At 43.1% G+C, this 72,089-nt stretch overlaps 4 protein-coding genes across 4 annotated transcripts in view; 1 reads left to right on the top strand and 3 right to left on the bottom strand.

The window, feature by feature from the left end:
* The window catches only part of LOC311149181 (tripartite motif-containing protein 16-like), a 17,510-nt gene extending 9,162 nt beyond the window's left edge, over positions 1 to 8,348 (bottom strand). Inside the window, exons 1-2 of the mRNA XM_084186265.1 lie at positions 7,701 to 8,348; positions 7,135 to 7,230 (exon numbers count right to left, since the gene is read on the bottom strand). Coding sequence (XP_084042391.1) covers positions 7,135 to 7,230; positions 7,701 to 8,297 — 693 coding nt within the window. The 5' untranslated portion in view covers positions 8,298 to 8,348. The remainder of the gene's footprint in view (positions 1 to 7,134; positions 7,231 to 7,700) is intronic.
* A 5,495-nt stretch (positions 8,349 to 13,843) lies between these two features.
* LOC311148720 (uncharacterized protein) lies at positions 13,844 to 30,529 on the bottom strand (the record flags this gene model as incomplete). Its single annotated transcript, XM_084185697.1, has 8 exons — positions 30,329 to 30,529; positions 28,815 to 28,955; positions 28,544 to 28,677; positions 27,989 to 28,125; positions 27,799 to 27,892; positions 27,583 to 27,682; positions 26,611 to 26,823; positions 13,844 to 13,932 (listed from the first exon to the last, which is right to left on the bottom strand). Exons 1-8 carry the CDS (start codon positions 30,342 to 30,344, stop codon positions 13,844 to 13,846), a joined length of 924 nt encoding a protein of 307 aa, XP_084041823.1. The 5' UTR covers positions 30,345 to 30,529.
* Positions 30,530 to 39,278: 8,749 nt separating this feature from the next.
* On the bottom strand, positions 39,279 to 67,604 carry LOC311148719 (tripartite motif-containing protein 16-like; the record flags this gene model as incomplete). Its single annotated transcript, XM_084185696.1, has 9 exons — positions 39,279 to 39,802; positions 40,039 to 40,098; positions 40,224 to 40,383; positions 40,464 to 40,697; positions 44,433 to 44,528; positions 44,952 to 45,553; positions 45,655 to 45,667; positions 46,859 to 46,966; positions 67,029 to 67,604. The coding sequence occupies 9 exons, from the start codon at positions 67,602 to 67,604 to the stop codon at positions 39,279 to 39,281; spliced, it is 2,373 nt and encodes a 790-aa protein (XP_084041822.1).
* A 723-nt stretch (positions 67,605 to 68,327) lies between these two features.
* On the top strand, positions 68,328 to 69,042 carry LOC311148718 (solute carrier family 15 member 5-like; the record flags this gene model as incomplete). The annotated part of the gene is made up of 2 exons (XM_084185695.1): positions 68,328 to 68,647; positions 68,846 to 69,042. The coding sequence occupies exons 1-2, from the start codon at positions 68,488 to 68,490 to the stop codon at positions 69,040 to 69,042; spliced, it is 357 nt and encodes a 118-aa protein (XP_084041821.1). The 5' UTR covers positions 68,328 to 68,487.
* Positions 69,043 to 72,089: the final 3,047 nt, after the last annotated feature.

Here is a 72,089-nt window from a genome sequence, read left to right as displayed (position 1 = left end):
TTTGTGGTTTTATGCAGCCATTTATTGTAAACATTTAGCAATTAAAAGTTATTAATTCACGTAAAGACATTGGTGAGGCAGCTGAGAAATAAAGTGTATTGTTCTTATAAATTCTGTAGATCAGTCTCAAACCTGCCCCACCTATGACATGCCAATTGCTAGACTTTCACATAGAGGTTACTAGGTCACACCCAGTTCAAACCACATTTAAAAAATAAAACAAATGTGTTGTTTATCAAGTGTTTTGCCTTGCAATAATACATACAGTGAGGGAAAAAAGTATTTGATCCCCTGCTGATTTTGTACGTTTGCCCACTGACGAAGAAATGATCAGTCTATAATTTTAATTGTAGGTTTATTTGAACAGTGAGAGACAGAATAACAACAAAAAAATCCAGAAAAATGCATGTAAAAAATGTTATAAATTGATTTGCATTTTAATGAGGGAAATAAGTATTTGACCCCCTCTCAATCAGAAAGATTTCTGGCTCCCAGGTGTCTTTTATACAGGTAACGAGCTGAGATTAGGAGCACACTCTTAAAGGGAGTGCTCCTAATCTCAGTTTGTTACCTGTATAAATGGCACCTGTCCACAGAAGCAATCAATCAATCAGATTCCAAACTCTCCACCATGGCCAAGACCAAAGAGCTCTCCAAGGATGTCAGGGACAAGATTGTAGACCTACACAAGGCTGGAATGGGCTACAAGACCATCGCCAAGCAGCTTGGTGAGAAGGTGACAACAGTTGGTGTGATTATTCGCAAATGGAAGAAACACAAAACAACTGTCAATCTCCCTCTGCCTGGGGCTCCATGCAAGATCTCACCTCGTGGAGTTGCAATGATCATGAGAATGGTGAGGAATCAGCCCAGAACTACACGGGAGGATCTTGTCAATGATCTCAAGGCAGCTGGGACCATTGTCACCAAGAAAACAATTGGTAACACACTACGCGATGAAGGACTGAAATCCTGCAGCACCCGCAAGGTCCCCCTGCTCCAGAAAGCACATATACAGGCCCGTCTGAAGTTTGCCAATGAACATCTGAATGATTCAGAGGAGAACTGGGTGAAAGTGTTGTGGTCAGATGAGAACAAAATCGAGCTCTGTGGCATCAACTCAACTCTCCGTGTTTGGATGAGGAGGAATGCTGCCTATGACCCCAAGAACACCAACCCCACTGTCAAACATGGAGGTGGAAACATTATGCTTTGAGGGTGTTTTTCTGCTAAGGGGACAGGACAACTTCACTGCATCAAAGGGACGATGGACGGGACCATGTACCGTCAAATCTTGGGTGAGAACCTCCTTCCCACAGCCAGGGCATTGAAAATGGGTCGTGGATGGGTATTCCAGCATGACAATGACCCAAAACACATGGCCAAGGCAACAAAGGAGTGGCTCTGGAAGAAGCCCATTAAGGTCCTGGAGTGGCCTAGCCAGTCTCCAGACCTTAATCCCATAGAAAATCTGTGGAGGGAGCTGAAGGTTTGAGTTGCCAAACGTCAGCCTCAAAACCTTAATGACTTGGAGAAGATCTGCAAAGAGGAGTGGGACAAAATCCCTCCTGAGATGTGTGCAAACCTGGTGGCCAACTACAAGAAACGTCTGACCTCTGTGATTGCCAACAAGGGTTTTGCCATCAAGTACTACGTCATGTTTTGTAGAGTGGTCAAATACTTAATTCCCTCATTAAAATGCAAATCAATTTCTAACAATTTTGACATGCATTTTTCTGGATTTTTTTGTTGTCATTCTGTCTCTCACTGTTCAAATAAACCTACCATTAAAATTATAGACTGATCATGTCTTTGTCAGTGGGCAAATGTACAAAATCAGTAGGGGATCAAATACTTTTTTCCCTCACTGTATAATAAAATGACTAATAAAGGTTACATAGGTTTTATTAAAAAAAATAACAATAAATGCTATTTAGTACTATAATGGTATTTACTAACATAAAATTATTACTAAAATAGTTTCTAAACGTGTTCTAGGCTACCCTACCCTAGAATTAGGGTTAGGGGTTAGAGTTAAGGCTAAAATAGGTTATAAGTAGGGTTAGAGTTTCTGTATAGCACTTTGTGACATCTGCTGATGTAAAAAGGACTTTATAAACACATTTGATTGATTGATTGTTAGGTTTAGGGTATTTAAAGCAAAAAAAATGAATAGGTTTATAGCTCTCTTGCTCCTCCCTGTGGCCTTCTGTGGGTACTACATACCTCATTCACGACACTTGCTAGGCTCATTATCTGAGGTAGCAACTGTGTCAGATCTATAAATCAATGAGCTACACCTATCCATTTAGTTTACAACTCAGTGAACCTGCGCAGCATTAGCTCAATTCAATGCCAACGATCTTACAGATTTCGACGCATATCAAATTACCCAGCAGTAATATAGAAACAATAAATAAATAAAACAATTAAAAGGTTATTTCTAAATTGATATAAAATGTATTCTGGCTGTTTAAATCGACCACATCTTGAAAAAGAGGACGGATATGCGTTTTGTTTAGGTTATACACCTTTTTCTGAAAGAAAATATGATTAACTGTGACCAGAAAATGTTAAATATTTGATTGCCTCTGCGCCAACCATACGTAGCACTGTGGGTCACCACAACATGTACCCAGGTGAACAGTGAGTTTGCTCACCAAGTAGTCATAACCTTGTTAATAATAAGTTACCTGAGGTGAAGCTACAATGTTAATACAGGCTGGTCTCATTATCAACAATAGTGAAGCTGGCATTGTGACGCAGAACAATGGGCTGGGAATATAACTTTCATTAGGCGAGTTGGTGCCACAGAGCTCAAAACAACTAATAGGAGCTGGCAGGGTGAAACATGCCCTATTATTTCTAAACTACGGCAAGCATCTGGGACATATGGTAATATTATGAAACTGGACTCCATGGCGGATGTAAATAAGTAGTTTTATCAGAAAAAAAGGCGTTAAACATGTATTGTGTCCAGCCTAGCCCTAGCCCCCGCTGCTGGCTGGTCGCGCTTGTCTGCACTAGCATTATGTCCTACATCCCCACACTAGAACCACCCAAAACTATCTGTGCTAGCAAACCCTGCGTTCCACCCCTTCCCTGCGTAACCTTGAAGATTGTTAAGAAACAAATATTGGTCTACGAAAAGAGACAACATGTTTAACGGACTACACTTGCCACCCAGCCGAGAGCACACGAAAACCACTTGCAAAATTACCAAAACGAACCAACTACTTGCGGTCTGTTCGTAAGTAATAAACGGAGGCAGATTAGCCACCACAACTCTTATAGAAAGAGGCGACATCTGCACCAACACACCCCTCACAAAAATCCCACTCGCAACAAGACAAACCTTTTTCATTAACACAACCACCGCCTTGTTCATTCTGGATGCAGATGTTCCGCTCCAACCTGTTCGCCGACCATGAGCAAAACTTCCTCCACACCTTTCTCCGGAACGCACCCGAAGCGACAGCGTTTCTTCTCCTCTCGGTTGAGGCCATCACGCCGCCCTAACAAACTACCCCTACTCCCCCCTCAACTCTAAACGATAAACAGTGGAAACCAATAAACAAACCCTCCACCATGAGAAAATAAATCCAGAAAATACGCAAGAACCAAAAGAAAAAATAATAGTAGCCCTCCTCACGAACCACAAAACACTCACACAACCAACTTCTTCTTCTATGATATAATGGCGGTCCACAAACCAACGTTAAAGGTGCATGCCGCCACCTACTGTGCTGGAGTGTGTGGTCAATCACGGTTTCCAACATTTCTAAATCCTCCTACCTTACTCAGTACTTCTGAGAAAATAAAGAAGAGCCCTACTAACTTCTAATAGACCCTCCCCCATCCCCAAAATCCATTCCAAACCCCACCAACCCCTCCAACCTCAATGACCCTACACTTCAATCTTTCCCTCTCTTCAACATACTTACAACAATATAACAACACATGCTCCACCGTTTCATCGACCATACCCTCCACACTCAAACTATTCACATGCTTGCCAACCAGATGTAATGACGAGTTCAATGTACAATTTTCTAAGCGCAATTGAGTAAACACCACCTCTTCCTTCCTAATCTGACCTTTGAATCTTGGTCCATCGACCTTTCTGTAAAACTGTAAACTATTCATATAAATGCCGGCCCTTGTGCTCAGAGTACCATCTCTTCTGCCACACATCTATCAAAATGGCTCTGATCTTACATTTGGCCTCACCTCTACCCAGTGGAACATTAATATAAATGATATCTCGTTTCAAAGCTCTTTTAGCTAACTGGTCTACAATTTCATTCCCTTCCACACCAGAATGTGCTGGGACCCAGCAGAATGTCACTACTACCCCCATTCTCTCAATTCTCCATAATAACATTAATAACTCCAATAGTAGGTCACTCCTATTAGATTTACCAGATGATAAACTATTCAATACAGACAAAGAATCTGAGTATACTATAATTCTAACAGGTTGTACGTCCTCCACCCACTGGAGGGCAACTATTATCACCAACAGTTCAACTGAGTATACTGACAGTTCATCTGTTAGTCTTTTACATATCTGCACATCAAATTCAGGAACGTAAACGCCTGCTCCTGTGAGCCCACTATCTGGGTCCTTGGATCAGTCTGTGAAAAGCATTAAAAAAGCATAAAAACTTTTACCAATGTAATTGTCAACCAGTTTCACTATATCACTGACTTCAAACCAATCTTTCCTTTTCTCTACCAAGGTTAGATCAACAACAGGGTCTGGGAGTAACCATGGAGGAACATCCCCTATCACCACAGAAGGGTCAACCTCCAACTCCCTCAAACCACTCTCATCAGCAAGCTTTCCAACTGTCCAACCAAAACCACTGCCTTGTCTACTAGTATATTCCCAACAGTCATCTAGAACAGTAGCAGTGGGATGCTCAACCTCACAGCCTTTCAACCCAATAAGATAATGACCATTTTTTACGCTGTATATCCAAAGGCATCTCACCTGCCTCCACCAGTAAGACACATACAGATGTTGATTTAAATGCACCAGTACATATCCTTAAAGCTATATACTGGATTCTGTCCAGCTTCTGAAGCCAAGTCTTTACCTCTGTTCCATAAACTGTACACCAGTAATCAATTGTCGTCCTGATCAGAGCTCTATAAATATTCATCAACGATTGTCTGTCCGCACCCTATTCATAACCAGAGACCCACACAACCAACTACCGCGAAAGTTAATGAATGAGAGAGACAGAGACATCGTTACAACACTGTACATAGCCATAATATAACGGTTCTTCTTCTTTGGAGTTTAACGGCGGTTGGCATCCAATATGTTGCATTACCACCCCAACTGGACTATAATATAAATCTATTTTACTTTGTGATACACAATGGGAAAAGGGGAAAGGAACATTTAATTAAAAACCTTCCAACTAACCCTACACTCATTAAATACCCACTACCCCATTCCACTACTTTGACCCTATCTGCTCCTGCACCATGCCAACGGCCTGGGAGGACGGGACACCACCACTCAACACACCCTGTAACTCTTCTGAAGTCTAATCTTGTATGCCCAAATACTTCTTTACAGCTGCCATCACAATATCCATTTTCTGTGATTGACAATCCATTTATGCGGTATAGTTGATAACCATTGCTATGAACTCTAAGAAGCTAACTTTACTAAAGTATATATCACTCGTTGGCCTATCCCTCTGTGCTGGCACAGATCTACTACTCACAGGGATCCTCTCAGGATCTCTCACCCTTGACCCATCCTCCTCTACTTCCTTCACTGTCTCAGCATACGACACCTTCTGCGCTACTCTGACTCTAGCCACCTCAACCTGCCTCTCTCGCACCGGACACTTCCGATCCCCAGCAACATGGGCATCCCAACAGTTGACACACACAACTTTATCCACCGAAACTACACAATCCTCTATCCCATGCCCTCCTGCACACTTCCCACATCTTGGATCTCCCTCCTACAAACTGCTGCAACATGACCATAAACGTTGCACCTGAATCAGCGCAGTGGATTCGGCACAAAGTTCTAACATGATAACTGATATATCCTAACATGACTTTGTTGGGTAAAGACTCAAAACTCAAAAGGACTGACAGTGACTACTCTGTTTCACCACGCTCACCACCGGGTCTGTGTTGCACCAAACGGCGGGCATCACAAACACCAGGAAGCTTAAACTTGAATTGCTCCACCTCCACACTTAACGCTACCCCAGAAATCACTCATTTCAATGGTGCCCTTTTCCTAAGAGCAAAGCAAGAAACAGATCTTGACCCAAGTTGCGTGACACGGAGCGCCCACTCCCTCTGGTCAGAAGAAACACAAACAAATATCACAAGTCCACTACAGGTTACCTTCACTGATTCAACTGCACCCAAATCCTTTCCCACCCACCCTGAAACCACAAATGGATCTACCAAAAGGTATGGATCCACTTTCTACAACAATGTAACTGCTACTGCACCAGATTCTTCTTTATCATGTCCATTGATGCCAGGCTCTGGTTCTGAGCTCTTCACCACACCTTCTACCTCACTTAACTCTCCCTCATTCATTTCCATTTCACCTCCAGAACTCAGTCTGGCGAATGGCTCACTCTGTTTGCACTTGAATTATAACATTTGATTTAGATTTAGATTTATTTTTATGTCTCTATTCCTTTGAAACTTTTGTGAGTGTAACGTTTACTGTTAATTTCTGATTTGTTTATTATTTATTTCACTTGCTTTGGTAATGTAACATATGTTTCCAATGCCAATAAAGCCCATTTAATTGAATCGAGAGAGAGAGCTCCCTGTTAATGTATAGCAGACATGAGTCGCTCATGGTTACTCATGGTTATGTGAAGAGGTAGAGCCGCTTGCGACTTAAAATCAGTCAGAACAATAGGGAATGTCCTTTTGGTCAAGATGATGGTTTCTCCGGCAGTAGACCCGGGTTCATAACCAGTCAGTTACATTAAGCAGTCTATTCTCTGAAAGGGGTCCAGACAGCCTGTTCCCAACAGTGGAGCCAGTGGGATTGGATAGGGGCCCCTCTCTCTCTCTCTGACTGGAGGAGAGAAGTGAAATGGTGTGTCTCCTCTGGTCAACAATACTCACCTTGAGAGACTCCACAGCCTGTTGGAGCTCCTTCAGGTCCTTCTCTCTCTCCTGGAATCTCTGCTGGACTTTCTGCTGACTCATCCCCAGCTGCCTCTGTGGAGAATCACTCTTCAATAAGCTATCAAGCTTTATTTGTCCAGTAGATCAATAGTATAGTAATGGGACATAGGGCCCATAGAAGATAGGGATTAAAATGTTGAGGAAGTGTGTGTGAAATTATATTATTATGTTGTTATGTGAATGATTATAGTTTTAACAGTGCACAAAACAGGGGAGCTGATTGGGTGTTTGATAACGAATGATAATGGTGTTTGATAATGAATGATAATGATGTTTGATAACAAATTACAATGGTGTTTGATAATGGTGTTTGACTTTAGAAAATGGTGATACATTTGGAGAATCTGGGTTAACATATCTATATACTCAAGGTTTGTGTTCATATTTGTTCTGCTGTGGATCGATATCACTTGAATGATCTCATATTCAAACAGCCTTAGTTCCTACTGTATCTTTAATTCTTTGTTTATCAGACAGTCACCAACAAGTAGTTCTGGTCTTACCTGTTTCTCAGTCCTCTCTGCTGCAGCTGACACTGTATCATGGCCTTTATGTTCATCCATCACACACTGATAACAGATACACTGCTGATCGGTACGACAGTAAACCTCCAGCAGTTTGTCATGATGAGAGCAGATCTTCTCCTGTAGTTGTGCGGTGGCTTTGACCAGCTTGTGCTTCTTCAAAGCAGGAGATTCATAGTGAGGTTGGAGGTGAGTCTCACAGTAAGAGGCCAGACACGCCAGACAGGACATGAGGGCTTTCTGCTTTCTGGTCCCAGTGCAGACATCACACGCCACATCTCCAGGTCCAGCATAGCACAGAGCAGGAGGGGGAGCAGCCTGGAGTCCAGTCTTCTTCAGTTTCTCCACCACTTCAGCCAACATGTTACTTTTCCTCATAGTAGGCCTTGGAGTGAAGGTATGTCTGCACTGAGGACAGCTATAGACCCCTTTCAGAACATCCTGATCCCAGCAGCCCTCAATACAGCTCCTACAGTAACTGTGTCCACAGGGGATGGTGACCGGCTCCTTCAGTAGATCCAGACAGACAGAACAACAGAACTGGTCCTGGTCCAGCAGAACTCCCTGCTGAGCCATTTGGACGGTTGTTCACTCTCACACAGACAGACGACACAGAGACTCAGATCAGTTTCGTTTCCTCAGAAGAGAGTTTGTGGCAGGGGGATGGACTTCCTGGTTCAGCCAGAGGTCTGGGGTTAGAAGTAGGGAGGGAGGGGTTAGAGGAATGGAGGAAGAGAGAGAGGAACTGCATGCAACAGCAAGAGGGAGACAAATAGTTTTGTTCCTAGGTTAGAGGCCTTAACATGGAACAAATGAAATAATGAATCTTAAAATGTGAGTTGTTAGAATATATAAAGGATAACAGTTTCTATGAAGAACATATGTATAATTATTTGAATGACCTTTATAATGCCTTATAATACACTAATGTGTTCTATTTAAGCAATAAGGCCTGAGGAGGTGTGGTATATGGCCAACATACAGTACCACAGCTAAGGGCTGTTCTTAGCCACAACGCAACGTGGATTGAGAATGATGTAACACTTTCAAAAATCAAATCAAATTATTGGTCGCATACACATATTTAGCAGATGTTATTGCAGGTGTAGCGAAATGCTTGTGTTCCTGGCTCCAATAGTTCAATAATAACTAACAATACACACATCTAAAAAGTAAAGGAATGGAATTAAGAAATATATAAATATTAGGACGAGCAATGTAGGAGTCTGGAGTGTAAATATATTTATAAACTGGGTAGTTCAAGCCCTGAATGCTGATTGGCCGACAGCCGTGGTATATCAGACCGTATACAAAACATTTATTTTACTGCTCTAATTACGTTGGTACGTTAATAGCAATAAGGCAGTTTTAGAACACCTACTCATTCAAGGGTTTTTTCTTTATTTGTACTATTTTCTACATTGTAGAATAACAGTGAAGACATCAAAACTATGAAATAACACATATGGAATCATGTAGTATCCCAAATAAGTGTTAAACAAATCAAAATATATTTTATATTTGAGATTCTTCAAATAGCCACCCTTTGCCTTGATGATAGATTTGCACACTCTTGGCATTCTCTCAACCAGCTTCATGAGGTAGTCACCTGGAATGCATTTCAAATAACAGGTGTTCCTTCTTAAAAGTTAATTTGTGGAATTTCTTTCCTTCTTAATGCGTTTGAGCCAATCAGTTGTGTCGTGACAAGGGAGGGGTGGTATACAGAAGATAGCCCTATTTGGTAAAAGACCAAGTCCATATTATGGCAAGAAGAGCTCAAATAAGCAAAGAGCAACGACAGTCCATCATTACTTTAAGACATGGTCAGTCAATACGGAACATTTCAAGAACTTTGAAAGTTTCTTCAAGTGCAGTCACAAAAACCATCAAGCGTTATGATGAAACTGGCTCTCATGAGGACCGCCATAGGAAAGGAAGACCCAGAGTTACCTCTGCTGCAGAGGATAAGTTCATTAGAGTTAACTGCACCTCAGATTGCAGCCCAAATAAATGCTTTACAGAGTTCAAGTAACAGACACATCCCAACATCAACTGTTCAGAGGAGAATCAGGCCTTCATGGTCAAATTGCTGCAAAGAAACCACTACTAAAGGACACCAATAATAAGAAGAGACTTGCTTGGGCCAAGAAACACAAGCAATGGACATTAGACCGGTGGAAATCTGTCCTTTGGTCTGATGAGTCCAAATCTGATATTTTGGGTTCCAACCGCAGTGTCTTTGTGAGACACAGAGTAGGTGAACGGATGATATCCACATGTGTGGTTCCCACCGTGAAGCATGGAGTAGATGGTGTGATGGTGTGGGGGTACTTTACTTATGACACTGTCTGGGATTTCTTTAGAATTCAAGGCACACTTAACCAGCATGGCTACCACAGCATTCTGCAGCGATACGCCATCCCATCTGGTTTGGTCTTAGTGGGACTATCATTTGTTTTTCAACAGGACAATGACCCAACACACCTCCAGGCTGTGTAAGGGCTATTTGACCAAGAAGGAGAGTGATGGAGTGCTGCATCAGATGACCTGGCCTCCACAATCACCCGACCTCAACCCAATTGAGATGGTTTGTGATGAGTTGGACCGCAGAGTGAAGGAAAAGCAGCCAACAAGTGCTCAGCATATGTGGGAACTCCTTCAAGACTGTTGGAAAAACATTCCTCATGAAGCGGTTTGAGAGAATGCCAAGAGTGTGCAAATCTGTCAAGGCAAAGGGTGGCTACTTTGAAGAATCTAAAATCTAAAATATATTTTGATTTGATTGAACACTTTTACTACATGATTCCATGTGTTATTTCATAGTTTAGATGTCTTTACTATTATTCTACAATGTAGAAAATAGTCAAATAAAGGAAAACCCTTGAATGAGTAGGTGTTCTAAAACTTTTGACCAGTAGTGAAGGTATCCAAACTTTTGACTGGTACTGTATACAGGCTCTGACTGTCTGCTCTATATCAGCATTAATCTTGGGCCAGAATAACACTGCTTTAGCACCTCGTTTTGACTTTTCCATCCCTAGATGGTCCTTGTGTATTTTGATCAGAATGTTTTTCTGTAACACACTTGATTTCACAATTCTTGAACCCTTAAACAGAATTCCATCAAGTCCAGATAGCTCATCCCTGTATTGACCATAAGGGTATGGTATAGCTTGTACAGACTACCTGCATGTTATGGCTTGAATCACCTTTTGCAAACAATCATCTTCTGCAGTAGCACGTGAAATAACTGTCCACATTTCATCTGAGACTGGGCAACTCTCTCTGATAAGGTTTACATGTATGGTCTCGTCCGGCTCATATATATCTGGTTTGGTTCTGAGCTGTCAAAAGCTCTGGACAATGTGTCTGCCACTAACAATTCTTTCCCTGGCCTGTACTCGAGTTGCAAGTCATATTTCTGAAGTTTTAGAAACAGTCTCTGTTCCCTTGGTGGTGTGTATGTTAGACCCTTCTTTACAATAGTAACTTAAGGTTGATGATCTGTTTCAGCCCACACTGTTTTACCACAGATAAACACACTGAATTTCTCACATGCATATGACAGTGCCAATGCCTCTTTCTCAATCTGAGCATAGTTACACTCAGAAGTTGGCAGAGCCCTGGAGGCATATGCAACTGGGCACCATCTAGTGCCATACTGCTGTAACAACACTGCACCTTAACCTGCTTTAGAGGCATCTGCTGAGATTTTGGTTTTGAGCTTTTTATCATAGAACCAAAGTACTGGAGCATGCATGATCAATGCCTTGAGCTCCTCAAAACTCTTTCTGATGATTACTGTTCCAACACCACTCTGTAGTTTTACACAGTAGACTTCTCATCTGACTAGTGTGAGTTGCCAGATTAGGTACACATTTGCCCACATAGTTAACCATCCCTAAGAACCTTTGTACGTCCTCTTGATCGGTAGGCAGTGGCATGTTCTTGATGGCAGTCACTTTGCTCTGGTCTATCTGAACACCTTCACATGTTAGTTTTTCACCCAGGAAGGTTATTTCTGTCTTTCTGAATTCCCATTTGTCTGCATTTAGCTTTAGCACATTATCTCTGGCTAGATCAAGTGCTGCTTTCAACCTGGTGTTGTGCTCTTCAAGAGTCTGAGCCCATATTAGCACATCATCAATGGACACTGTGGTGCCTGACACACTCTCAGATATCTGTTGGACTGTCCTGTGAAAGACTTCTGTTGCTGAAGTGAGACCAAACGGGAGCCTTTTAAATGACTAGCTACCAAAAGGAGTATTGAAAGTACAAAGCCTTGTACTCTCCTTGTCTAGACTGATCTGCCAAAACCCTGATGAGGCGTCTAGCTTTGAGAAGTATTTAGCCCCTGCTATGTCCCTGAATATCTCCCCTCTGGTAGGCAGTTCAAAGTGTTCAAATTTTTTACATGCTTGTTTAGCTCTTTTGGATCCATACACAGTCTGAGCGAGCCGTCTTCCTTCTCAACTATTACTAGTGAGTGGACCCATTCAGTAGGCTCTTCTACTTTGTCTAGGATATCTAAGGACTCTAGCCTCAGCAGCTCTGCTTTTAGCTAGTCTCTTGGTGATAATGGTACCTTTCTAGGTGCATGGATCACTGGTCTATTTGGCTGATCTAACTCCATTTTGTACTGCACCTTGAGTTTTCCTATTCCCTGAAAAACATCAGCATATGCATCCTCAACATTAGTCATTTCACAACATGAACCCATTTCACTAGACCCAGTAAGTTACATGACTTTAACCCAATGATGGGTGTTGTTTCTCCCTTTACTATGACAAACGGAACCTTGTGAGATTCATCATCTACCTCCAGCACCAACCTGCATGTCCCTGAAGACCACTGGTTTTACCTGTAACCGTAACAATTCAGTCTCTGGAATGATGTTGACCTGTGCTCCAGTGTCAAGTTTGAACACAATATCAGTTCCATTAGTCTTGTAGGTAGCAGTCCTCGTCTAGTCCTGCAAGTGCGACTGTTCCCACAAAGAGGTCACCAAAAGACCCCTCACTGTACTCGTTGTCACCACTGTTGTCCTGGTCCTCGTTGACACAGTGTACTGTATTTTGTTGTCTCCGCTGCCTGCATTTGAGTGAGAAGGGGTTCTTCATGCCACAGTTGTAACACTCTTTTCTATATGCTGGGCACTGGCAAGGTCTGTGCTCTCCTCCACAGCTGCTGCAGGAGCGCTGGTTCCCTGAAGTGTGCTGCTGTCCTTTGAAGTTAGCCGTAGCTCTTCCTTTGCTAAAATACTCCACTTTGCATTATGTTTCACTAAGACCACCACTGTCCATTGACCGTATGCTACTCTGAGTAACCCCTCTTGCTTGTCTCTCACCACCATGACAATTCGCTCTCGTATCAGCGAGTCTGCAATTTGACCGAAATTACACAACTGACATTTCAGTTTGATGTCCATAATAAATTCCTCAAGTCTCTGTTTCATTCTGACATCTACTGTTGAAAACATACCTCATTTCTTCTGGGAGTACAAAAAGACAGAAATTTGGCTAACACCAGTTCATAATCTGCTTGCTCTTCATCCATTAGCTGAAAGCTGTTGTAGACATCAATGGTGTCCTAGACTGTGAGAAACAGTGCGACCTTCTGTGTGTCGTCTTTTCCAGCCGCTCCTATCGCCGTCAGATAGAGGGTGAAACGCTGCTTGAATCGCTTCCATTGCTCTTCAACGTTGCCGTTCAGTTTCAGTTCTGTTGGAGGCTTTAGCTGCTCCATGTCGTTAGCCAGCTAGCACTGCAAAACGACTAGCTACATGCACTGCATGCTCCGTTAGCTCCGGCGTGGTTATTTTTTACCTCAGTCTCATTAGCCCAGTGGCTAGTTAGCTAACGTTAGTCAAGTTTGCTAGTTGATATATGTGTATGCGCCATTCAGCATTTTCGACCAAAACTCGATGATGGATGAATCAAAGGCGAGTTATTTCACTCCTGGTACCATGTTGTATCTTCTTGTCTAAGAAATACTAAAGAAAAGAACTGTTCTTTAAAACATAAGTACTTCTTTATTGAAGTTAACCGGCGCCATACAAGTATCGTGCATTGAGATGAGATCTCCCGCTCTCCCACTCCTCTGCGCGGGCTGCTCCTCCCCTAAGTGGTGACGTGGCCTCCGATACAAAATGCCACAGAGGTGTTGTTGCCGACCTTCACCACCTTGGGGCCCGTCAGGAAGACCAGGACTATGAAGGTAAATTAATGTCATAAGTGTACAAGCATGTAAAGTATGATTTGAAATGTAAAATATGAGTTGTGCCTGTATAATCAGGCAATTTTGTAGTTCAATTATAGCCTTGGTTTCTCAAATGACTGCCTCGCCTGGTTCACCAACTACTTCTCAGATAGAGTTCAATGTGTCAAATCGGAGGGCCTGTTGTCTGGACCTCTGGCAGTCTCTGTGGGGGTGCCACAGGGTTCAATTCTCGGGCCGACTCTATTCTCTGTGTATATCAATGATGTCGCTCTTGCTGCTGGTGACTCTCCGATCCACCTCTACGCAGACAACACCATTTTGTATACATCTGGCCCTTCATTGGACACTGTGTTAACAAACCTCCAAACGACCTTCAATGCCATACAACCCTCCTTCCGTAGCCTCCAACTGCTCCGGGTGACTATGTGATCACGCTCTCCGTAGCCGATGTGAGTAAGACTTTTAAGCAGGTCAACATTCACAAGGCCGCAGGGCCAGACGGATTACCAGGACGAGTACTCCGAGCATGTGCTGACCAACTGGCAAGTGTCTTCACTGACATTTTCAACATGTCCCTGACTGAGTCTATAATACCAACATGTTTCAAGCAGACCACTATAGTCCCTGTGCCCAAGAACACTAAGATGACCTGCCTAAATGACTATCGACCCGTAGCACTCACATCTGTAGCCATGAAGTGCTTTGAAAGGCTGGTCATGGCTCACATCAACACCATTATTCCAGAAACCCTAGACCCACTCCAATTTGCATACCGCCCCAACAGATCCACAGATGATTCAATCTCTATTGCACTCCACACTGCCCTTTCCCACCTGGACAAGAGGAACACCTACGTGAGAATGCTATTCATTGACTACAGCTCAGCGTTCAACACCATAGTGCCCTCAAAGCTTATCACTAAGCTAAGGTTCCTGGGACTAAACACCTCCCTCTGCAACTGGATCCTGGACTTCCTGACGGGCCGCCCCCAGCTGGTAAGGGTAGGTAACAACACGTCTGCCATGCTGATCCTCAACACAGGGGCCCCTCAGGGGTACGTGCTCAGTCCCCTCCTGTACTCCCTGTTCACCCATGACTGCATGGCCAGGCACGACTCCAACACCATCATTAAGTTTGCCGACGACACAACAGTGGTAGGCCTGATCACCGACAACGATGAGACAGCCTATAGGGAGGAGGTCAGAGACCTGGTCGTGTGGTGCCAGGATAACAACCTCTCCCTCAACATGATCAAGACAAAGGAGATGATTGTGGACTACAGGAAAAAAAAAGAGGACTGAGCACGCCCCCATTCTCATCGACGGGGCTGTAGTGGAACAGGTTGAGAGCTTCAAGTTCCTTGGTGTCCACATCACCAACGAACTATCATGGTCCAAACACACAAAGACAGTCGTGAAGAGGGCACGACAAAACCTATTCCCCGTCAGGAGACTGAAAAGATTTGGCATGGGTCCTCAGATCCTCAAAATGTTCTACAGCTGCACCATCGAGAGCATCCTGACTGGTTGCTTCACCGCCTGGTATGGCAACTACTCGGCCTCCGACCGCAAGGCACTACAGAGGGTAGTGTGTACGGCCCAGTACATCACTGGGGCCAAGCTTCCTGCCATCTAGGACTTCTATACCAGGGAGTGTCTGAGGAAGGCCCTAGAAATTGTCAAAGACTCAAGCCACCCTAGTCATAGACTGTTCTCTCTGCTATCGCACGGCAAGCGGTACCGGAGCGCCAAGTCTAGGTCCAAAAGGCTTCTCAACAGCTTCTACCCCCAAGCCATAAGACTCCTGAACAGCTAATCATGGCTACCCGGACTATTTGCACTGCCCCCCCACCCCACCCCATCCCCCTCTTTTACGTTGCTGCTACTCTGTTTACTATTTATGCATAGTCACTTTAACTCTACTCACATGTACATATGACCTCAATTACCTCGACTAGCCGGTGCCCCCGCACATTGACTCTGTACCGGTACCACCTTGTATATAGCCTGCTTACTGTTATTTTATTTTACTGCTGCTCTTTAGCTATTTGCTTTTATATTTTACTAATTAACTCTTTTTTCTTTTACATTTTTCTTTAAAAAACTGCATTGTAAGTAAGCATTTCACTGTAATGTCTACACCTGTTGTATTTGGCGCATGTGGCAAATACAATTTGATTTGATTTGATTTGATTTAAACACTAGTAAAACTAAATGCATGCTCTTCAATCGAACGCTGCTTGCAACCGCCCGCCCGACTAGAATCATTACTCTCGGCGGGTCTGACTTAGAATATGTGGACAACTACAAATACCTAGGTGTCTGGTTAGACCGTAAACTCTCCTTCCAGACTCACATTAAGCATCTCCAATCCAAAGTTAAATCTAGAATCGGCTTCCTATTTCGCAACAAAGCCTCCTTCACTCATACTGCCAAACGCCCTTGTAAAACTGACTATCCTACCGATCCTTGACTTCGGCGATGTCATTTACAAAATAGCCTCCAACACTCTACTCAGCAAATTGGATGTAGTCTATCACAGTGCCATCCATTTTGTCACCAAAGCCCCATATACTACCCACCATTGTGACCTGTACGCTCTCGTTGGCTGGCCCTCACTACATATTCGTCGCCAAACCCACTGGCTCCAGGTCATCTATAAATCACTGCTAGGCAAATCCCCGCCTTATCTTAGCTCATTGGTCACCATAGCAACACCCACCCGTAGTTTGCGCTCCAGCAGGTATATCTCACTGGTCATCCCCAAAGCCAACACCTCCTTTGGCCGCCATTCCTTCCAGTTCTCTGCTGCCAATGACTGGAACGAACTGCAAAAATCTCTGAAGCTGGAGACTCTTATCTCCCTCACTAACTTTAAGCATCAGTTGTCAGAGCAGCTTACCGATCACTGCACCTGTACACAGCCCACCCAACTACCTCATCCCCATATTGTTATTTATTTTGCTCATTTGCACCCCAGTATCTCTATTTGCACATCATCTTTTGCACATCTATCTCTCTAGTGTTAATACTAAATTGTAATTATGTTGCACTATGGCCTATTTATTGCCTTAACTCCATAACTTACTACATTTGCCCACACTGTTTATAGATTTTCTATTGTGTTTTTGACTGTAGTTTTGTTTATCCCATATGTAACTCTGTGTTGTTGTTATTTTTATCGCACTGCATTGCTTTATCTTGGCCAGGTCGCAGATGTTGCATTCATTCTCATTCTGGTCCCAGTTCCAGGGACATCACCAGATAGAAAATCCAATATGGCTGCCAACGCAATGCCATATATGGACATCTGTGTGTTACATCTGAACTCAGTAGCTCTACTCTCATTGGTCCTAAGGATTTGTTTAAATATTTTTGCATTTAGCTTGCGACACAGCCCTCAAGACATCATGGATGAGATCAATGGATCATCAGAAATGGGTATAGATAGATAGCTGAATAGATATCTACTTAGTCAGTTTGCAACAAATAATACATTTTATAAATAAAATAAAAAAGCAATTCTGAAAGCGATGCTCACGAGTTCTGTTCAAAAAAACGATCAGCTAGCTAGCTTGGTTAGCTAACGTTAGCTAGCTACGTTTAGCTAGTTACAGATAGCCCGATAAACGGGTAATGGCCCATATTTAAGGTGTTAAACAGGGGAAATACGCATTTGATATTGCACAAGTTCAGATAGTATTCTACCTCCTGTTTCACTGGGTTTTCTTCTGTGTTGTGCCTTCTAAACATTACCCTGTCCTTTATTGACTCCTTCTCTGTCCGTCTCTGTAGTGGCCTGTTGTTGTTATTGTTGTATTGACCATGTTGTCTTCTGTTCTTATTTCCCCAGTGTCCTGGCTGTGAGGTGGTGCTGGTCTCTGGGTGCTGGTCTAGGCAGGAGGAAGCTGCAGTGGAGGAGTGGCTGTGGGTGTTGAGGTGGTGCCCGTGCCAGGCCATGCCTGGGTGTCACGCCCTGACTCATGGGACTCTTGTATGTTGAGTCAGGGTGTGGATATTCTATGTTCGTTTTTCGATATGTATATTCTAGGGTGTGAATATTCTATGTTGTGTTTTCTATGTTTCAGTCTAGGTGTTGTATTTCTATGTTTGGCCGGGTGTGATTCCCAGTCAGAGACAGCTGTCGCTCGTTGTCTCTGTTTGGGGATCATACTTAGGCAGCCTGTTGGCGTGCGTTAGTGGTGGGATCTTGTTCCGTGTGAAGGCTTGTTTAGTGTTCAGCCTTAGGACTTCACGTTTCGTTGGTTTGTTGTTTTGTCGTGTGTTTATCATTTTAATAAACATGTACCTGTAGTCCCCCCTGTCTAGGAGCAGTAACACACGCTAACCCACTACCTGTAGTCCCCTCTGTCTAGGAGCAGTAACACACGCTAACCCACTACCTGTGGTCCCCTCTGTCTAGGAGCAGTAACACACGCTAACCCACTACCTGTAGTCCCGTCTGTCTAGGAGCAGTAACACACGCTAACCCACTACCTGTAGTCCCCTCTGTCTAGGATCAGTAACACACGCTAACCCACTACCTGTAGTCCCCTCTGTCTAGGAGCAGTAACACACGCTAACCCACTACCTGTAGTCCCCTCTGTCTAGGAGCAGTAACACACGCTAACCCACTACCTGTAGTCCCCTCTGTCTAGGAGCAGTAACACACACTAACCCACTACCTGTAGTCCCCTCTGTCTAGGAGCAGTAACACACGCTAACCCACTACCTGTAGTCCCCTCTGTCTAGGAGCAGTAACACACGCTAACCCACTACCTGTAGTCCCCTCTGTCTAGGAGCAGTAACACACGCTAACCCACTACCTGTAGTCCCGTCTGTCTAGGAGCAGTAACACACGCTAACCCACTACCTGTAGTCCCCCCTGTCTAGGAGCAGTAACACACGCTAACCCACTACCTGTAGTCCCCTCTGTCTAGGAGCAGTAACACATGCTAACCCACTACCTGTAGTCCCCTCTGTCTAGGAGCAGTAACACACGCTAACCCACTTCCTGTAGTCCCCTCTGTCTAGGAGCAGTAACACACACTAACCAACTACCTGTAGTCCCCGCTGTCTAGGAGCAGTAACACACGCTAACCCACTACCTGTAGTCCCCTCTGTCTAGGAGCAGTAACACACGCTAACCCACTACCTGTAGTCCCGTCTGTCTAGGAGCAGTAACACACGCTAACCCACTACCTGTAGTCCCCTCTGTCTAGGAGCAGTAACACACGCTAACCCACTACCTATAGTCCCCTCTGTCTAGGAGAAGTAACACACGCTAACCCACTACCTGTAGTCCCGTCTGTCTAGGAGCAGTAACACACGCTAACCCACTACCTGTAGTCCCCTCTGTCTAGGAGCAGTAACACACGCCGACCCACTACCTGTAGTCCCCTCTGTCTAGGAGCAGTAACACACGCTAACCCACTACCTGTAGTCCCGTCTGTCTAGGAGCAGTAACACACGCTAACCCACTACCTGTAGTCCCCTCTGTCTAGGAGCAGTAACACACGCCGACCCACTACCTGTAGTCCCCTCTGTCTAGGAGCAGTAACACACGCTAACCCACTACCTGTAGTCCCCTCTGTCTAGGAGTAGTAACACACGCTAACCCACTACCTGTAGTCCCCTCTGTCTAGGAGCAGTAACACACGCTAACCCACTACCTGTAGTCCCCTCTGTCTAGAAGCAGTAACACACGCTAACCCACTACCTGTAGTCCCGTCTGTCTAGGAGCAGTAACACACGCTAACCCACTACCTGTAGTCCCGTCTGTCTAGGAGCAGTAACACACGCTAACCCACTACCTGTAGTCCCCCCTGTCTAGGAGCAGTAACACACGCTAACCCACTACCTGTAGTCCCCTCTGTCTAGGAGCAGTAACACACGCTAACCCACTACCTGTAGTCCCCTCTGTCTAGGAGCAGTAACACACGCTAACCCACTACCTGTAGTCCCCTCTGTCTAGGAGCAGTAACACACGCTAACCCACTACCTGTAGTCCCCTCTGTCTAGGAGCAGTAACACACGCTAACCCACTACCTGTAGTCCCCTCTGTCTAGGAGCAGTAACACACGCTAACCCACTACCTGTAGTCCCGTCTGTCTAGGAGCAGTAACACACGCTAACCCACTACCTGTAGTCCCGTCTGTCTAGGAGCAGTAACACACACTAACCCACTACCTGTAGTCCCCCCTGTCTAGGAGCAGTAACACACGCTAACCCACTACCTGTAGTCCCCTCTGTCTAGGAGCAGTAACACACGCTAACCCACTACCTGTAGTCCCGTCTGTCTAGGAGCAGTAACACACACTAACCCACTACCTGTAGTCCCCTCTGTCTAGGAGCAGTAACACACGCTAACCCACTACCTGTAGTCCCCTCTGTCTAGGAGCAGAAACACACACTAACCCACTACCTGTAGTCCCCTCTGTCTAGGAGCAGTAACACACACTAACCCACTACCTGTAGTCCCCTTTGTCTAGGAGCAGTAACTGTGTGTCTCTCTCAGCCCTCATCACAGCGGAACCTGTACATCAACATCTAAAAGGACCCTATAGTCATCCTGCTGTCTCTACCTCTCTGGTGGGTTGTAGTACAGACACACAGTACATTAATATATACAGGAGTGTGTGGTGGTAACCCTATAGTCATCCTGCTGTCTCTACCTCTCTGCTGAGCACACACACACTCATTCCTTCAGTGTGTTTATGTTGTCTCATGTCTCTGCAGAACTTCCGTCTGATGGACTATCACCTCACTGTGATGCTGGCCAGGAGACTGGTGTGGACTATAGAGTCATGGGTACTACCCCTTCTATCTGTCTCCATCACGCTATCACTCTTTCTCTCTCTCTCTCTCTTTCTTTCTTTCTCTGTCTATCGCTAGGGGCCCCGAGACTGGTTATTACATTAGAAATGGAAAAGCTATTACATTATTGTCAGTTATTACATTATGGACTAGTCGTAAATGGGCCTAAGATTGTCCACTCCTGGTTAGGGCTGGGAATTGCCAGGGACTTCATGATGCGATATTATCACGATACTTAGGTACCGATATGATATGTTTTGCGATTCTCATTCTCTCATTTATATTGTGATTTGATGTTCCAAACATATTGCTCACCACATGTCTGCTGCAGAGGGACAAGAGAGAGCCATGAGAAAACAAGTTTTGATCAGTCATGGAAATAAAAGTGCTGAAAACGAATTGGCTCCCTGTTTAAAAAGATGATGGAGAACAAGCTATGAAGGAAAAATACTGGAGTTTTGGTTCAGGTACAGCCAACTAGCACAAATATAATATTGCGATATTGTCAAAATGACACGATGTGATATATATAATTTGTATGAAAAAGAATATCACGATATGTAACTACAAATGTGACCAGGCTCTTCAGCAGTCCTGGTACAGTGCATGCACACGCATACACACACACACCTTCTGGTACATATTGTTGTGCCCCCAACAGAGCCTGGCCCTCATGTCTCTCCCTCCCTCAGGATTGATGGAGACACAGCCCTGGATGAGAACATCCATGAGTCTGTCAGCGCCCAGATCAAGAAGAACTTTGCCAAGAGCAAATGGAGGGTGGGTTAATCTTACTGTCCTATGCTGCTATCAGCTGTTATACCTTCATGGAACATTTTGGGAGCTTTATGGTGCAAAATGGCCTTTTACAATAAGGGTCTCTTTACAAGAAGTTTATAAAGGGTTTATAATTAGTTTATTAATGGTTAATGAATCATTTATAAATGCGTAAGTCTCTGATGGAAATGTGTTTGGTCCTGCAGCAAGCGCTTAATGCCACAGTGGTGGTCCGTCACGAAGTGTCTCCAGTTGGGGACCAGTCAGGAGGCTCCCAGCCAGACCACCCTACCCAGCCCTGTAGAAGAGGCTCCCAGCCAGATCACCCTACCCAGCCCTGTAGAAGAGGCTCCCAGCCAGACCACCCTACCCAGCCCTGTAGAAGAGGCTCCCAGCCAGACCACCCTACCCAGCCCTGTAGAAGAGGCTCCCAGCCAGACCACCCTACCCAGCCCTGTAGAAGAGGCTCCCAGCCAGATCACCCTACCCAGCCCCTGTAGAAGAGGCTCCCAGCCAGATAACCCTACCCAGCCCTGTAGAAGAGGCTCCCAGCCAGATCACCCTACCCAGCCCTGTAGAAGAGGCTCCCAGCCAGACCACCCTACCCAGCCCTGTAGAAGAGGCTCCCAGCCAGATCACCCTACCCAGCCCTGTAGAAGAGGCTCCCAGCCAGATCACCCTACCCAGCCCCTGTACACAGTAAATTTTGAAGTGTTAAAGTAACACTTAAAGAGTTAAATTTAACACTATTTCTGAGTGTATATGGTCCCACCCTGAAATAGTGTTAATTTGACTCTTTTCATAGTGTTAACATTTTAGAGTTAAATTAACTCTAAATAGAGTAAAAATTTAACACTCGTTTACACTGAATAGTGTTATTTTAATTTTACACTAAAGGTTAAATAACACTGGAGAGTGTAAATATTACCCTTGGAAGAGTTAATCATTTACTCTTCTAAAATAACAAATCAACTCTGATTGAGTTTGATTCCAGTCCAGTTTAACACTGCATGGAGTTGACACTCAAGGTTAAAATAACTCTGATAAGTGTTGATGTTACACACTATTGTGTTGATAATTGACTATCTTGCAGTGAAAAACAAGCTCAAATAGAGTCAAATTCTAACACCGTATAGTGTCACGGAAATAAATCTCAGCAGTATTCATTTTACACTTTTTTAGTGTCAAATTACACCAAATACTCCATTAAGTGAGTAAAAATCACAACTTACCACAAAATAATGCATTTCAAATTTTTATTAACAGCTCAACTATGTCAGGCTAAAATATATTAAGAATACAAATCCCTTTTTAAAACATTGACCTTAGGTTTCCATAAAATGGCAATAGGGAACAACATACAAGGAGGAATCTGTCGTTCCATACTTCATTTGAACATCAAAAGGTTTAAAGTAACACAGTTCAGTAATGTTGATCACCTTTTGAACCCTGTCTGGATGCATCCTGACCTTAAAGGCATAGTAATGGTAATCAAAACACACTGTTTCCATCAGTTTTCCACAGAGCAATACACAGTCATCTTTCACAGCAATAATTTTGATTTTACAAAATACAGGCATCTCAAATGCTACCTCAGTACAGATAATGAAGTCACGGCGGTACTCTGTACCATGATGTTTGATCCACTTGGCAGAAAACACACTGGTAGACAATACAGACCCAAATTTTAAAGCAATCTCGGGACCTTCTTTGAGCTCACTAAGTGTTACCATCTTCCCCGAACCTAAAGTTAATCTTTCCTTGCTAAAGGACTCTCGATACATTGCCATACAACTTTGGTGCTTTTTGGCTAATGTTTTTGTTACATTTTTAAAGCTTTTTAATTGCTTCTTAAAAAAATTATGTTTAGCTTCATAACGCATGCACCACATGTGCAGAACTGGGCCGATGTTTTTTATATTACGAGGGTAATGAATCATGAAGTGATGCTTTGGTAAGAGATTGATTGCAGGAAACAACTGCTTGAAGAGCTGATGATGATCAATGATTAAATGTTTGAGGTAAATGGTCATGCCTTCTGTAAGGACTGGGGAAAATACAATGTTAACAATGTGTAGAAGCAAAAGTAGAAGATGCCAGTGCTGGTCATCTGACTGTATTAAATCACCAAATAGCAAAGGCATATTACGTAATAAGCACCAAGACTGTATAGCATTCAACCCCAAATCATTACTTCCATCAAACAACTTTACTCTAGGTGGACGGTTTCGCTGCTGATTGTATCCATAGTCAAAAGCATGTATTCTACCAGCCAGTTGTTCAGCATTTAGGAAGTTTTCCTTAATGTACTGCAGGACAAGTTTGACTTCAAACTGAGCAACTCCTTCTAAAATATCGTGCATTATATCTACAGAAAAATTGTTGGCTGTATTAAAATACTGTAGTGAATTCAGCAGACAAATGCGTTTGACACCATAGATATGAGGTAGTGTAGGATCTGTTTGTAAAGTTTGACAGTGCAGTTTGTGCATCTCGATAGTTCGTAGTACAACTTTTGGATCATCTTCACAGAACACAGTTTGAAAACAATCTTTCTCAAGGAGACAGAAACGACAACAATACCTTGCCCCAAATGACTCCACAAAGCCAAATAAACCATGCAACCCAAGATTATCACCAGTGACCTGAACTATGGTACCGTGAATCACATCTTTCAATCTGGGAACTTTAAGTCCCTCTGTCTCGAGTACTTTAAGATCACTGACAAGTGGCTCAAGTATCAAATTAAAACCATAACGCTTGATGTCCTGCGCATGGAAAAGAGCACCCAAATGAATATTTATCAATGATGAATTAAAGATTGGGGGAAAATTCCTTAATGTAAAGTATATAGCACCTAATTTGTGTATACCCTTTTTAGACCCCAAGGGGTTTGCTGTTTCAAAGTCGTCATAAAATAGCTGGATCTGTATGGCATCTTTTTCTATAGAGAATAAGGGACTTTTTTTAAAATAGGCGGCATCTCTCAAGTCTGCATACACACCTTCCTTGGGCATGTGCCTGGGCTTGAACATGTCTGCAAGTTCTGGGTTTTGAAAAATGGCCTTTAGTGTTTCTAAAATAGGAATATATGCAAACTTGTCAGTTACAACGACCTGATCGTATGTCCCAGTTGTTTTGTTTCTTCTGCTGTCAAATCTTGTGCCAAGCACCTTTTCAACAGGTTCTACGATTCCCCATTTCTCTTTGAAGTGTTTATTTCGTTTAGCTTCTGAATTTAAGGGTGTGAAAGGGTTTTCCAACTTTTGCAAAGATTGTTCTATTCTGTTCTTATTTTCAGTTTCCTGTGGAGATAAGCACTGCAAAGCTGCATCTGTAGCTTGACTTTGAATCTCAAAAAACACTTCTTCCATGGAGGAAACAAAACTATTTACAGTAGATTGACTTAATCCAGCTGCTTTTAGTTGTGCAACAGCAGAGGCACACATATCTAGAGTGCTCCTGTTGGACTTTTTCAACAGAGTAGATGTGGCTACCTCGTGTTCATTAACTGTCCGTGACGTTGTAGCTGTCTCCTCTACATTAGTGGTCACTGCCTCTCCAATGCTGCTTAAATAAACATCAGGGTCAACCTGTTGGTCAATATACTCAGTGTGTTTTGTGTTTAAATGTTTCCTAAAACCAGAAAACGTACCAAACGCACAGCCACATCCAGTCTGAGCACATTTAAGCCGGAGATTTTTTCCAGGCAAGTAACCGTGAACTAATCGTAAATGCCTAACAAGCATATTTGAACTCGATAACTCAGCCTGACAAACAAAACACTTCATGTTCGAGGAGAAACTTCAAGCACTAATGAAGTAACCTCGCCCTGATTTCAGCAACACGAGGGCTCTCTTTGACCTTGCCAGCATCGATGCTGTACACTGTAGTTTGGATGAAAGTGTACATGTTGTGGAGCATGGTGTTGTAGGATGTGCCAAACACAAAATGTGCCTTAAATAGTTCGTCAAAAGCAACAAGAGAAGAGGTTGACCTGCAAGGTATGGCATTCTTGTCGATAATGATGAAGAACTGGTGGATTGCATTCTTCTTAACTCCAACAGCTAGGAGATAGGGCTGAGCGCTAGTAGTGATGGCATCGAGATGCTCTTGAATGTTTGTTCCGGTCTGCGAAGACAAATGAGGGAAAACTGTAGTTAATGGCCAAGTAGTTGTAGAATATGCAGAAAGAGCCAATACACTACTCTTATTGAATATGAATATTGAATGAATACTTGTAGCCTAATATTAGGTGTTCATACCACAAATTAGAAAAAATACAAACCTTCTTGAATACCACAAGATGTTTCTCTGCTTGGGATGCGGAAACCTTTCCTGGTCTCTTCCGACCCTGAGCGGAGGGTGGAATCAGGTGTATAAGCAGTAAAACCGATGACAGATCACTGTCCCAACCTGTAACAACACAAGTTCAATGTTAACACACTTCAGTTACGTTGTTTTCTTTACAAAAGACCCCCCAGACAGACAGCAGTTCTACATCACAAGAAGTTCTCTAACTAAAACATCCACAGGGCTGAGTCAAATCTCAAAAGTTTTGTTCAATATACTGCTACAGAACGTACTCGTAAATCTTTCACAGATCCAGCTTCTTAGTATTATGTTGATATTTAAATGTTTACACATAATGTTGATATTGCAATACAACACAAAAGGTAGGCTTACAAGCATCTTACCAAAGTCAACATCCAATTCAGTGCCATCCTCAGGAGGATCAGCTGCCAGCAAGAGTTCTTCAAGCTCACTTGTGGATGGAAGCTTTCTGCATTGTTTGATGATCTTTTTCTTGAACGTGACCGGCCACCTTTCCAGAAGCTTGCTTGAGGTATCCTCTCCGAACATTAGAACAAAATCCTGTTCAACCTGGAGTGGGGTGGTGTTGGTGACAATTTCAGTTATTTGACAGCCAATCAAATTGTATTGCGTGCTAGTTTAGCTAGCTAGTATCACTACAATGTCTTACAAAACAATTCACTTGTCATAGTATTTTCAAAATAACATAATTACCAAGCTTTTGACGTCTTTAAAACGTGGAAACTCAGACAGTATGTTGCTTGACTGCTGGGGGTCGAGGATCATTTTGCGGCGATACACAAACGTCAGTTCCATTTTCTTCTTGATTGTGTCTGCATCAGCAGAATGTTTCATCAGTGAGATTGCTTTGTTGCACTCATCATCAGTCAGGGCAGTCTCTGGAACAAACTGGGATTCTCGTCTGACAGTCGGTCCTCCAGACATGTCTTCACCAGTTGATCCTTTGGCTGATTCTACACAACACGGGAAAATTTCAATCATGTCAAAAGTTTTAGTAGCCTGGCTAACTTTTAAAGGAAGTACTCCACTGTAAAATATACTTTTTGAGCTGTAAACTAAATGATATGAATGATATGTTTGATGCTAGGGAGTGTGGCAAGCTGGTTTAGCCAAGGCCAAATGGGAAGAAGGCCAAATTACAGGTGTTGGCCATCTGAGGGGCAGAGGACAGCAAAGGGGGGGGGTGGTTACATGATATATATGAATGTATATGGAGCGTGATAAAAAGGTGACCTTGAAATTGTGGCGTTAATGGCGACGCAAGGAAAAAATTTGGGTGCACCTACATTTTGTGCTGGTGCACCTAAATAAAAAAGTTAGGCGCACAAGTGCAACCAAGACAAAAAGTTAGTGTGGAGCCCTGCATCAATGCTGGTGTTAATATTGACATTATTTCTTCACAATTTATGAAATCTGCAGTTTGTGGGTTGAAAAATGTATGAAAATGCCATCTACTGGTTTAAATCACCCTAAAGTTTGCAAGGCCAGTTTGCCAGGGGTTGCCTCGACCAGTCAGTGTCGAGGCAACCCCCCCTTATGTCACAGTCCTTTGTAGGTCTCTGATGCATATTTTCTTTAAATTTGCTAAGAGGGAGGGAGCTAGCAGAATTGAAGGATGTAGTTACACATTATACTATATGTCTGAGAAATAGTGCAACAAATGCAATTATTGATCTAGCAACTGTTTTGTTCCATACATTTTCCAGTATTACCTCCGAATGATGATCGCCTGTCTTTGGCGGTGCCTCTCTGAATAGTTTTAATCCTCCAGGCCAAGTACCCAGTTCCACTCTCGCCATCATAATAATGCTCCTTGAAGGATGAAAGGATAACAAAAATGGATACTTCATTGAAAACAACATGGTCTGGTAGGATTCAAAAACTTCCAATAGCATTTAACATTACAACTATTACTGTGTGCAACTCACATAGCCATTCTTAGAGAATGTGTCACTGAGGTACGGGAATAAGGTCACTATTCCTTTGGCATACATTTCTTTCACCTGTCTGGGTGGAGATGTACTGCAAAATTGAAGAAGAAAGGATTGTGCAGTCATATTCACTTAGATTCAGATTTAGATTTACAGATTGAGAACACAAGGACTATTAACAAATTACCCATTCTTTTCTGTCATGTCAGCTGCCAGCATGTTCACCATTTTGCGTCTTGTTTCATCCGTCAAGGACTTGGTTCGGTTGTATTCATTTATTATACGTTCCCCACCGGTTTTGTTGGTAAGAGCTGATTCCACCAACTTAAAACAAAATGCATAACAATTCTGCATGTTATGTCCACTGCAAATAAACTGGAAATAAACTAATATGATGTCAGAGGATGTCCCGATCCAATCTCAAAGATTGCAAGTGCTACAAAAATCCAATGAAAAAGCCAATAATGGTAAGAAACTCCCTCCAGACAGCGACAATAACTTGAATGTACTCGAAGTGTGCACTGTATTATCAATAAATAAATAAAAGTATCTGATCAGGACTCAATATCAGCAGATACTTTTTTTAATCGGATAGGGCGCTTAAAAAAACTTGATCGGGACATCCCTAATCAGGACTTCAAAAATGTTTTGAAACCATGTAATTTACAATGTATATTAATGTAATTTTAATTCTCTGAGAACAGATTCAAGAACAGAATTTAAAATGTCAGAATTGTCTTACTTGCTTGGCTTCTGTATCCAGCCTCTGGCGTTTTCTGGAGGGGCTATCTGAAATAATGACTGTATCCTCAGAGTCCAAGGTATCAAGGGATGATGGTTGGGATTGCTCAGAAGAGGCCACCATGGAGACAGATTCTAACCATGATTTTTAGAAGAAAAAGAATTATATATAGTTCCCTCATAATCTAAGACACTTATTTAATAGACACCATGAACTTCATAAAACAAAGAAATAACGTATTCATTAATTAGTCTAATTAACTGAAACAAACCTGAGTCATATTTGATGGTTAGCACCCCAGTTGAGGGATCCTTTATAATATCCTCAAAAACATCATCATCCAATTCAGTCCCTGAACTGTCAACAATTTTCACACCTTCTGTTACAGCTGGGACACCAAACTTTGCAAATGCTAGAAAAAACAGGGATAAAAGCTTGTGTAAACAAAAGTAAATCATTATTTATATAATAATTTCACTGTGTACACCTACCTTACCCTATAAAATAGGTTTTAAACAAACACTATTAAGTGATTAAAATGTTTTTTTTTGTAGCATCATAACTATACCTTAAGCAATGCATCCACAATTAAAGTGTAGTTACCAAGGGCAAAACAGAAGAAATTTAGACGTACAAAAATGGACCAGTTCCAAAAACCTGAGAACTTAACATGTCCCATCATTTTAGGAATATTCCAGTATATCAATTTTAAACAGCTAAATTCAGACAGTTATTACTAACATTGTCAAATTCTTACCTGCAATCAAAAAGTCTTTCAGATTTGGCTCAGTTATTCTGACAAATTTTTGGACATCTCCAAGTTTAGCTTTAAGCAGCATGCTCCCTGCAAATAGTATCAGTACAATTTCTCACAGTTAAAAAGTTGATGGTCTTATTTTAGCAGTATTTCCTCAAATATAAGAAAAAATATTGTTTCAAGCCACCAAAGTGCTGAGAAATGATCAGCACTTTTGCAGAAATGGCCAGTTAAATTGAAGTTACTGTCAAACACATTAAAAAGGATAACGTCTGATTTTCATCCTTGTAACATTAATGTTACCGCCTTGCCCGCACAATTACTGCAATTGTTGGGTCTTGGTATATTATAGAGTGTGGTCTAGACCTACTCTGTCTGTAAAGTGTCTTGAGATAACTCTTGTTATGATTTGACAATATAAATAACATTGAATTGAATAATGTTAGCTAAACGTTACACCATAAGTGTGTGCTAAGATAGTGCTTAAGTATTTTAACAGTACTGCTGCTGCTTTGAAACCCGAAAGTCATTTTGTATAATATCCAGGAAAAAAATAAAGGCACACCGCTTAAGCAGTGTCCAAGGTTAATGTCTACCCGCCGTTAACATAATAAATCCATGCCACCCGCACATAGTTAGCCAGTCAAGCTAACGTAGCTAACTGTAGCTAGTTTAGCCAACTCCCCTTAGTCTTTGCTATGTTCCTGTAATATCTGAACGTTAACAAGAAGTACACAATCCCCCCTCCACGTTGTATTAACATAACTTACAATAAATCGGGCTGACATTGTCTAGTTTGAACGTTATGTTCGTCAGTTAATGTTAATTAACGTTAGCTTAATACTGCTGGCACATGGACTGGACAGAAGTCAGTCACAACATGTTAACGTTAGCCTTTTTAAAATTCGACATTTTAAGACCTAAAACCAACTAGAGTGCACTGTTAGCAACGATATAAAGTAATTCTTAAATGCTGCTTCTGTTAAAATGACAAATAATGTGTGTATAGTCGCTTAGGAGAAACTTACCGCAGTCATTCCACATGAAGAAAATGGCGCCGTGAAAATGTGTGGTCCGTTTGAGACGAGTCGTAGGTGGGCGGAGCTTTCCAGAGTACGTCTGACACTGCGTCTTTTAACAACGTACTTTTTCACCAACACTGGGCGGTATCTTACTCCAACTGTTGTAGTAATAACTCTGTAAGAGTCAATGTACTTTGACACTGCATATTTAACACTATGGAATTTACTGTGTAGAAGAGGCTCCCAGCCAGATCACCCTACCCAGCCCCTGTAGAAGAGGCTCCCAGCCAGACCACCCTACCCAGCCCTGTAGAAGAGGCTCCCAGCCAGACCACCCTATCCAGCCCTGTGGAAGAGGCTCCCAGCCAGATCACCCTACCCAGCCCCTGTAGAAGAGGCTCCCAGCCAGACCACCCTACCCAGCCCTCTAGAAGAGGCTCCCAGCCAGACCACCCTACCCAGCCCCTGTAGAAGACACCTGCTGCTGCCTGAGGAACACACAGGTCAATGGCTCCCAGCACTACCTATCAGGATGACATGTAGTGGAATAGCAAAACAACTGTCTCACTTACTAAAACTATGATAGTTCTCCCTCACTAGAACTAGTAACGTTTGAGTCTGACATGGAATATCATGCCTAACCCTAACCTGTCATAAATGTATTTACTGCCACAATATCCTCCCTACCCCCAATTCAGTAGTGGTCTTCAGTGAGGTGCACAGCTGCATGTTTCTGTCCTCCATGACTGGGAAAGGCCCAGAAGACCCTACATCCATCTCATTAGATCAGAACAGTATGGATCATCAGTGATTCATATTTCTTGTTTACATCCCAAAATATATTGTGTTCATTGTTTTCACAGCCCTTTATGTGATGAGAACAAGGACAGGTGTCACATGATGGATTAAAGATGTTTGCAGAATTTGACATAGTGATTCCCAACTTGACTTCTTTGACACATGCTATACAGTGGCTTGCGAAAGTATTCACCCCCCTTGGAATTTTTCCTATTTTGTTACCTTACAACCTGGAATTAAAATAGATTTTTTGTGGGTTTGTATCATTTGATTTACACAACATGCCTACCACTTTGAAGATGCAAAATTATTTTTTTGTGTGAAACAAACAAGAAATAAGACAAAAAAAACAGAAAACTTGAGCGTGCATGACTATTCACCCCCCCAAAGTCAATACTTTGTAGAGCCACCCTTTGCAGCAATTACAGCTGCAAGTTTCTTGGGGTATGTCTCTATAAGTTTGGCACATCTAGCCATTGGGATTTTTGCCCATTCTTAAAGGCAAAACTGCTCCAGCTCCTTCAAGTTAGATGGGTTCCGCTGGTGTACAGCAATCTTTAAGTCATACCACAGATTCTCAATTGGATTGAGGTCTGGGCTTTGAATAGGCCATTCCAAGACATTTAAATGTTTCCCCTTAAACCACTCAAGTGTTGCTTTAGCAGTATGCTTAGGGTCATTTTCCTGCTGGAAGGTGAACCTCCGTCCTAGTCTCAAATCTCTGGAAGAGTGAAACAGGTTTCCCTCAAGAATTTCCCTGTATTTAGCGCCATCCATCATTACTTCAATTCTGACCAGTTTCCCAGTCCCTGCCGATGAAAAACGGATGGTGTTCTCGGGGTGATGAGAAGTGTTGGGTTTGCGCCAGACATTGCGTTTTCCTTCATGGCCAAAAAGCTCAATTTTAGTCTCATCTGACCAGAGTACTTTGCATAGGCAGGATACCCAGGATGTAGACCACAGTTATCTGGCTGCTGTGGTGATGGCAGTAATCCTGGAGGATGTCCTGGGTAAACCCCAGGATGTAGACCATAGTTATCTAGCTGCTGTGGTGATGGTAGTAATACTGGAGGATGTCTTGGGTAAACCCCAGGATGTAGACCACAGTTATCTAGCTGTTGTGGTGATGGTAGTAATCCTGGAGGATGTCCTGGGTAAACCCCAGGATGTAGACCACAGTTATCTAGCTGCTGTGGTGATGGTAGTAATACTGGAGGATGTCCTGGGTAAACCCCAGGATGTAGACCACAGTTATCTAGCTGCTGTGGTGATGGTAGTAATACTGGAGGATGTCCTGGGTAAACCCCAGGATGTAGACCACAGTAATCTAGCTGCTGTGGTGATGGTAGTAATACTGGAGGATGTCCTGGGTAAACCCCAGGATGTAGATCACAGTTATCTAGCTGCTGTGGTGATGGTAGTAATACTGGAGGATGTCCTGGGTAAACCCCAGGATATAGACCACAGACCAAGGTTGGTTGAACCTCACAAAGCAGTCGGTCTATGAAGGAACAATATGTTTCTCTCATGATATTTTGACTATCAGGGATGGATTCAACAGTCTTAGTCAAGGGTTTCATAAAATGTGTTTTTATTTAATCAGGTACTTTTTCATATAGTACATTAACTGTTCTCACACACACACACACACACACACACACACACACACACACACACACACACACACACACACAGATACTCGTTAGTATGGTTTATGAGGACAATCAGTTTATAACATGGTTTATGGGGACACACCTTTCCCATGGTCCTATCAATGAAATGTAATGTTTTATGTAGAAGACACATCTGACTTCCGATTGGTTCATAGGATCATACTGAAGTAACATGTCTGTAAACACATGAGTTGATAGAATTCTCCTCACTCCTACTCTTGAGGAGGGCTGGATGGAGGGCAACTTCAACCTGAATACAAACACATATTGTCCACATACCCTCTCAGGTTGTACAACGCATTTAACACAACAGTTGTTTGGAACAAAATATTGACCCAACCGTTGTGTCAAATGCTTTGTATATCAGTGGTACAACCTGAGTCTGTATGGGGCCATTAAGGGGAAAATGACACTGAGTTTACAGGCTGGAATTTCAATCAAATTGAGATGTATAAAGTCACACATGATACAGCAGCTATGCATCAGCACACTGAACCCTCAACCCCTGATTGAGAGAAGAACCCAACAGTCTGCCTCCATTTTGACCATCATCTCCTCCAGTCTGACAACAGGAACTTCCTACCACAACCAATCATCACAACCTCTGAAAGAAAAACACGCCCCTCACACAAACTCAGACCCGTCAGAGCAAGAACTGAACGATGTCAAAGATCATCCATCCCCTACATGACTCAATTACTGAACGATGTCCGAGATCATCCATCCCCCACATGACTCAATTACTGAACGATGTCAAAGATCATCCATCCCCTACATGACTCAATTACTGAACGATGTCCAAGATCATCCATCCCCTACATGACTCAATTACTGAACGATGTCCAAGATCATCCGTCCCCTACATGACTCAATTACTGAACGATGTCAAAGATCATCCGTCCCCTACATGACTCAATTACTGAACGATGTCCAAGATCATCCATCCCCTGTATGACTCAATTACTGAACGATGTCCAAGATCATCCATCCCCCACATGACTCAATTACTGAACGATGTCAAAGATCATTGTATTATATGATATGATAATATATTATATCCATAGGCTACACTCAGTATAGTGTTAATGATGACTTTCAGCTAATTATCTTCAGTTTGGTGCCTAGTGAATACGACTCAGGTCTCTATGGAAACATCAATGTAAATTCACCTTAGGTTTTTACTCCTCACTTTCCCTTTCAGGTCCATAGGGTTTTGCTGCCCCCTGCTGGAGACTGGAGCACAAGGCAGTCCCTGGCTTTCTTTGGGCAGCTGGAGGATGAGGCCCTCCTCACCTGTTGTGACGGGTCCAACAAATATCCCCTGGTGAAGGCAGGGTCCTATCTCATCCAACGCTTCAATGACTCTTATGGGAGGCAGTGAGCATTTCCCATGTTAAGCTATGGAATTAATTGTACAGCATTGGATTGGTGTTGGCATGGGGTAGAGGGAGTTTACATATCCCAGTCATTTCCTTTTAAATCCATGAAGGGAAGTGGACAAGTTCACACTTAGAAAGGAGATAATAGTTCCACACCCCATGTGTCCTGATAACTACAGGAATGGAACCATATTGAGGTTGCCTTTCCCATGGTCCTATCAATGAAATGTAATGTTTTATGTAGAAGACACATCTGACTTCCGATTGGTTCATAGGATCATACTGAAGTAACATGTCTGTAAACACATGAGTTGATAGAATTCTCCTCACTCCTACTCTTGAGGAGGGCTGGATGGAGGGCAACTTCAACCTGAAAACAAACACATATTGTCCACATACCCTCTCAGGTTGTACAACGCATTTAACACAACAGTTGTTTGGAACAAAATATTGACCCAACCGTTGTGTCAAATGCTTTGTATATCAGTGGTACAACCTGAGTCTGTATGGGGCCATTAAGGGGAAAATGACACTGAGTTTACAGGCTGGAATTTCAATCAAATTGAGATGTATAAAGTCACACATGATACAGCAGCTATGCATCAGCACACTGAACCCTCAACCCCTGATTGAGAGAAGAACCCAACAGTCTGCCTCCAGATTGACCATCATCTCCTCCAGTCTGACAACAGGAACTTCCTACCACAACCAATCATCACAACCTCTGAAAGAAAAACACGCCCCTCACACAAACTCAGACCCGTCAGAGCAAGAACTGAACGATGTCAAAGATCATCCATCCCCTACATGACTCAATTACTGAACGATGTCCGAGATCATCCATCCCCCACATGACTCAATTACTGAACGATGTCCAAGATCATCCATCCCCTACATGACTCAATTACTGAACGATGTCCAAGATCATCCATCCCCCACATGACTCAATTACTGAACGATGTCAAAGATCATCCGTCCCCTACATGACTCAATTACTGAACGATGTCCAAGATCATCCATCCCCTGTATGACTCAATTACTGAACGATGTCCAAGATCATCCATCCCCCACATGACTCAATTACTGAACGATGTCCAAGATCATCCATCCCCTACATGACTCAATTACTGAACGATGTCCAAGATCATCCATCCCCCACATGACTCAATTACTGAATGATGTCCAAGATCATCCATCCCCTACATGACTCAATTACTGAACGATGTCCAAGATCATCCACCCCCTACATGACTCAATTACTGAACGATGTCCAAGATCATCCATCCCCCACATGACTCAATTACTGAACGATGTCAAAGATCATTGTATTATATGATATGATAATATATTATATCCATAGGCTACACTCAGTATAGTGTTAATGATGACTTTCAGCTAATTATCTTCAGTTTGGTGCCTAGTGAATACGACTCAGGTCTCTATGGAAACATCAATGTAAATTCACCTTAGGTTTTTACTCCTCACTTTCCCTTTCAGGTCCATAGGGTTTTGCTGCCTCCTGCTGGAGACTGGAGCACAAGGCAGTCCCTGGCTTTCTTTGGGCAGCTGGAGGATGAGGCCCTCCTCACCTGTTGTGACGGGTCCAACAAATATCCCCTGGTGAAGGCAGGGTCCTATCTCATCCAACGCGTCAATGACTCTTATGGGAGGCAGTGAGCATTTCCCATGTTAAGCTATGGAATTAATTGTACAGCATTGGATTGGTGTTGGCATGGGGTAGAGGGAGTTTACATATACCAGTCATTTCCTTTTAAATCCATGAAGGGAAGTGGACAAGTTCACACTTAGAAAGGAGATAATAGTTCCACACCCCATGTGTCCTGATAACTACAGGAATGGAACCATATTGAGGTTGCCTTTCCCATGGTCCTATCAATGAAATGTAATGTTTTATGTAGAAGACACATCTGACTTCCGATTGGTTCATAGGATCATACTGAAGTAACATGTCTGTAAACACATGAGTTGATAGAATTCTCCTCACTCCTACTCTTGAGGAGGGCTGGATGGAGGGCAACTTCAACCTGAAAACAAACACATATTGTCCACATACCCTCTCAGGTTGTACAACGCATTTAACACAACAGTTGTTTGGAACAAAATATTGACCCAACCGTTGTGTCAAATGCTTTGTATATCAGTGGTACAACCTGAGTCTGTATGGGGCCATTAAGGGGAAAATGACACTGAGTTTACAGGCTGGAATTTCAATCAAATTGAGATGTATAAAGTCACACATGATACAGCAGCTATGCATCAGCACACTGAACCCTCAACCCCTGATTGAGAGAAGAACCCAACAGTCTGCCTCCAGTTTGACCATCATCTCCTCCAGTCTGACAACAGGAACTTCCTACCACAACCAATCATCACAACCTCTGAAAGAAAAACACGCCCCTCACACAAACTCAGACCCGTCAGAGCAAGAACTGAACGATGTCAAAGATCATCCATCCCCTACATGACTCAATTACTGAACGATGTCCGAGATCATCCATCCCCCACATGACTCAATTACTGAACGATGTCCAAGATCATCCATCCCCTACATGACTCAATTACTGAACGATGTCCAAGATCATCCATCCCCCACATGACTCAATTACTGAACGATGTCCAAGATCATCCATCCCCTACATGACTCAATTACTGAACGATGTCCAAGATCATCCATCCCCCACATGACTCAATTACTGAATGATGTCCAAGATCATCCATCCCCTACATGACTCAATTACTGAACGATGTCCAAGATCATCCACCCCCTACATGACTCAATTACTGAACGATGTCCAAGATCATCCATCCCCCACATGACTCAATTACTGAACGATGTCAAAGATCATTGTATTATATGATATGATAATATATTATATCCATAGGCTACACTCAGTATAGTGTTACTGATGACATTCAGCTAATTATCTTCAGTTTGGTGCCTAGTGAATACGACTCAGGTCTCTATGGAAACATCAATGTAAATTCACCTTAGGTTTTTACTCCTCACTTTCCCTTTCAGGTCCATAGGGTTTTGCTGCCCCCTGCTGGAGACTGGAGCACAAGGCAGTCCCTGGCTTTCTTTGGGCAGCTGGAGGATGAGGCCCTCCTCACCTGTTGTGACGGGTCCAACAAATATCCCCTGGTGAAGGCAGGGTCCTATCTCATCCAACGCTTCAATGACTCTTATGGGAGGCAGTGATCATTTCCCATGTTAAGCTATGGAATTAATTGTACAGCATTGGATTGGTGTTGGCATGGGGTAGAGGGAGTTTACATATACCAGTCATTTCCTTTTAAATCCATGAACGGAAGTGGACAAGTTCACACTTAGAAAGGAGATAATAGTTCCACACCCCATGTGTCCTGATAACTACAGGAATGGAACCATATTGAGGTTGTCTGCTTTCTACAGTCTCCCGAGTGGTGCAGTGGTCTAAGGCACTGCATCACAGTGATAACTGGGCCACTAGAGATCTTGGTTCAAATCCAGGCTCTGTCGTAGCCGTCAGCGACCTGGCGGCGCACAATTGGTCCAGGGTAGGGGAGGGAATGGCCGGCAGGGATGTAGCTCAGTTGGTAGAGCATGGTGTTTGCAATGCCAGGGTTGTGGTTTCGATTCCCATGAGGGCCAGTATGAAAAATATATATAATATAATATGCCATTTAGCGGACGCTTTTATCCAAAGCGACATACAGTCATGTATATATATACATGCACTAACGGTAAGTTGCTCTGGATAAGATTGTCTGCTAAATGACATAAATGTGTATGGTTTGAGAGAGAGAACATCAGGTAAAGTTCTGGGGGATGTCAGCCATGAAGTTGTCTAAACACAACTGGAATATAATTTGTTTGTGATTCATTGTTAATGGATTTTCAATTAGGAACACAGGGGAAAAACCTAACACAACAACACACATAACACACAACCAATAAAAACAAAGGGGGAGGAAACCACTAAAATCATTACCATATTGTCATTTTCTAATGACAGGGAGAAAACATGTAAAATCTAGAAGACTACTTTAGATCTGGTCAAAATAAGCCTAGTGCACTACGTAGGGAACAGGGAGAGATTTGGGACAGAGACAGTAACTCCTGGATGGAAATCTTCATTCTAATGACAGTGAGCAAATCTCAAATCTCCAATCTCCAACCTATTCCCTATGTAGTGCACTACTTTAGATCTGGTCAGAAGTAGCCTAGTGCACTACGTAGGGAACAGGGTGTCATTTGGGCCAGAGTCAGTAACTCCCCTGGGTATGAATTCTCTCTCTATCTTATCTGTCTTCTATATTATGTTCTCCTCTCCTCCTCTCTTCTCTCCTCTATTCACTCTATTCTATCATCCACACCACATGCCAGCTTCAACACAATCCATTTACAAGTTAAAGACACACCTTGGAATAAATAGCAAAGGAAAACTACTACTATATGTATCTTTTATTTCCCATCACCATAAATCATATTTAATAACTGAACAGTAGCAGACCTAACTTCATCTGTTCCTGACTCTGGGTAGTGGATTAAAAAGACCATCAATCTCCAATGATATTAAAGTACAATTCTGAACATTACTGATATACTGAGTAGCAAGTCAAGATGTCTGATGGGTTTTTATTGTTTGGTTAATATCACCACCTGCTGGACAGGTTTAATATTGCTTGACTGAGCAGTATGGGAGAATTAAAGATGCCAAACTTAGGGCCGGTTTCCCGGACATCTCCATTGAACATGCTTTTTAGTCTAGGACTAGGCTTCATCTGTGTCCGGGAAACCTGCCCATATAGTTTAAGTAGAAAGTAAGTTATTCCAACTTGTAGTGGGCTGACTAGTCCTTGGTAATTGTCTGTTTGTTCCTGGACCATTTTCCATGCAGCTCCAGGTGACAGAGAACACATCAATATGATTAATGTCAATGTACAAGATTGAAACATTGCACAAATATGAATGCATTTAATTGTAATTCATAACATCTTCTGAAGATCAAATCAGTCAAATAATTGTACATAAAACAGAGCAGAATGAATCATCACATCTGGGGACCATCAACACTAGCATGACTAGTATCTATGTGGACCCTACTACAGTTTAACCAGCTCAGCAGCACCAGAGAAAAGACTATCAATAGAAACCCCAGGATAGAGGGGCTGAGTGAATGTGGTCTGGACTCTGTGGAGGAGGGTCATTGTGTCAGAGACACTGTAGAAGGACAGAGTACCTGCCTTGTGATCCAGGTACACTCCTACTCTGGAGGACTGAGGGCCTGATACTTTAGTCTCAACATTATTGTGTATGAACCAATAACCACCACTAGAGCACACTAAACTAAAGGACTTGTCAATGTGTCCAAATCTACCACCTGTCTCTGTTCTGCTGATGTCTTTATATGAGACTGCTGTAATAACAAACCCCCCACTCCACTCCACCTCCCAGTAACAGCGTCCAGACAGACCCTCTCTACACAGAACCTGATAGGTGTTTGTGAATCTGTCTGGATGAAAAGGATATGGTTGGACTTGGTCTGTACGTGTCACCTTTCTGTTCCCTTCAGACAGAGAGAGGAGTGTGTGTGCTGTGTTTGGGTCCAGTGTGAGCTGACAGGAATCTGGGAGAAGAGCAGAGCAGAGACCAATGAGGGGAGTTAGAACAATAAGTGAAGTCAGATACTGTATCTACCCTGTCTTTGATTAGAGCACAGCAGAGATCAAATCAGAGAAATATGAGGAGTCAGATAGATACCCAGTCTTTGATTAGATCTACTATTGCTATATATTTCTAGAGGGATTGTTAGGAGTGTCAGTAAAAAGAGACTGTTAGTTACTTCAGAATAAAGAGACTCACATTGTAAGAACTGTTCTCTGGTCTTGGGCTCTGGAGGCAGTACAACCTCCACTATATTCACTACAGACACACAAACACATTCACAGAGAGAGGTAATGTTATCATCACACCATATTCCACATGTATATGACTAGTAGGGAACTTTCAATGGTCTAAAGTTGATGTTCTTATTATTTTCAACACACCTGTAGTGGAGATCTTGGTCCATTCTCCTTTAAGGACGTCTTCTAGTGTCTCTCTCAGTTCAGAGACAGTCTTACTCACATCTCCAAAGTACTGAAGAGGACGGACAACGATGCTGGGTAAGTCTGAAGATACACTGGTACCGGAGAGAGACTGATAACTCTGGAGAGAGAGAGAGAGAACAGAACCAAATGATTGATAGTTTTAGTTTGATATCACATGTATCAAGGCAGTTTATTTACCTGGAGGAAATGGATGTGATCCTCTGTGTGTGAGAGCTGCTCCAGCTCAGTGCTTCTCTTCCTCAGCTCAGCTATCTCCTGCTCCAGTTGCTCCAGGAGTCCTTCAGCTTGACTCACTTGAGCCTTCTCTTGGGCTCTGATCAGCTCCTTCACCTCAGAGCTCCTTCTCTCAATGGAGCGGATCAGCTCAGTACAGATCTTATCACTGTTCTCCACTGCTGCCTGTGCAGAGCGCTGTTAAGAGAGAGAGAGAGAGAGAGAGAGAGAGAGAGAGAGAGAGAGAGAGAGAGAGAGAGAGAGAGAGAGAGAGAGAGAGACTGACTTGTCTTACTTTAATGAGCCATCCTCATTACACTAACACCCCCACCCCTAAAAGGTGACACCACAACCTCTACACAATCACATTATCCAGTACCCAACACCACAGTACAATACACCATCCAGCACCACATTCCAACCGTCCATCCAACCCCTCCTCTCCAGCTGTACAGACAGCCCCCCTGAGCCCCCATACCTCCTGAAACATCTCCACACTGTTGATCATTTTGTACAACTCAAACTCAACCCTAAGGCGTCAACAGTAATGGCATTACCCTGGCAACACAGAAAAAACATGATGAACAGTCTGTCATTGCAAAAAACGGACACCCCTCCCCAACTCCCAGGTCAACCCGAGCCAACCAGCTATTGGTGTCCAGGGCTCCATGTAATACCCTCCACTGGAGGACCCCTGACCTTTCCAGCACTGGGAGCTTATAGAGCACCCTCCACCTATACCCTGCCACTGATGCCCCTTCACTCCCGCTAAGCTCCTGATGTGTCTAAACTTGACACTGAGGGTGTACAGCACCTTACCCCCCACCTCCTCAAACTCCCCCAGGCTCAGAGTGTTAAAAGTCAGTAAGTCCTCCGGACTCTCCTGCCAGTCCCCAGTCTCTGCTGTCACTTGCAGTGGTGGAAACGGTGGTGGCCCCTCCTCAGGCTGCTCCAGCCCCCTCCTCACTGGGTCAGGCAGAGCCTCCTGGACCTCCCCCATGACTCTCTCCAACAGCAATTCAGACACCTCTGGTCGACAAAAATGTATTTTTCTAGTAAATTAATTGTCAAATTCATCAACCAGCACAGAGCCACTCTGCCTTCTCAAATAAGTAGCCAACTCAACAAGCCCCGCAAAAAGCTTGTGCCGTCAGCGGCAGCGAGCACTCTGCCTTCTAGCACAAGCGGGGGGCATGTTGAGGTACATTTTCTAACCGCGATGGTTGCATGATTTATTGGTGGGCTGGAATATATGAGATATTAAGATGATGTCATAATGCATGTTTACTAGGGTTGAGGTTAGCTCATCTGACTAGTGATTATTTGCAAAGTGAAAAGAGTTAAGGCTAAAATAGGTTATAAGTAGGGTTAGAGTTTCTGTATAGCACTTTGTGACATCTGCTGATGTAAAAAGGACTTTATAAACACATTTGATTGATTGATTGTTAGGTTTAGGGTATTTAAAGAAAAAAAAATGAATAGGTTTATAGCTCTCTTGCTCCTCCCTGTGGCCTTCTGTGGGTACTACATACCTCATTCACGACACTTGCTAGGCTCATTATCTGAGGTAGCAACTGTGTCAGATCTATAAAGAACAGTAGTTTATAGAACAGTAGCAGTGGGATGCTCAACCTCACAGCCTCTCAACCTAACCCAATAAGATGATGACCATTTTTTACGCTGTATATCCAAAGGCATCTCACCTGCCTCCACCAGTAAGGCACATACAGATGTTGATATAAATGCACCAATACATATCCTTAAAGCTATATACTGGATTATGTCTTTGCCGCTGTTCCATAAAATATACACTCATACTCAATTGTCGTCCTGATCAGAGCTCTATAAATATCCATCAACGATTGTCTGTCAGCACCCCATTCATAACCAGAGACCCACACAACCAACTACTGCAAAAGTGATGGAATGAGAGAGAGAGAGTCATCGTTACAACACTGTACATAGCGTAATATAATATTTCTTCTTCTTTGGAGTTTAACGGCGGTTGGTATCCAATATGTTGCATTACCGCCCCTAATGGACTATAATATCAATCAATTTTACTTGGTGATACAACATGGGAAAAGGGGAAACTATAATAATTTTAAAAAACACTCTTCCAACTAACCCTACACATTAAATACCCAGTACCCCATTCAACTAATTTGACCCTTTCTGATCCTGCACCATGCCAACGGCCTGGGAGGACGGGACACCACCACTCAACACATCCTGTAACTCTTCTGAAGTCAAATCTTATACGGCCAAATACTTCTCTGCAGCTGCCACCACAACATCCATTTTCTGTGATTTACGTTCCATTTGTGCGGTACAGTTGATAACCATTGCTATGAACGCTAAGAAGCTAACTTTACTAAAGCATATATCACTCGTTGGCCTATCCCTCTGTGCTGGGACAGATCTACTACTCACAGGGATCCTCTCACGATCTCTCACCCTTGACCCATCCTCCTCTACTTTCTTCACTGTCTCAGCATACGACACCTTCTGTACTACTCTGACTCTAGCCACCTCAACCTGCCTCTCTCGCACCGGACACTTTCGATCCCCAGCAACATGGGCATCCCATCAGTTGACACACAACTTTATCCACCGAAACTACACAATCCTCTATCCCATGCCCTCCTGCACACTTCCCACATCTTGGAATCTCCCTCCTACAAACTGCTGCAACATGATCATAAACGTTGCACCTTAATCAGTGCAGTGGATTCGGCACAAAAGCTCTAACATGATAACTGATATATCCTACCATGACTTTGTCGGGTAAAGACTCAAAACTCAAAAGGACTGACAGTGACTCCTCTGTTTCACCACGCTCACCACCGGGTCTGCGTTGCACCAAACGGCGGGAATTACAAACACCAGGAATCTTCAACTTGAATTGCTCCACCTCCACACTTAACGCTACCCCAGAAATCACTCCTTTCAATGGTGCCCTGTTCCTAAGAGCAAAGCAAGAAACAGATCTTGACCCAAGTTGCGTGACACGGAGCGCCCACTCCCTCTGGTCAGAAGAAACACAAACAAATATCCCAAGTCCACTACAGGTTACCTTCACTGATTCAACTGCACGCAACTCCTTTCCCACCCACCCTGAAACTACAAATGGATCTGCCAAAAGGAATGGATCCACGTTCTCCTACAATGTATCTCCTACTGCACCAGATTCTTCTTTATCATGTCCATTGATGCCAGGCTCTGGTTCTGAGCTCATCACCACACCTTCTACCTCACTTAACTCTCCCTCATTCATTTCCATTTCACCTCCAGAACTCAGTCTGCCGAATGGCTCACTCTGTTTTCACTTGAATTATAACATTAGAAATGTCTCTATTACTTCGAAACGTTTGTGAGTGTAACGTTTACTGTTAATTTCTGATCATTGATTTCACTTCCGTTTATTATTTATTTAACCTGCTTTGGTAATGTAACATGTTTCCCATGTCAATAAAGCCCATTTAATTGAATTGAGAGAGAGTGAGAGAGAGAGAGCTCTGTTAATGTATAGCGGACATGAGTCACTCATGGTTACTCATGGTTATGTGATGAGGTAGCCCCAGTTGTGACTTTAAAATCAGTGTCGGTCCAGTAAGGAATCTCCTCTTGGTGGAACTTAATAATATATAATATGCCATTAAGCAGACGCTTTTATCCAAACGACTTACAGTCATGTGTGAACACATTTTTACGTATGGGTGGTCCCGGGGATCGAACCCCCAAGATGTTGGTTTCTCCCGCAGTAGACCCGGGTTCATATCCCGTCAGTTACATTAAGCCGTGTGTTCTCTGAAAGGGGTCCTGTTTCCAACAGTGGGGTCAGTGGGATTAGATAGAGGCCTGTCTCTCTCCCTCTCTCTGACAGGAGGAGAGAAGTGTAATGATGCCTCTTCTCTGGTCAACAATACTCACCTTGAGAGACTCCACAGTCTGTTGGAGCTCCTTCAGCTCCTTCTCTCTCTCCTGGAATCTCTGCTGGACCTTCTGCTGACTCATCCCCAGCTGCCTCTGTGGAGAATCACTCTTCAATGAGCTATCAAGCTTTATTTGTAAAGTAGATCAATAGTATTGTAATGGGACATAGGGCCCATAGAAGATAGGGATTAATATGTTGAGGAAGTGTCTGTGTGAAACTATTTTATTAAGTTGCTATGTGAAGTATTGTAGTTTTTATGGTAGGCGTACATGTATCAAGGGGTTGAGGCTGAACTTTGGACTCATAAAAGGGCATTCAGAATGATAATGTTGTTTGACTTTAGAAAATGGTGATACATTTGGAGCAAACTCAATTTACTCAAGGTTTGTGTTCATATTTGTTCTGCTGAGGATTGATTTCATTTGAATGATCTCATATTCAAACAGCCTTAGTTCCTACTGTATCTTTAATTCTTTGTTTATCAGACAGTCACCAACAAGTTGTTCTGGTCTTACCTGTTTCTCAGTCATCTCTGCTTCAGCTGACACTGTATCATGGCCTTTATGTTTATCCATTGTACACAGCATACAGATACACTGCTGATCGGTACGACAGAAAACCTCCAGTAGTTTGTCATGATGAGAGCAGATCTTCTCCTGTAGTTGTGTGGTGGCTTTGACCAGCTTGTGCTTCTTGAAAGCAGGAAATTCATAGTGAGGTTGGAGGTGAGTCTCACAGTAAGAGGCCAGACACGCCAGACAGGACATGAGGGCTTTCTGCTTTCTGGTCCCAGTGCAGAAATCACACGCCACATCTCCAGGTCCAGCATAGCACAGAGCAGGAGGGGGAGCAGCCTGGAGTCCTGTCTTCTTCAGTTTCTCCACCACTTCAGCCAACATGTTATTTTTCCTCAGATTAGGCCTTGGAGTGAAGGTCTCTCTGCACTGAGGACAGCTATAGAAACCTTTCAGAACATCCTGATCCCAGCTTTCTTTAATACAGCCCATACAGTAGCTGTGTCCACAGGCAGTAGTCACCGGATCCTTCAGTAGATCCAGACAGATGGAGCAACAGAACAGTTCATGATTCTCTGCCATTTTGGTGCTCTCTCCCGTAGCTTAAGCAATGGCAGTGTCAAAGATAACTTTCTGTTCAGTGTCAAAGATGACTTTGTGTTTTATGGAACTCTACACCAGAGGACAGGGAGGGGCTTCCTACTTGACTGTGTACTCTGCATGTAGAGGGGGTGTGGTTTCTTTGATAAGGAAGTGTGACAGAGTGTTGGGTAGTAGCCAGAGATGTTCAGTATTTATCTTACATCTATTTGAAATACGTATTTTAATTACTTCTGAGTATTTTGTCATTTGAATCACACTGGGCTGAACTAAACTTTTCAAAATACTAAATACTTTTCTATACCATTTTTTAAAAATTGTGATTCACATTTTGCATTAATTGAAAGTCGCTCTGGATAAGAGTGTCTGCTAAATGATTACAATGTAAATGTAATTGCAAAAATGTATAATTGCAATCACTGAAAAACTCAATTTAAAAGGATTCTTCGGGATTTAGGCAATGAAGCCCTTTATCTACTTCCTCAGAGTCAGATGAGCTCATGGATACCATTTTAATGTCTCTGCATCCTGTATGAAGGAAGTTAGAGGTTGTTTTGTGAGCCAATGCCAACTAGCGTTAGCGCAATGACTGGAAGTCTTTGGCATGCTAGCAGTTACTATAGACTTCATAGCGCTAATGTTAGTTAGAAACTTCCTTCAAACTGTAGAGACAAATAAATGGTTCCATTCATTCATAGATTTTTAGAACATTTTCAGGTCATTGTTTGTTTTCAGTGGAAAGTCCAAATACATTATTTTTCAGATGTTGGGGGTAAAACTGGCAAATCTATAATGTTTATTTATGCTCCATAAAGTTGTCCTAGAATCTGTTGTTACCCTGACCTCTCCCACAGATTCCATCAGGTTACTGCATTCAGACCATGACCTCTAACCTGCACCTGAACAGCTTCCTCCTGCCCATCGGTGCCATGAACGTCATCAGCATCCTACCTCTGCTGCTGTTGGCCCCTCTCATGGAGTGTGTCACCTCCTGCTACCTGTCCATGGAGAAAACACCCTTCTCCCCCGCCAGAGTCATCAGTAAGCACACACACACACGGCACAGATACACACACACACAGACACACACACACACACAGACACACACACAGCCACACACACACACATGCACAAATACCATCCTCATCAATGAGCCAGTCAATGTTAATGTCTCTCTCTCTCCCTTTCTCTTTTGTTTCTCTCCCTCTCCCCTCCTCTCCTCTCTCAGTGCTGGATCATGCGTGTGCGGCCCAGTCTGTCCTGGTAGCGGGCCTGTCTGAGGTCCACAGGAAGGGCTATCCTCTGACGGAGCAGGCCCTGTCAGGGAAGGTGCTCCAGGTGTTCTCCATGGCCTGCTTCCAGCTGGCTCCCCAGTACATCCTACTGGGGCTGGCTGAGGCCCTCGTCACCCCTGCCTGTGAGTGACAGAGAGCCAGCACGTATTTCTGACACACCTATTGCTGCTACACTATTCATACACAGAGACAAACTGCGTTGGAGATTTACAATGTCAATGGACACCATATGTAGTTGAGATGAAGTTAGAATGTGGAGTGTTGGAACCAACTGCCAACATGAAGGATACTATTCTGAACTCTGGAAGCTAGGGTTAGGATGCCCCCTACTGGTGTATTAGAGACAGACAAGAGACGTTTGAACCAAATGAATTCTTCTTTCTCTTCCCAGTCTTCCTCTCTTCTCTGTTCCAGGCTCTGTGATCTCCTTCCACCTGACACCCAGTCATATCAGAGGCATCTCCCTGCACTTCCTCCCCCTGTGGATATACTGCTACATAGATGACTGGAAATAGCTGATTCATTGTGTCAATCAATTCAATAACAGAGCAATTCCAATGTCACGATTTTGACTTTTATATTGAAAGATCACATTGATTCAGTAATTGATTCAGAATACAGAATTGTTTGGATTCATACATGGACATGGGTGATTTAAATATTCTCATCTGATCATAAATGGATCAACAATGATCCCAGTTTCTGATTTGACTGGTTTGCCAGTACTACAGTTTACATCAAGAGAAAAAGAGACACATTTACAGAGGATTGCAACAGCCAAGAGGTGATCAGGTAGACAGTAAAAGTCTGAAGCTTGAGTGTCAGTCTGTATGTGCTATCAGGCCATCTGTTTAGCAAGACCACTAACATATCTGGGACCAGGCTACAAAGAATGTGCTATGTCTAATTTTTAAAGTTTTTTTAATTTTACAATAACGTTAAAAAAGGGGAATTGAACCAAATCATAGGCCTACTGGAAGACTGTTAATAACCCAGAAGCTCTCCATTAATATGTCTGAAATGGTTGAAATCATCTGTACCTACTGGTAATTATTGAGATATGATTTTGGACCAATCCCAAACCCAGGGTAAAGGGGCTGAGTGAATGTTGTCTGGACTCTGTGGAGGAGGGTCATTGTGTCAGAGACGCTGTAGAAGGACAGAGTTCCTGCCCTGTGGTCCTGGTTCAATCCTACTCTGGAGGACCAGGGGACAGATATTTCTGTTTTATTAGCATTGGGCCAAACCCTACAATGGGGGGGATAGCACTCCAAAGTCCAGGACTGACTGTTACCTAGAAATGTAGACTCTGGGACCTTTCCTTTCCTGCTGATCCCTTTATATGACACTGCTATTTCAACCCATCCACCGCTCCACTCTACCTCCCAGTAGCAGACTCCAGACAGGCCCTCTCTACACAGCACCTGTCTCCAGTAGTCAGGATAGGGCTGAGCTTTATCAGTGGCTGTCACCATCCAGTTTCCATCAGACAGCCTGAGTTCTGGATAAGCTTCATTCAGATCCAATGTCAGCTGGAGGACGTCTGACTGATGAAGAACAAAACCCAATAAGTAAAAGAAAGAACATGTATGTTGTCTTTGAGAGGGTGTTTGAATATCATTTACAGAGGGACAACTCTTCTTTGGTCTTCAGCTAAGGAGACATTTCGAATTCTGTCACTATTAAAAAATGCAACTTCATATCACATGTATCAAGGCAGTTGAGTTACCTGGAGGAAATGGATGTGATCCTCTGTGTGTGAGAGCTGCTCCAGCTCAGTGCTTCTCTTCCTCAGCTCAGCTATCTCCTGCTCCAGTTGCTCCAGGAGTCCTTTAACCCGTCTCACTGCAGTCTTCTCCTGGCCTCTAATCAACCTTTTCACCTCAGTGAGTATTCTCTCAATGGACCCGATCAGTTCAGTAAAGATTGTCTCATACTTACTAACTTCTGTGTTTGTAAAGTATAAACATCTAGATAACATGTATGATACATGATAACCATACATAATGACTGCTCATTATTGCTAATTGATTCCACATAGTGGGAACCACAATTGGTCACCATATAAAAGGATGTTTATGAACATTTCTTTCAACATGGAGCAGGATAGACAGCAACAGAGAGGAAGAAATCAAAGAGCTTGTGGACAAGGGGCCAATCAGAGAGGAGGGATGGGCCCCATTAAAGAGGTCAGAGAGGTCAAAGAGGTGGACATCAGAGAGAGGGAGACAGACGGCAGGGAACTCTTTTGTCTAATGAAGTCAGGGCCATCGTCGTTGACCATGTGGTGAACAGAGGCCTTACCATGGCAGAGGCTGTCAGATTAGTTCACCCCAATCTGAAAAGATCAACTGTCAATAAGATCATGAGAACATTTTCTCCAAGAAAACCGGTAAGTCTGAAGGATATGCACTATGCTTTACCATTACATTTACAATAAATCACATGTTGTAATGCATGTAAATTCACATAACTTGTTCCAGTATTCTTCCAGTATGATCTATTTACAGTATACTATGTTCTACCCTCAAAATTGACAGAAGACCCCATGGTGGTGGTGGCCGTGTGCTGACCGACCAGCAGGAGTGGGCAGTGGTGGAAATGGTGAGGGCCAGGAATGACATACGTCTGTCTGAAATAAAGCAGGCCATTGAGGAGAATGATGACACCTTTGCCAATGTGGCATCCATCAGCCTACCAACAATCACCTGCCTTTTGAAGAGGCACCAGGTATCTATGGAACACATTGACCTGGAGCCTTCTGAGAGAAACAACTGGGGGCCGAGTATGTTCAGGTACAGCACTATATACTGTATTACTGTTACTATTAATGAACATGCTACTTCACAATATCATATTGGAACTATACTGTAAAAATAACTAACCAAAATATATATTTAGAGGGTGATGGTGCTTGATGCTGCTGTGAACCATCACTGGTATATCTTTGTTGATGAAGCGGGCTTCAACCTGGCCAAAACTTGGGTGCCGTGGTCGGAACCTCATCTACCAACGGGCGTCCGTCCAAGTGCCTGGACAACATGGGGGAAACATTTCCAAGAGCAGCAGCTATCTCTGAAGATGGTGTGGTAGGACGTAGACCATTACTTGGATCCTACCACGCTGCACACCTCATTGTGTTTCTCAATGAAATTGAGCAGGCCTGTCAAGGTGAAGGGGTCACCTATGTCATTGTGTGGGACAATGTCAGGTTCCACCATTCAGAGGTGGTTCAGGCATGGTTTCAGGTCCCTCCCTGATTTGTGACCCTATACCAGCCCCCATACTTCCTCAACCTTATTAAATTATTTTTTTCATCATGGAGGTGGAAGGTGTACGATCGCCATCCCCATGAGCCTGCCACCCTCCTTCTGGCCATGGATGAGGCATGTGATGACATCAATGCAGACCAATGTCAAGCTTTGATTCAACATGCCGAAAGGTTTCTCCAGCGGTGCATGAACAATGAGGACATTTACTGATGTGGATGAGAATTTATGGCCAAACGCTCTAGATAGTCTTGATGCAAATTAATGCGTGCTAAACATTATTTTATTTTCATTCATTTAATGTCTTACATGTATGATGCAATTATATCTGGATTTTTTTTTTTTTTTTTTTCCCATGACTGATTGTTGAGGATTTCTTCATTGATCACACCTTTGATTACACATTGGATAGATATCATGTAAATTATAGATTGTCAATTTTGTTGGGTAATGTAAGTGTATTGCCTAATGTAAACTGTAATTTACAGTACTGTAGCATATTACTTTCAGCACTTCTAAGGGTTATTTGAAACAATTATCTTGCAGTGATTGCTATTGGATTAACTGGTAGTTAATGATATATTTTCAATTGAGTAGATTTAAGTTGTTTGGGTGATTAAACGAATGCTCTCATTACATTTATATTTTGAATCAATGTTTGTGTGGTGAGAGATGTTTACAATCCAAATGAATGCACAATGACAGGTTTTGAATGAAAGACTGGCTGCCTTACAAGCGTGACCAGCTTGGAGTTTTATACTAAGAGTTGTGAAAATGTACCACCTGCTTGTGAAAATAGTACCAAAGTGATTAAAACAAAACCGTAATAGGATTTTTGGGGGGATGAATTGTAAATTGATTTTCAATAAGAAAAACAGAGGGAAAACATAGGGGTGGACGCAACCACTAACATTACAGTATGATATTCGAATGAGTCAACCACTAACATTACAGTATGATATTCGAATGAGGCAACCACTAACATTACAGTATGATATTCTAATGAGGCAACCACTAACATTACAGTATGATATTCTAATGAGGTAACCACTAACATTACAGTATGATATTCTAATATTCGAATGAGGCAACCACTAACATTACAGTATGATATTCGAATGAGGCAACCACTAACATTACAGTTTGATATTCTAACGAGGCAACCACTAACATTACAGTATGATATTCTAATATTCGAATGAGGCAACCACTAACATTACAGTTTGATATTCTAACGAGGCAACCACTAACATTACAGTATGAATTGTAATATTCAAATGAGACAACCACTAACATTACAGTATAATATTCTAATATTCTAACGAGTTAACCACTAACATTACAGTATGATATTATAACATTCTAATTAAGCAACCTCTAACATTACAGCCTAGTGGACTACTTACACAGACTAAACTAATCAAAGACTAACACACACACACACACACCACAGTAACCTGATCATGGTGACTCCACAGTAATAACATTTATAACTCATAAGTCACCAGGTGTGATTTACCTTTTGACAGATGAAACCCTACATCAACTACTGATGATTCTTATGGGAGAAAGTGAGCATTTCACATATTAAGATATAATACAAGGATACTTCCTTTGTGTGTTGCGCTTAGTCAATTGAAAATGTGCTTAAAGTTCTGAAAAAACAGCCTTTTTGATGATCTGTTTTGAGTTTTGTATTAAGAGTTGTGAAATTTTACCCCATACTTGTGAAAATGGTTCAAAAGTGGTTATAAAATCTATAATACAGTGGGGGGAAAAAGTATTTAGTCAGCCACTAATTGTGCAAGTTATCCCACTTAAAAAGATGAGAGAGACCTGTAATTTTCATCATAGGTACACGTCAACTATGACAGACAAAATGAGAAAAAAAAATCCAGAAAATCACATTGTAGGATTTTTAATGAATTTTAATCCACTGTACATGGATACTTCCTTAAATTTACTTATTTTGTGTTATGCTATTATGTTATTGAAACAGAATACGTCTAATGAGAGAATAAATAAGTCAAGTCCAACCATTACCTCTCTCCTCTTTCACATCCCTCTATCATCACTCCATGAGTGTGTCCCAATAATCTCTCCTTCCTCCTGAAGTGTATCATTCCTTCACTACTCCTCTCAAATGTCAAAGCATTGGATTGGTGTTGGCATGGGGTGGAGGGAGTTTACATATACCAGTCATTTCCTTTTAAATCCATGAAGGGAAGTGGACAAGTTCACACTTAGAAAGGAGATAATAGTTCCACACCCCATGTGTCCTGATAACTACAGGAATGAAACCATATTGAGGTTGTCTGCTTTCTATACAGTTTGAGGAGAGAGAGAGAGAGAGAGAGAGAGAGAGAGAGAGAGAGAGAGAGAGAGAGAGAGAGAGAGAGAGAGAGAGAGAGAGAGAGAGAGAGAGAGAGAGAGAGAGAGAGAGAGAGAGAGAGAGAGAGAGAGAGGACATCAGGTAAAGTTCTGGAGATGAGGGAATATGTGTGCAGAAAGAAACCCTCCAGTATGGTTAACCACAGTTAGGCCCAGTATGGACTATCAATACAAGTGACCATTTAGAATGTGACCCAGTTCAATGGGTCTTAACAGAACTGGGGGATGTCAGCCATGAAGTTGTCTAAACACAAATGGAATATAATTTGTTTGTGATTCAATGTTAATGGATTTCCCATTAGGAACACAGGGGAAAACCTAACACAACACACAACCAATAAAAACAAAATGGGAGGAAACCACTAAAGTCATTACCATATTGTCCTATTCTAATGACAGGGAGAAAACATGTAAAATCTAGAAGACTACTTTAGATCTGGTCATAAGAAGCCTAGTGCACTATGCAGGGAACAGGGAGAGATTTGGGACAGAGACAGTAACTCCTGGATGGAAATATTCATTCTAATGACAGTGAGCAAATCTCCAATCTCCACCCTATTCCCTATGTAGTGCACTACTTTTGATCTGGTCAGAAGTAGCCTAGTGCACTACGTAGGGAACAGGGTGTCATTTGGGACAGAGTCAGTAACTCCTGTATGGAAATCTCTCTCTCCCTCATCTGTCTTATATATCTGCCCATTTCCCCTCCCATCCTCCCTATTCATTCTATTCTATCACCCACACCACTAGCCAGCTTCCACACATTTACACACCACTAGCCAGCTTCCACACATTTACAAGTTAAAGACACACCACTAGCCAGCTTCCACACATTTACAAGTTAAAGACACACCACTAGCCAGCTTCCACACATTTACAAGATAAAGACACACCACTAGCCAGCTTCCACACATTTACAAGTTAAAGACACACCACTAGCCAGCTTCCACACATTTACTAGTTAAAGACACACCACTAGCCAGCTTCCACACATTTACTAGTTAAAGACACACCACTAGCCAGCTTCCACACATTTACAAGTTAAAGACACACCACTAGCCAGCTTCCACACATTTACTAGTTAAAGACACACCACTAGCCAGCTTCCACACATTTACACACCACTAGCCAGCTTCCACACATTTACTAGTTAAAGACACACCACTAGCCAGCTTCCACACATTTACTAGTTAAAGACACACCACTAGCCAGCTTCCACACATTTACAAGTTAAAGACACACCACTAGCCAGCTTCCACACATTTACTAGTTAAAGACACACCACTAGCCAGCTTCCACACATTTACTAGTTAAAGACACACCACTAGCCAGCTTCCACACATTTACAAGTTAAAGACACACCACTAGCCAGCTTCCACACATTTACAAGTTAAAGACACACCACTAGCCAGCTTCCACACATTTACTAGTTAAAGACACACAAATCTCCAATCTCCACCCTATTCCCTATGTAGTGCACTACTTTAGATCTGATCAGAAGTAGCCTAGTGCACTACGTAGGGAACAGGGTGTCATTTGGGCCAGAGTCAGTAACTCCCCTGGGTATGAATTATCTCTCTATCTTATCTGTCTTCTATATTATGTTCTCCTCTCCTCCTCTCTTCTCTCCTCTATTCACTCTATTCTATCATCCACACCACATGCCAGCTTCAACACAATCCATTTACAAGTTAAAGACACACCTTGGAATAAATAGCAAAGGAAAACTACTACTAGATGTATTTTTTTATTTCCCATCACCATGAATCATATTTAATAACTGAACAGTAGCAGACCTAACTTCATCTGTTCCTGACTCTGGGTAGTGGATTAAAAAGCCCATCAATCTCCAATGATATTAAAGTACAATTCTGAACATTACTGATATACTGAGTGACAAGTCAAAATTTCTGCTGTTTTTATTGTTGGGTTAACAACACCACCTGCTGGACAGGTTTAATGTTGCTTGACTGAGCAGTATGGGAGAATAAAAGATGCCAAACTTAGGGTCGGTTTCCCGGACATCTCCATTGAACATGCTTTTTAGTCTAGGACTAGGCTTCATCTGTGTCCGGGAAACCGGCCCATATAGTTCAATTAGCAAGTAAGTAACTACCTGTTCCATGATACTGAGGAAAATTACAATGAGACAGAGAACCAATTGTGAAAACATTTCAATGGTTCTGAATGACAACCAACATACATTAACAGCATACATCATGATTAATGTGAATATATAAGATTAAAACATTGCACTTAAAAAAATATGAATGCATTTAATTGTAATATATAACATCTTCTGAAGATCAAATCAATCAAATCATTGTACATAAAAACAGAGCAGAATGAATCATCACATCTGGGGACCATCACCACCAGCATAACTAGTATCTATGTGGACCCTACTACAGTTTAACCAGCTCAGCTATAGACTACACCAGCATGACTAGTATCTATGTGGACCCTACTACAGTTTAACCAGCTCAGCAGTACCATTGAGAGAAACCCCAGGATAGAGGGGCTGAGTGAATGTGGTCTGGACTCTGTGGAGGAGGATTATTGTGTCAGAGACACTGTAGAAGGACAGAGTACCTGCCTTGTGATCCAGGTACACTCCTACTCTGGAGGACTGAGGGCCTGATACTTTAGTCCTAACACTATTGTGTATGAACAAATAACCACCTCTATAACACAGTAAACACCAGGACTTGTCATTGTATCCAAATGCACCATCTGTCTCTGTTCTGCTGATGTCTTTATATGAGACTGCTGTAACAAACCCCGCCCCACTCCACTCCACCTCCCAGTAACAGCGTCCAGACAGACCCTCTCTACACAAAACCATCAAGTAGTTTGTGAATCTGTCTGGATGAACAGGATATGGTTGGACTTGGCCTGTACGTTTCACCTTTCTGTTCCCTTTAGACAGAGAGAGGAGTGTGTGTGCTGTGTTTGGGTCCAGTGTGAGCTGACAGGAATCTGGGAGAAAAGCAGAGAAGAGACCAATGAGCGGAGTTAGAACAATAAGTTAAGTCAGATACTGTATCTACCCTGTCTTTGATTAGAGCACAGCAGAGATCAAATCAGAGAAATATGAGGAGTCAGATAGATACCCAGTCTTTGATTAGATCTACTATTGCTATATATTTCTAGAGGGATTGTTATGAGTGTCAGTAAAAAGAGACTGTTAGTTACTTCAGAATAAAGAGACTCACATTGTAAGAACTGTTCTCTGGTCTTGGGCTCTGGAGGCAGTACAACCTCCACTATATTCACTACAGACACACAAACACATTCACAGAGAGAGGGAATGTTATCATCACATCATATTCCACATGTATATGACTAGTAGGGAACTTTCAATGGTCTAAAGTTGATGTTCTTATTATTTTCAACACACCTGTAGTGGAGATCTTGGTCCATTCTCCTTTAAGGACGTCTTCTAGTTTCACTCTCAGTTCAGACACAGTCTTACTCACATCTCCAAAGTACTGAAGAGGACGGACAACGATGCTGGGTAAGTCTGAAGATACACTGGTACTGGAGAGAGACTGATAACTCTGGAGAGAGAGACAGAGAGAGAGAGAGAGAGAGAGAGAGGGAGAGAGAGAGAGAGAGAGAGAGTGAGAGGGAGCAGAACCAAATGATTGAGAGTTTTAATTTCATATCACATGTATCAAGGCAGTTGAGTTACCTGGAGGAAATGGATGTGATCCTCTGTGTGTGATAGCTGCTCCAACTCAGTGCTTCTCTTCCTCAGCTCAGCTATCTCCTGCTCCAGTTGCTCCAGGAGTCCTTCAGCTTGACTCACTTGAGCCTTCTCTTGGGCTCTGATCAGCTCCTTCACCTCAGAGCGCCTTCTCTCAATGGAGCGGATCAGCTCAGTAAAGATCTTATCACTGTCCACCACTGCTGCCTGTGCAGAGCTCTGTTAAGAGAGAGAGAGAGAGAGAGACTTGTCTTACTTTAATGAGCCATCCTCATTACACTAACACCCCCACCCCTAAAAGCACATTGCGTGCCACCACAACCTCTACACAATCACATTATCCAGTACCCAACACCACAGTACAATACACCATCCAGCACCACATTACAACCATACATCCATAATTTCCCAGACCTTCTAAAAAAAATCAGAGGCAGACTGTCTGAGAGACGGCAGCTGAGAGTTTGTGAAAGGCCAGGGAAATGTCAATTTGATGTCTCTGTGACAGAGAGAGTTTGGAAAGGTCTGTGAGCAGAACCTGAGAACACCCAGGATCAAAGAGTTCTGCCCTCTATAAATCAGAATACAACTCCACAGCCGCATCTCCCCACAACAGAAGTTACCCACCCATCAGGCTCCCTCATCTCCCCACAACAGAAGTTACCCACCCATTAGGCTCCCTCATCACCCAACAACAGAAGTTACCCACCCATCAGGCTCCCTCATCTCCCCCACAACAGAAGTTACCCACCCATCAGGCTCCCTCATCTCCCCACAACAGAAGTTACCCACCCATCAGGCTCCCTCATCTCCCCCACAACAGAAGTTACCCACCCATCAGGCTCCATCATCTCCCCACAACAGAAGTTACCCACCCATCAGGCTCCCTCATCTCCCCACAACAGAAGTTACCCACCCATCAGGCTCCCTCATCTCCCCCACAACAGAAGTTACCCACCCATTAGGCTCCCTCATCTCCCCACAACAGAAGTTACCCACCCATCAGGCTCCCTCATCTCCCCACAACAGAAGTTACCTAACCCATCAGGCTCCCTCATCTCCCCCACAACAGAAGTTACCTAACCCATCAGGCTCCCTCATCACCCCACAACAGAAGTTACCCACCCATCAGGCTCCCTCATCTCCCCCACAACAGAAGTTACCCACCAATCAGGCTCCCTCATCTCCCCCACAACAGAAGTTACCCATCCATCAGGCTCCCTCATCTCCCCACAACAGAAGTTACCTAACCCATCAGTCTCCCTCATCTCCCCACAACAGAAGTTACCCACCCATCAGGCTCCCTCATCTCCCACACAACAGAAGTTACCCACCCATCAGGCTCCCTCATCTCCCCCACAACAGAAGTTACCCACCCATCAGGCTCCCTCATCTCCCCCACAACAGAAGTTACCCACCCATCAGGCTCCCTCATCTCCCCACAACAGAAGTTACCCACCCATCAGGCTCCCTCATCTCCCCCACAACAGAAGTTACCCACCCATCAGGCTCCCTCATCTCCCCCACAACAGAAGTTACCCACCCATCAGGCTCCCTCATCTCCCCACAACAGAAGTTACCCACCCATCAGGCTCCCTCCTCTCCCCCACAACATAAGTTACTCCCCCTTCTGCTGTCCCCACCTCTCCCAAAACCCTTGGAAGTTTGAGCAAAAAGTGACATCTTGGAAGAGCTTTACATGGAATTTCCAATAGGACACCTGCCTGGGCCCTGGTGAAACAGAGAACTGAGCCCTGTACTAGGTGCAGACACATTTTGGAAAGCAAAGGTCATTGATTTGGGCTCTAACCACTAACAACCTACCCTTACACACCTCTTTTGCTACCCCTGCACTAAGATTTGTGCCATGGCTCAGCACCTGCGCCCCCTTACACCAGACCCCCAATACACTTAATTAATCACATCACTGTGTGTCTCTTGCAAAAAAATCACGTTTAAATATTTTAGTTTGACATATTCCTCCAGTCTCTGCTGCCGTTCATGTTAAGGAAGTCTAACCGTGAAATCTCCATAAGAGGTGGGAGGGAAATCACCACAATCAGAAACCAGTAGAGAAGCCCATAAAGCCACCATGCCAGAAAAAAACATCAATTTAAGCAGATTCTGAAGACATACCCTTAAGAACCCATGACCCATTTTCTCAGCCTATACCGCTTCCTGGGTGAGAGGACACTAAACCCCTCATTCTTTATCACGTGTTGTACTGACCTTACAAACCTTCCAGGATCAATCAAATAAGACTCCAGCAGAACCTTCTTTTTCCCCTTTAGTCTCCATCAGGAACCTAGAAAGTTCTCTCAGCGTATATACTGGGCCCTCAGCCTGACTGGCTGTCAGCTCTGGATCCAATGAGCCGTCTGAAAACGAGACCGCCTTGTCCTCCTCTCCCTCAGACTCACCTCCCCCCTCTTCCTCCTCCTCCATTGGCTCGGTACCATCCTCCTCCTCCCCAGTCTCTGCCCCCCTGCACTTCCCCCCTGATCAGTGCCTCTTCCCCAATGACAGGCAATATTTCCTGGGATGAGCCCACCAAGCCTTCGCCCACCAGAGTCTCTGTTACTACAGAAACCTGCCTCTGCTCATGTAGCCCAGCTGCAACCCTCCCCACCACCGCTTTCTCCACGGCCTGCGCACCACCACTTGACCCTGCTCTACTCTCCTCCTTCCTGGTACCACCACCACTTGACCCTGCTCTACTCTCCTCCCTCCTGGTACCACCACCACTTGACCCTGCTCTACTCTCCTCCTTCCTGGTACCACCACCACTTGACCCTGCTCTACTCTCCTCCTTCCTGGTACCACCACCACTTGACCCTGCTCTACTCTCCTCCCTCCTGGTACCACCACCACTTGACCCTGCTCTACTCTCCTCCTTCCTGGTACCACCACCACTTGAACCTGCTCTACTCTCCTCCCTCCTGGTACCACCACCACTTGACCCTGCTCTACTCTACTCCCTCCTGGTACCACCACCACTTGACCCTGCTCTACTCTCCTCCCTCTTGGTACCACCACCACTTGACCCTGCTCTACTCTCCTCCTTCCTGGTACCACCACCACTTGACCCTGCTCTACTCTCCTCCTTCCTGGTACCACCACCACTTGACCCAGCTCTACTCTCCTCCTTCCTGGTACCACCACCACTTGACCCTGCTCTACTCTCCTCCTTCCTGGTACCACCACCACTTGACCCTGCTCTACTCTCATCCCAGCCTCTGCCCCCTGAGTCCTAGTAGGCTGGACAATAGAACAAGTCAAATTTCACTGAAGGCTGTAAAACGGCCAAAGAACATTGGCTGAGCTGGAACACTAGCCTGAGGCCAAAGCGTTTTAATCTAGCGGTTAAGAGCGTTGGGCAGTAATCTAAAGGTGGCTGGTTCGAATCCCCGAGCCGACTAGGTGAGAAATCTGTACCCTTGTACATCGACAGATTTAGGCACTTAACCCTAGTCGTTCTGGATAAGAGCGTCTGCTAAATGACTCACATGTAAATGTAAACTAGGCCTCTGTGAAAGCGTGGCAATAACTTATTAACTTTACATTATTCACAGACAGACTCCTCTGAAGGCAGGCAGGCAGCACACTCCTGAAAACTAACTGCTCAGCAAAGCAAAGGCTCTTTTGAGAGCTACCAGATTTATATAAAAAAAGCTCATTTTCAGTGTCCAGTGTCTGGTTATATGTTAAGGGGGTGTTACTTTGGCAGATAATGTCACACATCTAAATATATATATACTTTTTTAGATAATTAACTAAATGTATGGTGTTTTTGGTTTATGTCAGTTTCATTGTTTGTTATGCTATGAATTGTTATTTTATGGTTGTAAGTGATCAAATGAACTAGAACATTTTATATTTAGCAATTTTGAGTAATTACTACTTTAGTAAGTATACACTTAGTAAGGATATACACTTTGCTAAATGGCATATTGTTATTCTATTATTTATTCAGCACTACTGCAGATGCTAAATAATTCCAATAGATGGCAGCCTAAGACCACGAATGACATTTCAGAAGATTAGTTTAGTTCTCTCCCTGGATACACCACCACTCCCCCTCACAGGAAAAATCCTGCCTGAGTTTTTTACTGTCCCTTTCCACACTGCTAACGCAAGAGGAAGGACTGAAAACACATTACTGTGAAGTAATATAATGATGATTCATGTTTATTATTACCTGTTTTATATGCTCATGTTTTAATATTATACCTCATTACTATAACCATTATCAAAAAGCGCGAACATTAATTCAGTCACCTCTGTTCGACATGTGTTTTTCTAGTACATTCATTGTCAAATTCATCAACCTGCACAGAGCCACTCTGCCTTCTCGAACAAGAAGCCAACTCATCAAACCCCGCAAAAAGCTTGTGCCGTCAGCAGCAGCGAGCACTCTGCCTTCTAGCACAAGCGAGGGGCATGTTGAGGTACATTTTCTAACAGCGATGGTTGCATGATTTATTGGTGGGCTGGAATATATGAGATATTAAGATGATGTCATAATGCATGTTTACTAGGGTTGAGGTTAGCGCATCTGACTAGTGATTATTTGGCCGGGGTTCAATACCTGCTAGAGTTAATATTTGTTGCTCTCCCAAAAGCAACACAGGCCTAATTCGAGATATATAGCTAACTGTAAAGTAATGAGTGACCTTTTTAGAAAATCATAGGACATAGTCTTTGTTTGCATGCTATTTTATGCTTGTAGCCTATAACTGATGCATTGTGGTCTAATGCAGCCATCTATTGGAAATATTTAGCAATTAAAAGTTAATTATTCACGTAAAGACATTGGTGAGGCAGCTGAGAAATAAAGTATATTTTTCTTATTAATTCTGGAGATCAGTCTCAAACCTGCCCCACCTATGACATGCCAATTGCTGGACTTTCACATAGAGGTTACTAGGTCACACCCAGTTCAAACCACATTTAAAAAATAAAACAAATGTGTTGTTTATCAAGTGTTCTGCCTTGCAATAATACATATAATAAAATGACTAATAAAGGTTACATAGGTTTTATTTAAAAAATAACACTAAATGCTTTTTAGTACTATAATGGTATTTACTAACATAAAATTATTACTAAAATAGTTTCTAAAACGTGTTCTAGGCTACCCTACCCTATAATTAGGGTTAGGGGTTAGAGTTAAGGCTAAAATAGGTTATAAGTAGGGTTAGAGTTTCTGTATAGCACTTTGTGACATCTGCTGATGTAAAAAGGACTTTATAAACACATTTGATTGATTGATTGTTAGGTTTAGGGTATTTAAAGGAAAACAAATGAATAGGTTTATAGCTCTCTTGCTCCTTCCTGTGGCCTTCTGTGGGTACTACATACCTCATTCACGACACTTGCTAGGCTCATTATCTGAGGTAGCAACTGTGTCAGATCTATAAATCAATGAGCTACACCTATCCATTTAGTTTACAACTCAGTGAACCTGCGCAGCACTCGCTCAATTCAATGCCTACAAACTTACAGATTTTGACACATATCAAATTACCCAGCAGTAATATAGAAACAATAAATGTTTAAAAAAAATTAAAAAGTTATTTCTTAATTGAAAAAATGTATTCTGGCTGTTTAAAATCAGCCACATCTTGAAAAAGAGGACGGACATGCGTTTTGTTTTGATTATACACCTTTTTCTGAAAGAAAATATGAATAACCGTGAACAGAAAATGTTAATTTTTTGATTGCCTCTGCGCAAACCATACGTAGCACTGTGGGTCACCACAAGGTGTACCCAGGTCAACAGTGAGTTTGCTCACCTAGTAGTCATAACCTTGTTAATAAAAAGTTACCTGAGGTAAAGCTACAATGTTAATACGGACTGGTCTCATTACCAATAATAGTGAAGCTGGCATTGTGACGCAGAACAATGGGCTGGGAATATAACTTTCATTAGGCGAGTTGGTGCCACAGACCTCAAAACAACTAATAGGAGCTGGCAGGGTGAAACATGTCCTAATATTTCTAAACTACGGCAAGCATCTGGGACATATGGTAATATTATGAAACTGGGCTCCATGGCGGATGTAATTAAGTAGTTTATCAGAAAAAGGCGTTAAAAATGTATTGTGTCCAGCCTAGTCCTAGTCCCCGCTGCCGGTTGGTCGCGCTTGTCTGCACTAGCATTATGCCCTACATCCCCACACTAGAAACACCCAAAACTATCTGTGCTAGCAAACCCTGCGTTCCACCCCTCCCCTAACCTTGAAGTTTGTTAAGAAACAAACACTTGTCTACAAAAAGAGACATGTTTAACGGCTTCCGCTTGGCACCCAGCCGAGAGCACACGAAAACCACTTTCAAATTTACCAAAACGAACCAACTACTTCCGGTCTGTTCGTAAGTAATAAACGGAGGCAGATTAGCCACCACAAGTCTTGTCGAAAGAGGAGAAATCTGCTCCAACACACACACTCGCAAAAAGACAAACATTTTTCATTAACACAACCACCACCTTGTTCATTCTGGATGCAGAGTGCAGATGTTCTGCTCCAACCTGTTCGCCGACCATGAGCAAAACTTCCTCCACACCTTTCTCCGGAACGCACCCGAAGCGACAGCGTTTCTTCTCCACTCGGTTGAGGCCATCACGCCGCCCTAACAAACTACCCCTACTCCCCCTTCAACTCTAAATGATAAAAAGTGGAAACCAATAAACAAACCCTCCACCATGACAAAATAAATTAAGAAAATACGTAAGAACCAAAAGAAAAAAGAATAGTAGCCCTCCTCACGAACCACAAAACTCTCACACAACCAACTTCTTCTTCTATGATATAATGGCGGTCCACAAACCAACGTTAAAGGTTCATGCCGCCACCTACTGTGCTGGAGTGTGTGGTCAATCACGGTTTCCAACATTTCTAAATCCTCCTACCTAACTCAGTACTTCTGAGAAAATAAAGAAGAGCCCTACTAACTTCTAATAGACCCTCCCCAATCCCCCAAATCCCTTCCAAACCCCCCCAACCCCGTCCAACCTCAATGACCCTACACTTCAATCTTTCCCTCTCTTCAACATACTTACAACAATATAACAACACATGCTCCACCGTTTCATCGACCATGCCCTCCAGACACAAACCATTCACATGCTTGCCAACCAGATGTAATGACGAGTTCAATGTTCTAAGCGCAATCAAGGAAACACCACCTCTTCCTTCCTAATCTGACTTTTGAATCTTGGTCCATCGACCTTTCTGTAAAACTGTAAACTATTCATATAAATGCCGGCCCTTGTGCTCAGAGTACCATCTCTTCTGCCACACATCTATCAAAATGGCTCTGATCTTACATTTGGCCTCACCTCTACCCAGTGGAACATTAATATAAATTATATCTCGTTTCAAAGCTCTTTTAGCTAACTGGTCTGCAATTTCATGCCCTTCCACACCCGTATGTGCTGGGACCCAGCAGAATCTCACTACTACACCCATTCTCTCAATTCTCCATAATAACATTAATACCTCCAATAGCAGGTCACTCCTATTAGATTTACCAGATGATAAACTATTCAATACAGACAAAGAATCTGAGTATACTATAACTCTAACAGGTTGTACGTCCTCCACCCACTGGAGGGCAACTATTATCACCAACAGTTCAACTGAGTACACTGACAGTTCATCTGTTAGTCTTCTACATATCTGCACATCATTCAGGAATTCAGGAACGTAAACGCCTGCTCCTGTGCGCCCACTATCTGGGTCCTTGGATCCATCTGTGAAAAGCGGTAAAAAATTATAAAAACTTCTACCAATGTAATTGTCAAACAGTTTATCTATATCACTGACTTCTGACCAATCTTTCCTTTTCTCTACCAAGGTTAGATCAACAACAGGGTCTGGGAGTAACCATGGAGGAACATCCCCTATCACCACAGAAGGGCCAACCTCCAACTCCCTCAAACCTCTCTCATCAGCAAGCTTTCCAACTTTCCAACCAAAACCACTGCCTTGTCTACTAGTATATTCCCAACAGTCATCTAGAACAGTATCAGTGGGATGCTCAACCTCACAGCCTTTCAACCCAATAAGATAATGACAATTTTTACACTGTATTTCCAAAATCATCTCACCTGCCTCCACCAGTAAGGCACATACAGATGTTGATTTAAATGCACCAATATATATCCTTAAAGCTTTATACTGGATTCTGTCTTTGCCGCTGTTCCATAAACTATACACCCAAAATCAATTGTCGTCCTGATCAGAGCTCTATAAATATCCATCAACGATTGTCTGTCAGCACCCCATTCATAACCAGAGACCCACACAACCAACTACCGCAAAAGTGATGGAATGAGAGAGACAGAGACATCGTTACAACACTGTACATAGCCATAATATAACGGTTCTTCTTCTTTGGAGTTTAACGGCGGTTGGCATCCAATATGTTGCATTACCGCCCCCAACTGGACTAAAATATCAATCCATTATACTTTGTGACACAAAATGGGAAAAGGGGAAATTATAATAATACAGAAAAACACCCTTACAACTAACCCTACACTCATTAAATACCCACTACCCCATTCCACTACTTTGACCCTATCTGCTCCTGGACCATGCCAAAGGCCTGGGAGGACGGAACACCACCACTCAACACACCCTGTAACTCTTCTGAAGTCTAATCTTGTATGCCCAAATACTTCTCTGAAGCTGCCACCACAACATATTTTTTCTTTGATTTACGTTCCATTTCTGCTGTACAGTTGATAACCATTGCTATGAATGCTAAGAAGCTATCTTTACCGAGGCATATATCACTCGTTGGCCTATCCCTCTGTGCTGACACAGATCTACTACTCACAGGGATCCTCTCAGGATCTCTCACCCTTGACCCATCCTCCTCTACTTTCTTCACTGCCTCAGCATATGACACCTTCTGCACTACTCTGACTCTAGCCACCTCAACCTGCCTCTCTCGTACCGGACACTTCCGATCCCCAGCAACATGGGCATCCCAACAGTTGACACACACAACTTTATCCACCGAAACTACACAAACCTCTATCCCATGCCCTCCTGCACACTTCCCACATCTTGGAATCTCCCTCCTACAAACTGCTGCAACATGACCATAAACGTTGCACCTGAATCAGCGCAGTGGATTCGCCACAAAAGCTCTAACAGGATAACTCATATATCATAACATGACTTTATCGGGTAAAGACTCAAAACTCAAAAGAGCTGACAGTGACTCCTATGTTTCACCACGCTCAACACAGGGTCTGCACCAAACAGAGGGCATCACAAACACCAGGAATCTTCATCTTCAATTGCTCCACCTCCACACTTAACATTACCCCAGAAATCACTCCTTTCAATGGTGCCCTGTTCCTAAGAGCAAAGCAAGAAACAGATCTTGACCCAAGTTGCGTGACACGGAGCGCCCACCTCAACTGCACCCAACTCCTTTCCCACCCACCCTGAAACCACAAATGGATCTGCCAAAAGGTATGGATCCACTTTCTCCAACAATGTAACTCCTACTGCACCAGATTATTCTTTATCATGTCCATTGATGCAAGGCTCTGGTTCTGAGCTCTTCACCACACCTTCTACTTCACTTAACTCTCCCTCATTCATTTCCATTTCACCTCCAGAACTCGGTCTGACTCACTCTGTTTTCACTTGATTTATAACATTTGAAATGTCTCTATTACTTTGAAACGTCTGTGAGTGTAACGTTTACTGTTCATTTCTGATCATTGATTCCACTTTCGTTTATTATCTATTTAACCTGCTTTGGTATTGTAACATATGTTTCCCATGTCAATAAAGCCCATTTAATTGAATTGAGAGAGAGTGAGAGAGAGAGAGCTCCCTGTTAATGTATAGCGGACATGAGTCACTCACGGTTACTCATGGTTATGTGATGAGGTAGCCCCACTTGTGACTTTAAAATCAGTGTCGGCCCAGTAGGGAATCTCCTCTTGGTGGAACTTAATAATATATAACATGACATTTAGCAGACGCTTTTATCCAAAGCGATTTACAGTCATGTGTGAAAACATTTTTACGTATGGGTGGTCCTGGGGATCGAACCCCCAAGATGTTGGTTTCTCCCTCAGTAGACCCGGGTTCATATCCCGTCAGTTACATTAAGCCGTGTGTTCTCTGAAAGGGGTCCTGTTTCCAACAGTGGGGTCAGTGGGATTAGATAGAGGTCTGTCTCTCTCCCTCTCTCTCTCTCTCTGACAGGAGGAGAGAAGTGAAATGGTGTGTCTCCTCTGGTCAACAATACTCACCTTGAGAGACTCCACAGCCTGTTGGAGCTCCTTCAGCTCCTTCTCTCTCTCCTGGAATCTCTGTTGGACCTTCTGCTGACTCATCCCCAGCTGCCTCTGTGGAGAATCACTCTTCAATGAGCTATCAAGCTTTATTTGTCCACTAGATCAATAGTATAGTAATGTGACATAGGGCACATAGAAGTTAGGGATTAAAATGTTGAGGAACTGTCTGTGTGAAATTATTTTATTATGTTGTTATGTGAATGATTATAGTTTTTATGGTAGGCGTACATGTATCAAGGGGTTGAGGCTGAACTTTGGACTCATAAAAGGGCATTCGGAATGATAATGTTGTTTGACTTTAGAAAATGGTGATACATTTGGAGCAAACCCAATATACTGAAGGTTTGTGTTCATATTTGTTCTGCCGTGCATCGATATCATTTGAATGATCTCATATTCAAACAGCCTTAGTTCCTACTGTATCTTTATTTCTTTGTTTATCAGACAGTCACCAACAAGTAGTTCTGGTCTTACCTGTTTCTCAGTCCTCTCTACTGCAGCTGACACTGTATTATGGCCTTTATGTTCATCCACTGTACACAGATAACAGATACACTGCTGATCGGTACGACAGTAAACTTCCAGCAGTTTGTCATGATGAGAGCAGATCTTCTCCTGTAGTTGTGGGGTGGCTTTGACCAGCTTGTGGTTCTTGAAAGCAGGAAATTCATAGTGAGGTTGGAGGTGAGTCTCACAGTAAGAGGCCAGACACACCAGACAGGACATGAGGGCTTTCTGCTTTCTGGTCCCAGTGCAGACATCACACGCCACATCTCCAGGTCCAGCATAGCACAGAGCAGGAGGGGGAGCAGCCTGGAGTCCTGTCTTCTTCAGTTTCTCCACCACTTCAGCCAACATGTTATTTTTCCTCAGATTAGGCCTTGGAGTGAAGGTCTCTCTGCACTGAGGACAGCTATAGACCCCTTTCAGACGATCCTGATCCCAGCTTTCTTTAATACAGTCCATACAGTAGCTGTGTCCACAGGCAGTAGTCACCGGATCCTTCAGTGGATCCAGACAGATGGAGCAATGGAACAGGCCCTGATTCTCTGCCATTTTGGTGCTCTCTCCCGTAGGTTAATCAATGGCAGTGTCAAAGATTACTTTGTGTTTCATGAAACTCTACACCAGAGGACAGGAAGTGGCTTCCTACTTAACAGTGTACTCTGTATGTAGAGGGGGTGTGGTTTATTTGATAAGGAAATGTGACAGAGTGTTGGGTAGTAGCCAGAGATGACTAGTATTTATGTTACATCTATATGAAATATGTATTTTAACTACTTCTGAGTATTTTGTCATTTTAATCACACTGGGCTGAACTACACTCCAATGTATTTTTATTTTCAAAATACAAAATACTCTTTTGTACCATTTAAAAAAATAGTGGTTCACATTTTGCATTAATTGAAAGTCGCTCTGGATAAGAGCGTCTACTAAATGATTAAAATGTAAATGTACATGTAAAAATTAATCATTGCAATCACTTAAAAACTCAATTTAAAGATTTACTTTGGGATTTAGGCAGTGAAGCCCTTTATCTACTTCCCCAGAGTCAGATGAACTCATGGATACCATTTTAATGTCTCTGCATCCTGTATGAAGGAAGTTAGAGGTCGTTTTGGGAGCCAATGCCAACTAGAGCAATGACTGGAAGTCTATGGCATGCTAGCAGTTACTATAGACTTCATAGCGCTAATGTTAGTTAGAAACTTCCTTCAAACTGTAGAGACAAATAAATGGTTCCATTCATTCATTGATTTTTAGAACATTTTCAGGTCATTGTTTGTTTTCAGTGGAAAGTCCAAATACATGATTTTTCAGATGATGGGAGTAAAACAGGCAAATCTATAATGTTTATTTATGCTCCATAAAGTTGTCCTAGAATCTGTTGTTACCCTGACCTCTCCCACAGATTCCATCAGGTTACTACATTCAGACCATGAACTCTAACCTGCACCTGAACAGCTTCCTCCTGCCCATCGGTGCCATGAACGTCATCAGCATCCTACCTCTGCTGCTGCTGGCCCCTCTCATGGAGTGTGTCACCTCCTGCTACCTGTCCATGGAGAAAACACCCTTCTCCCCCGCCAGAGTCATCAGTAAGCACACACACACAGATACACACACACAGATACACACACACGCACCGCACAGATACACACATACACAGACTGACACACAGACACACACATGCACAAATACCATCCACATCAATGAGCCAGTCAATGTTAATGTCTCTCTCTCTCCCTCTCTCTCTCTGTTTCTCTCCCTGTCCCCTCCCTCCTCTCCTCTCTCAGCGCTGGGTCATGCGTGTGCGGCCCAGTCTGTCCTGGTAGCGGGCCTGTCTGAGGTCCACAGGAAGGGCTATCCTCTGACGGAGCAGGCCCTGTCAGGGAAGGTGCTCCAGGTGTCCTCCATGGCCTGCTTCCAGCTGGCTCCCCAGTACATCCTACTGGGGCTGGCTGAGGCCATCGTCACCCCTGCCTGTGAGTGACAGAGAGCCAGCACGTATTTCTGACACACCTATTGCTGCTACACTGTTCATACACAGAGACAAACTGGGTTTGAGATTTCGAATGTCAATGGACACCATATGTAGTTGAGATGAAGTTAGAATGTGGAGTGTTGGAACCAACTGCCAACATGGAGGATACTATTCTGAACTCTGGAAGCTAGGGTTAGGATGCCCCCTACTGGTGTATTAGAGACAGACAAGAGACGTTTGAACCAAATGAATGCTTCTTTCTCTTCCCAGCCTTCCTCTCTTCTCTGTTCCAGGCTCTGTGATCTCCTTCCACCTGACACCCAGTCATATCAGAGGCATCTCCCTGCACTTCCTCCCCCTGTCCTACGGAGGGGGCTGTTTCCTGGGAGCCCTCATCATCCAGCTGGTCTACCTACTCTCTGGAGGTAAAGGCTTCACTAACAGATGCATCATCGTAACCATAGAAACTGAAGAGGAACATACATTCATGTTGGAATGGTTGATGGTGTTCTGTCTGCATTATGTTGATTCAGTCCTATGGCCACTGATAGTACTGTTCTCCTGTCCAACTACAGGTAACTTCTACCCAAACACACTGCATGAAGGGAATCTGGAGCATTTCTTCTTCTTCTTAGACATGTTGATGACCATAAACACTCTGGTGTTCTGGTGGATATCTTCCAGGTACAGTATGAGAACCTCTCATGTATCAATATAGTCACTGTAGATGAGGCAGAGGACATGAGGATTTTCAGTGATACACATTTGAGAATTTCCTTGACCCCTTGAGGTGACCTGAACAAAGTATTAATATAGTCTGTGCAGATGAGACAGGTGACAGTATTGAGACAGGTGACAGTATTGAGACAGGTGACAGTATTGAGTCAGGTGACAGTATTGAGACAGGTGACAGTATTGAGGCAGGTGACAGTATTGAGACAGATCCACCCTAGCAGTCTCTCCTCCCCTGTGTCCCAGGAACCTAGACCTGAGTGTAGTGCAGAGTAGAGGAGTAGGAAGCAGCCTTCTGGCAGAGAAACTCCTGCAGTACAAGACCTGCCTGTGATTCCACGACACCATGGAACACTCCTCCACAACAGTCTCCATAGAAACAGTGTTGTGACCTCTACACTACCTTAGTCCCCTGTAGCGCTGGACAAATGCATGTGGACACCTAATCATCGAACATCTCATTCCAAAATCATGGGCATTAATATGGAGTTTGTCCCCCCTTTGCTGCTATAACAGCCTCCACTCTTCTAGGAAGGCTTTCCACTAGATGTTGGAACATTGCTGCGGGGACTTGCTTCCATTCAGCCACAAGAGCATTAGTGAGGTCGGGCACTGATGTTGGGCGATTAGGCCTGGCTCGCAGTTGGCGTTCTTATTCATCACAAAGGTGTTCGATGGGGTTGAGGTCAGGGCTCTGTGCAGGCCAGTCAAGTTCTTCCACACCGATCTCGGCAAACCATTTCTCTATGGACCTCGCTTTGTGCATGGGGGCATTGTCATGTTGAAACAAATAAGGCCTTCCCCAAACTGTTGCCACAAAGTTGGAAGCACAGAATCATCTAGAATGACATTGTATGCTGTAGCGTTAATATTTCCCTTCACTGGAACTAAGGAGTCTATCCCAAACCATGAAAAACAGCCCCAGACCATTATTCCTCCTCCACAAAACGTAATAGTTAGCACTATGCATTGGGGCAAGTAGGTTTTCCTTGCATCCGCCAAATCCAGATTCGTCAGTCGGCCTGCCAGATGGTGAAGTGTGATTCATCACACGTTTCCACTGCTCCAGAGACCAATAGCGGCGAGCTTTACACTACCAGCCGAAGCTTGGCATTGCGCATGGTGATCTTAGGCTTGTGTGCGGCTGCTCGTCCACAGATCCCATTTCATGAAGCTCCTGACGAACAGTTCCTGTGCTGACACTGCTTCCAGAGGGAGTTTGGAACTCAGTAGTGAGTGTTGCAACCGAGGACAGACGATTTTTAAGTGCTACGCGCTTCAGCACTCGGCGGTCCCGTTGTGTGAGCTTGTGTGGCCTACCACTTTGCGGCTGAGCCGTTGTTGCTCCTAGACGTTTCCACTTCAGAATAACAGCACTTACAGTTGACCAGGGCAGCTCTAGCAGGGCAGAAATTAGACCAACTGACTTGTTAGAAAGGTGGCATCCTATGACGGTGCCACGTTGAAAGTCATTGAGCATTTTCGTAAGGCCATTCTACTGCCAATGTTTGTCTCATGGCCCTGTACTCTTCAATTTTTACCAGTGACCTTCCACTGGCATTACACAAAGCATGTGTGTCCAAGTATGCTGATGATTCAACCATATACACATCAGAAACCACAGCTAATGAAGTCACTGAAACCCTTAACAAAGAGGTGCAGTCTGTTTTATTGTACATATTACCTCAACTACCTCAACTAGCCGGTGCCCCCGCACATTGACTATGCAACGGTACCCCCCTGTATATATAGCCTTCCTACTGTCACTTTATTTTACTGTATATATAGCCTCCCTACTGTCACTTTATGTCACTTTATTTTACTTCTGCTCTTTTTTTCTCAACACTGTTTTGTTGTTGTTTTATTCTTACTTTTTTTGTTTAAAATAAATGCACTGTTGGTTAAGGGCTGTAAGTAAGCATTTCACTGTAATGTCTGCACCTGTTGTATTCGGCGCATGTGACCAATAAAATTTTATTTTATTTGATTTGATTTGATTTTGGAATGGGTGGCCAGTAATAAACTGGTCCTGAACATTTCTAAAACTAAGAACGTTGGATTTGGTACAAATCATTCCCTAAATTCTAGACCTCAGCTGAATCTGGTAATGAATGGTGTGGCTGTTGAACAAGTTGAGGAGACTAAATTACTTGGCGTTACCTTAGATTGTAAACTGTCATGGTCAAAACATATAGATTCAATGGTTGTAAAGATTGGGACAGGTCTGTCCGTAATAAAGAGATGCTCTGCTTTTTTGACACCACACTCCACAAAGCAAGTCCTGCAGGCTCTAGTTTTGTCTTATCTAGATTATTGTCCAGTCA

The sequence above is a fragment of the Coregonus lavaretus genome (genome assembly GCF_964263955.1).
Source record: "Coregonus lavaretus genome assembly, chromosome: 21".
In the NCBI taxonomy this organism is placed as follows: Eukaryota; Metazoa; Chordata; class Actinopteri; order Salmoniformes; family Salmonidae; genus Coregonus; species Coregonus lavaretus.
This window is presented reverse-complemented; position numbering and strand designations above follow the sequence as displayed.